The sequence below is a fragment of the Benincasa hispida genome, chromosome 5 (assembly GCF_027475165.1).
Source record: "Benincasa hispida cultivar pf3 chromosome 5, pf3_genome.v1.1, whole genome shotgun sequence".
In the NCBI taxonomy this organism is placed as follows: domain Eukaryota; kingdom Viridiplantae; phylum Streptophyta; class Magnoliopsida; order Cucurbitales; family Cucurbitaceae; genus Benincasa; species Benincasa hispida.
Genome location: NC_143482.1, coordinates 1,158,918 through 1,231,006, shown reverse-complemented (window position 1 = coordinate 1,231,006; position 72,089 = coordinate 1,158,918). Strand labels below are relative to the sequence as shown.

At 33.5% G+C, this 72,089-nt stretch overlaps 5 protein-coding genes across 9 annotated transcripts in view; 1 reads left to right on the top strand and 4 right to left on the bottom strand.

Annotated features, from left to right (window-relative positions):
- Window positions 1-1,670: 1,670 nt before the first annotated feature.
- Window positions 1,671-6,291, bottom strand: LOC120077761 (uncharacterized). Its single transcript, XM_039031768.2, has 4 exons — window positions 3,864-6,291; window positions 3,554-3,747; window positions 2,942-3,186; window positions 1,671-2,718 (listed from the first exon to the last, which is right to left on the bottom strand). The coding sequence occupies exons 1-4, from the start codon at window positions 6,008-6,010 to the stop codon at window positions 1,912-1,914; spliced, it is 3,393 nt and encodes a 1,130-aa protein (XP_038887696.1). The 5' UTR covers window positions 6,011-6,291; the 3' UTR covers window positions 1,671-1,911.
- Window positions 6,292-48,304: 42,013 nt separating this feature from the next.
- Window positions 48,305-53,998, top strand: LOC120077952 (beta-amylase 1, chloroplastic-like). Its single transcript, XM_039032090.2, has 4 exons — window positions 48,305-48,970; window positions 52,574-52,784; window positions 52,875-52,991; window positions 53,087-53,998. The coding sequence occupies exons 1-4, from the start codon at window positions 48,450-48,452 to the stop codon at window positions 53,882-53,884; spliced, it is 1,647 nt and encodes a 548-aa protein (XP_038888018.2). The 5' UTR covers window positions 48,305-48,449; the 3' UTR covers window positions 53,885-53,998.
- A 3,881-nt stretch (window positions 53,999-57,879) lies between these two features.
- Window positions 57,880-61,682, bottom strand: LOC120078361 (uncharacterized). The gene is made up of 6 exons (XM_090314050.1): window positions 60,142-61,682; window positions 59,920-60,066; window positions 59,140-59,837; window positions 58,711-59,058; window positions 58,533-58,628; window positions 57,880-58,455 (listed from the first exon to the last, which is right to left on the bottom strand). The coding sequence occupies exons 3-5, from the start codon at window positions 59,350-59,352 to the stop codon at window positions 58,581-58,583; spliced, it is 609 nt and encodes a 202-aa protein (XP_090170176.1). The 5' UTR covers window positions 59,353-59,837; window positions 59,920-60,066; window positions 60,142-61,682; the 3' UTR covers window positions 57,880-58,455; window positions 58,533-58,580.
- Window positions 61,683-61,843: 161 nt separating this feature from the next.
- On the bottom strand, window positions 61,844-64,939 carry MOS2 (D111/G-patch domain-containing protein). 2 transcript variants are annotated; one of them, XM_039032285.2, is made up of 3 exons: window positions 63,212-64,939; window positions 62,613-62,824; window positions 61,844-62,253 (listed from the first exon to the last, which is right to left on the bottom strand). In XM_039032285.2, exon 1 carries the CDS (start codon window positions 64,700-64,702, stop codon window positions 63,269-63,271), a length of 1,434 nt encoding a protein of 477 aa, XP_038888213.1. In that variant the 5' UTR covers window positions 64,703-64,939; the 3' UTR covers window positions 61,844-62,253; window positions 62,613-62,824; window positions 63,212-63,268. The 2 variants fall into 2 exon arrangements, with proteins under 2 accessions (XP_038888213.1, XP_038888214.1); XM_039032286.2 differs by having other exon boundaries at window positions 62,667-62,824.
- Window positions 64,940-69,048: 4,109 nt separating this feature from the next.
- RECQL2 (RECQ helicase L2) overlaps window positions 69,049-72,089 on the bottom strand; it is a 13,697-nt gene continuing 10,656 nt past the window's right edge. For 3 of the 4 annotated variants that reach the window (XM_039031892.2, XM_090313789.1, XM_090313791.1), the window contains 4 exons: window positions 71,616-71,680; window positions 70,716-70,794; window positions 70,095-70,309; window positions 69,049-69,522 (listed from right to left, as the gene is read on the bottom strand). In XM_039031892.2, coding sequence (XP_038887820.2) covers window positions 69,331-69,522; window positions 70,095-70,309; window positions 70,716-70,794; window positions 71,616-71,680 — 551 coding nt within the window. In that variant the 3' untranslated portion in view covers window positions 69,049-69,330. The remainder of the gene's footprint in view (window positions 69,523-70,094; window positions 70,310-70,715; window positions 70,795-71,615; window positions 71,681-72,089) is intronic. The other variant, XM_090313790.1, reaches the window with a different exon arrangement.

Genomic DNA, 72,089 nt, shown 5'->3' with positions numbered 1-72,089 from the left:
CCTCCTTTGAAGTTCAAATGCTCAATTTAGCTCATAATTCCTCCAAATTAACCCCGAACAGCCTGTAATGATCGATTCTACCTCTTAGGCACCCAAAACCTATAAAAACACTAAACATATTAAACATAGTAACGACCTCGAATTAAGCAGAGCGAAATAGCATATTTTCGGTGCTATTAGCTATGTGTGTGTCAACCCAGTTGAGATACATCAGTGTACCTACTGAACCACACCCTAGAGAAAAAAGGGGGAATTGAGTTCATCTTCCCCTTTGTTCTTTTTGTTGTATTAATGAATGATTGGGAGAGGTTATGATAAGGGTGATATGTATGTGTCAGCCTAGTTGAGATACATTGGTGCTCCTACTGAACCACACCCTAGGAAAAAAAAAAAAAAAGACAAAAGACAAAAGGTTTAAAAAGGACAGAATTTCCAGCTTTTTACACCGGAGAATTTCTACTCAAAATGGTTTAATATGAATATAATGTGAATTGAAGATTATTGTGATAACTAATAGCATTGGCAACATTTAGCAATTTTAATGGACAATTTTGAAGAAATCTATGTTTCACCAATGATAGGAATATATTCGAATCAAGTTGATGTCTAACAAATATTCTACCATATCATCTCAAAATTCTGTCAAATTTTGAAGTTTTGATTTGGAAATGTGCAAAATAGGAGGTCGAGGCCGACCCTATGAATAGGGAAGCCGAGGTCAAACCAAGTCAAAAAGAGGTCTAAGTCGACTCTATGAATATGGAAGTTAAGGCTGGTCCAAACAAAAGGGAGGTTAAAGCCGACTCTATAAATATGGACACTGAGGCTGACCCAAGTCAAAGGGAAGCCGAGGCCGATCCAAGTTAAATGGAAGCCAAAGTCGATCCAAACAAAAAGAAGGTTAAGGTCGACCTGATCACGCAACAAAATAAAGATCCATTCATTTATTGATAAAATCATACAACAAGTACAAGAAAGGGAAAACTACAATACCCAAAGAAATAGCAAAACACAAAACAAAGGTAAAATCAACAAGCAGGGAAGTACAACAGTTGAGTGGAACTTCAAGTGTCAACATCGACATTCTCATTAGGAGAGTGAAAAGCATAGGGTCCTTGCGCAAAGTTTCAAAATCTTGAGTCAAATAGTCAAAGCTCATCTTAGGATGATGAAATAAACCCTTCTCTTTATTAAAGACCACATTGTCTTCCATACAAGAATTCTGCATTTTTGTATAGGCTTCAATTTCCATAAATTTCTATTCAAGGTATGCAATATCAGAAAGAAGAAATTCCCCTCTCTCAAGTTAGATTTAGAAGATTGAAGTTCTGCCTGAGAGTCAGAAAGAAGGCAGTTAAGACGAGTGATGTTGGATTGAGTCTGAGTTAACTCTTCGCGAAGTGTGCGAGACTCCATCAGATAGTTGATAAAGTTAGTCATGCTCATGTTGAAGTAGCAATTCAGGAAAAAGACTAAGGAAAGATAAAGGAGACCATTATCCAACTTAAATTTGAGGACTTGTTCATCATTGTGAGGATATTGGGCTTCCAAAATTTCACCATTAGAAACAATAATTGCTTCAAAAAAAAGTCTATATTTTAGGAAATTGGCAAAAAAAAAAAAAGAGAGAGAGAGAGAGAGAGAGAGAGAGAAGAAAGGAAGAAAGAAGGTAAATAGGAACTTCACTTCATTTGGTATTATATCATTTCTTTATATATATCTTCTACAAGAACTCAATTCAAAATCTTTTACATTTGCATTTACACAAGTAGAAATTGAGGAGCAAGTGGAATTTGACTCTCCCTCTTCAAACCAGCAACTTCCACACAATTTTCTAGAAAACAAAACACAGCTAAAAGAAGAAGAAAAAGCTATCTGAGCATCATATTTAACCTCCCCCACAAGCTCCTCTTATGGGGATTGTTCACTTTCTTCATCAGAAGAATTGTATTTCTGCACTTTATGAAGAGCTTGAAATGCTTGTGGTAATGTTGGATTCACTGGAACTGGAAATTTATGGGCGGAACTTATGATTGTCCGCTCGTTTATCATCCCGACTTCTTTGCAGACTCCATCAAGAATTGTTAGGAAATCTCTCACCACCATGAAAATTCTAAATGGATGAGCTTCTTCTTTGGCAGAGTTGCCATGGAAGTACTCTGTGATCTCCTTTACTAGAGATAGGGCAACACTTTCATGGGCTTGGACTCTGATGATATCCTCTTCTGCCATTTTTAAGAATCTGCTCATTGACTCTGAGAACTTTTCTGTGCTTTCGTTTGGCCCATCTGCTTCGTTTAGACGTAGAGCCTCTCTGATGTTGTCGAGTCCTCTTGAAAGCTTGATGACTTCGCCACTGAGCACATCGGAATCCATTGAAGCTGCCTTCTTTACGTTGGCGAGTTCCGAGCTGAGACCTGAAACAACTTGCAGGCCAAGTTTCCTGCATTTGACATCATCACTCGGGTTGGAGTTTGAAATTTGACTCGTGACACAAAGACGAGCTCCTTCACTTCTTATGATCTCTTGTACAACAAAATGTAGGAGAGTGGTTTTTCCATCTGCACCCTTGACATCAACAAGCTTCAAAAGTGTGTCGAGTTTGAAGGCGTGGGCATCGCCACGATTGGTGCCAACATTCATGCGATTCCCTGTCTTAAGCACGGCTTCCAAAAGTTTTAAGAACATTCTGCTATTCCTCAATTCCTCGCAAGCAGTCTACAATTTGAGAAAACGAATTGACATCAAAATCTAAAATCAAAACATGTAAAGACATCAAAGTATTTCAGAAGGAGGATGCATTTTTATAACTATAAGATGCAAAAGAGATATCAGAATACATTTAAGCTATGTGTCCAACAATCATAGGAGAGACCATCACACTTTCAATAATTTCCCAAGGTCGGTGGGCTTAAAAAAATAATGATAAGACTTTATGTACCTCAAGATTTTCGAACGATTTCTTTAGGTACTCAATCTCGGACTCGAAATTTGCTATATAAAGCATTGCATCCACCCTTTTAAATGCAAAAGGAACATCAAGGACTGCCTTCAAAAATTTCTCAGCAGGGCCAAACTTTGTAGGTGATACATCCTTGGATGCCTTTAGTTTACGTTCTTCTTCTTTTGTTGGAGCCATCTTCAATAAACTTTCAAGTAGCTCTGCTCCAAGCGCTTCTGCATTACCTGCATCCATATCGCTCAAGTTTTTACCCTCACTTTCCAATTGAAAATTCGCCAGAACAAAAGTATATATCCAATCTCAGATTGTTTGGTGTTGTTTCTAGACCAGACTTAACAACGTCAGATACTCCGAAAAGAAAATTTCAGAAATTAACAGTCGACTTGTTCTTTTACTAAAAGCTGACTTCTATCTTTACAACATAGAAAGATGAGAAACTTGACTTCCCATGGATAGTTGCTAAACAAAACATATATCCATTTTCTAAATGAATTAGCCAACAGACATGCAGCTTACAGCACAGATTTTTTATTTAAAACAAAATGAAAGATGTAAAACTTCTAGCATGGTGCCAAGAAATCTTTACCATACCTTCTAAAAGGGCATCACAAACTTCTTCTATGGTCACATTTAGCGCCCGTAACGCAATCGCAATGTTCTGGGACTTTTTGGGATCAAGAACTCCGATCTCTTGGTTAGGTGGAGGAAGCACAGTGCGTGGAGTTGTCTCTTTTGAATTGGAAGTGTTCACAATAAACAGAGTTTCAATCATTTCCTCGTTAACTCTGCAACAAAACCAATTCTAGTAAGCTCAGGATCAACAATTAAAGACGCTATCTCGTCTAACAAAGCAAAGTTAAAAAAAGTTATTGGAAGACAGAGAGAACATGAAAACACTTACTTAAAAGAGCTTGATCTGAGTTGATCCCACACCATCTCACGATCAGAACTGGCCCTTACTTTATCCCAATGCAAAGGCTTCAACTTGGGCTTGGGGGTGTCTTCAGAGGATTCACCATTGCTTTTGCAGGATGGCAACTGAATTGGTGAGACATTTTTCACGTTCTCCATAATAAATGGCCTTAATGGAGGCACTAATGGAGGAGGTGCCTTTGGAATGGATTGGTCCAATGGTGTTGAAGGAGAAATGGGCATTTCCCTGCGTTCTGGCAGAGAGACCATCAGTGGTGGGGGTGGTGGCGGAGGTGGTGGAGGTGATGGTGGAGGTGGCGGAGGCGGAGGAGCAGTGGATGGACCCAAAGGAGATTGCAGCCGACCCATATCAGTGGTATTGATGTCGGCAGAAGAAGATTTCACATCTTGATCAAAATAGTCCGAAGCTTTATTTGATGAATCTGTATCACTCAACACAATTGGTGGCGGAGGAGCAGTGGATGGACCCAAAGGAGATTGCAGCCGACTCATATCAGTGGTATTGATGTCGGCAGAAGAAGATTTCACATCTTGATCAAAATAGTCCGAAGCTTTATTTGATGAATCTGAATCACTCAACACAATTCTCTCTGGTGATGGTGGAGAAGACCTTTTTTTATCTGAAATAATGGATGCTCTTGACGGAGATGAGTCCATAACAACTCTCTCCGGTGACGATGAAGGTGAAGATGAAGTAAACGAGTAAGGAAGTTGCTTAAATTTTGCATCAGAATCTGAATGGGGAATGTTTGAACCTGTGGGCAATTGATTCTGAATTTGCCCTAAAACTCCATCTGAAAGAGGAAATAAACAAGGAGAAAAGGGAAACGGCTCGTCTGGATCTGAACTATGGGATTGTCTTGGAGATTCTTCGTGATTATTGATCGTATCAGCATGATTAACTAAATCCTTATCGGTTGTTGAAATTGGGAACATCACACTGTGAATTGAAACATTAGAAAATCTCCGGGATGAAGATGCGGTGGAGTTTTTCTCCGGAACTTTGTCCGTCGATAAACGCATTGGAGATGGGCAATGGGATTTAACGCTGTCGTCTGATTCCACCCCACCGTGGGAAAGCGGCGGCGCCAATGGTGGTGAGTGTTGCTCCGTCGCTACAGTGGCAGAAACAGAGAAATTAGAAGATTCATTTTGAACGGATCTTCTAGGGCTCAAGCTCGCCGGTGGAGATAGTGAGAGACTCTTAGAACGTGATCTCGCCGGCGAAACGGAACCGCTGGATGTGGAATACGAAGTGGTACTTGAATCGCTGGTTTTACCAAGCAAATCTTCAGCCGCCATTGTTGCGAGCACTCTTCGAGATCCAGAACCAATAGCGCCGAGAGAACCTTTAGGAGAGTAAAATTCCTCTTCCTCTTCATCTCCCATCGATCTCTCCTCTCCATTTCCACAATTTTGCTTCTCACTCGACCGACCAAAATTCAGCGGCGGAAGTGGATGAAGCTCCGGCGAATCCAACGGCCTAGGATCAGCAACACGAGCCCCCCCTACAGAACGCTCATCGATCGCTCTCGAGTTCACAAGAGTACCCAAATACAGAAACTCAGAGCTAGTAGCAGAGGGATGTCTCAACTTAGGGATTCCATTACCGACTTCAACATTCGGAACCGGACACAACCGGCTACTATTTTCCGATCTGTAAGTCTTGTCATCGCCTAAACCACGACCACGCCGCCTCCGCCAGTACAAAAACCCAGCAATGCAGACAACCAAAACAGCAGAAACAACCCCAGCAATAACCAACGGAACAAGCTTCTTGGAACCTGAACCAGACTGAGACGAATGAGGTAGAATCAGAGAAGAAATATTTGCCGGAAACGATGCGAAACTCGCCGGCGCCGGAGGAGGTGGGGTTCCAGGATACGTCGGAAAAAATGGAGACCCATCAGGATTAGCAGGAGGGGTAGTGGAAAATGGGTACTTGGGATTCGGTGGCGGCGGTATCGGAGTCGACGGTGGCTCCGCCGGAGGAACAGAATCAAGTGGGAAAAATGGTTGGTGAAGCAATCTACGAATACCAGCAGGAATTTCAGAAGATTTACAGTGAACAAACAGAATGAAGAAGAAGAAGAAGAAGAAGAAGGAATCAAACATTGTGACTGAGGAATGAAAGAACAAAGGAAGATTGGGGGAGACAAGATTACAGCAATGGTTTAGAGATTTGTGTGGGACACTTTTTCTTTTCTTTTCTTTTCCTTCATTTTCTCTCTTACCAAACAGAAAGAGAGAGATGGTGAGTGAGTGATGATATTGTGTGAAAAGGTGGAATCATAGAGAGAAAAATTACAAAAGAGAAAGTATAGAGTTATTTGAGTGGGTATGGGTTTGTGGGGGTGATGCATCCAGCTAAGATTCTATTGGTCTCTAATGTCTTCTCTTCTTCTTTAATCTCCATTGTTTTTCAACATCAATCTTCATCATCTTCTTTCTTTTCCATATCTTTGATTCTCTTTTCTTTCTCTCATCTTCTTTTTCTATACCCTTTTCACTTTCTTCTCTCTTTTTTTTTGTTATACAAATCTCAATTATGGATAATGAGTTATATTAGATTTAATAACTCGAAACAATCAACCAGTAAAGAATGAAATCGATACACAGGTTTACGTGATTAACTAACAGTGTGTTAGTTACATCTACGAGTATATAGATAACGATAAATATTATCTTGAAGAGCAACATATTACATATGTGTGTATATAAGGGTTCCTCTCTTAAACCCTAAACATAATGGAATATGCCTAAAATAAAAGGTCAAGATGAATGGTAATTTTCATATAACTTAGATTTAACCAACAAGACTCCCGTATTTGGTTATTTAGTGTGTCAGATAACATATCCAGAGCATTTTAACAAAGTCTAACTTCACGAACATCTTAACGAGTTGAGTCATATATATCCAAGTTGGCTTATTTTTGAGATTGAGATAACCAAACCTATGTATCAGACAATGAGTACTAACTCAAAGTAGGGATCATGAAGACTCAAACATTTGATCTTTAGGTATGTAATGTCTTAGCAACCTGAGTTGTGTTTAACTTGTCTCATAACCTGTATGTTTTTATTAGTTTAACAATGTAGACGTGAAGAATAAAATGTCTTATCTTTATAAAATGTTAAATGACTATCTTTACGATAAAAAATAAGTTATATAAATTCAATTAATTGGTGTATCGACCAACAAAAATATAGTTCAAATAGTGAGGCAGATCTAAATGCTTAAAGCAATACAAAAAGGAAAAGAGGAAAAGAACACTACTAGTGAATGTTAAATCACCTTTTAAAATGGTAATGCTATGATTACTAGTTGTTTAATATAATAAATAAAAGAGAAAAGAAATCTCATATGCATGCCACTTTTTAGAAAAATCATACGTTTCGAAAAAGAGTGTATTTATTATATACGTTGCTTTCAAGCTTTTCTTTTTATCCTTTTCATGAAAAAATAAATCTAAATCGTAGAATAGAACTTCAATAGCCACTTCCTTTCAAGAAAACAAAATATATATCAATCGGTATTATTTTAATTTTCTCTTGAAATATTTTCATGTATTTTTTTTGGAAAAAATATTTTTTGTCCTTAAGTTTGAAAATTAATTTCTATTTGATCCTTAAGTTTCAAAATATTATTCAATTAATCTAAAAGTTGTAAGTTTGGTTTTAATTTAGTCCTTAGATTTTTTAAACTATTGCAATTTCACCTTTGACATTTAAATTTTGTTTAAATTTGGTCCAAGATTTACATTTTTAATCTCAATTTTTCGCTAAATACTTAGTTTTTTTTTAAAGATATTGTAATTAACATGTGGGATGGGGAATCGAACCTCAACCTCGAGGTCAATAGTATGAACACTTGAGCTACGCTCTTGTTGGCACTAAAATACTTAGTTTCCATCTTCAATGTTAATGTATGTTAATGAATTTAAAATAATTAAATGAATTATAATTAATTAAGTTTCACTATTTTTTATCACTTTTAGAATTAAATTTAAATTCTCACTTCATAATTATTTTAAATTAATTAATACGCATTGACATGAATTTTTTAGAGTAAGAATTTAATGAAAAATTGAGGTTAAAATGGTAGACTCTTAAAATCTAGTGACCAAATTCAAACAAAACTCAAACATCAATGTTAAAATTATAATATTTTGAAATCTATGGAATGAATTGAAACTAAACTCAAAATTTAAAGATTAAATGTGTTACATTTTGAAATGTAAGAATCAAATAGAAATTAGACCTCAAATTTAGGGACCAAAAAGATTTTTTTCCCTATTTTTCTTGTTTTTTCTTTTTATTTATTTATTTTTGTTTAAATACTACTTTGGTCCATATACTTTCAACTTTGCTTCATTTTGATCCCAATACTTTTAAAATATTCATTTTAGTATTTATATTTTTAACTTTGTTCATTTTGGATGCACTTTCAAGAGGTAATGATTTTGGTTCCATCATTTTTATTTTTACTTTACTTTTAAAAGATTAATATACTCACTTGTTGAAACTACAATAATCAAAATCAACATTTTGAAAGTTGAGAGATCAGAATAAATTAAAGTTGAAAGTATAAAAACCAAAATGAATAAAAGCAAAAAGAAAATATAAGAATCAAAACAATATTTTATTTTTTTATTATATATTTCTAAATTAAGTTTTTTTCCATTTTATGGGGAAAAAAAAAAGAAAAAAATGTGTGTGTGTATATATATAGACACACACTTCGAACAGGGTGCACCGACGAAAATTTCTTGTCCTCGGCATTCGACGCCGCCTGAGGACCGCACCGGCCACCGCCGTTGAATTCACTTTTTTATTATATAAATTATTTATTTAAAATATTCAAGAATGTGCAAAGTTTTTATTTAATATAATTTATATATTTTAGTTAAAATACTAGTTTGTACGGTCTCCTAAAAATGAAACTAAAATAAAAGTTAAAAGGCCCAAAATATCACTTTTTAAACTAATATTTTAAAAGTATAGAGACAAAACGAAGAATTATGTAGTGAAAGTGGTATTTAAACCTATATTTGAAATTATAAAAGAAAATCGAATTATCAACTTTTAAGATGGTAATAGATGTTTCTTAACGACTAAGTTATACTTGAATTAATTTTAATAATTTTTTAAATTTAGTTCAACAACATGTAAAAATGTAGATTTGAACATCTAGCCTCTTATTTAAAAATGTATGTTTAATTAATTGAGTTATGTTCGAGTTAGCACTCTAGTAATCTACATAATTATTATTTCATATAAATTAGACTAAATAGAGGAATATTTGTTTCCTCTTTTGTCCTTATCTTTTTTATAATGTCTATTTTGCCCTTCAATCCTTGTGACATGACTATTATAATATATGTCTCTTGAGAGATGTTATGACAACTCAAACATAATTTTTTGTGCTGATGTAATACGATTTGGGTGCATGTGACTACAAATTTAATCGATGCATTCGTTCATGTGTGGATGCAGATCCATGAATGAAAAAGTTGACTTTCGAATTAGGTGTTTGTTGATGGGTTTCGATCTTTTGGATGCAGCTTTTTTAATTTAGATGTATGTTAACATATATGTTATATATGACAATAGAGGTGCAATTTGTGTCAACGAAATACAATTATTCAAGTATAGATGGTTTACACATCAAATGAATGCAATCATTTTTGTAGGGAGGAGAGAATCAAACTGAATAGTAATGGGATAGAAATCTTTTGTACACCCTACCCAATATACCCTCAATGATGTTATCCAAAACAAACCCTCACAAGAATATCATAAGTTTAAGCACAAAATCGCAACAAGCATACATTCCAAAAAAACATGGACTAAAATGTGATTGAAATTAAAAAAAAAAAAAAAAAAAAAAAAAAAAAGGTCAAATATCAATTTATATCCTTAAATTTTGGGCTGTATCAATTTAAACTTTAAATTTTTAGAATTGTATCAATTTAAACCCTAAGTTTTGAGATTTCTACCAATTTAAACTTCAAACTAATAATTATATAAATTTAAACCATAAATTTTCGTAAGTATATCAATTTAACTTCTGAACTTTCATAAATATATCAATGTAAACCCTGAACATTTATAAGTGTATCCAAATAAAATATAATTAAAAGCTTAACTTGATACGATAATGAAAGTTCGGGGTTTAAATTGACATACTTATAAAAGTTCAGAAACTAAATTGATACAAATACTAGTTTGAGATTTAAATCGATACAATCTCCAAATTTGAAATTTAAATTGATACAATTGTTAAATAAATATTTAAATTGATACAACATCCAAAATTCGAAATTTAAATCGATATTTGTCATAAAAAGAAATATTTATGTCGAATTCATTGAATCAAAACCAATATCTAAGCTCGTTTGAAGGCATCTTTAGAATATATATACAATTATTCGTGTGTAATGGGAAAAAAAACATGTAAAATTATTGATGTCTTGTCTTAATTCATTGGTTAATTATTTGGGTCTATTGATATTCTCCATTATATTTTAGTACATTTACACTACAAACTTATCATCTTTAGGAGAAGTTTTTTTTTTTTTTTTTTTTTTAATAATGGATAACATATTTTCTATCCACTAAACTTATCTTCAAATTATCTCTCTTTTAAACTTTTTTGTATTTTATTGTTATTTTAAAGTTGTAAGGTAAATTACCATTGATGAAAAAGGTAAAGTAATTAAATTATCCTAAAGGTGATCTTTTCTTTCTTTTTCTTTTTTTACTTGTCATTTTTTAAAAGAAAAAAACCATTTTTACCACTAAACTGGTTCAAATTATATTGATTTTTACCCTAAAATTTTTTCAATCACCAAATTGCACCTCAAATTTTGATAAGAAGTATAATCTTTAACTTAAAACTATGAAATGTAGTGCAGTTTAAACTTTATGAGAAGATTTCATTAGAAAATGGTTCAAAAAAAAAATTATTCTTGTGTATGATCAAATGATTCATGTCAAAATAAGTTTGGTTCGACTATATAAAATATATGATATGATTAAAAAAATAGGAGGTTCGAATATCTCACTTTTGATATTTATTAAAAAGCCATAAAACATGTATATAGTCATACAAAATTTTGTTATGATTTAATTGAAAAATAACATTAGCGATGGTTTTTTGTAAGTTTATTCTATGATTATTTTGTGGATCGATTAATTAAACTTAATTTTGTGTAAAATTTGATTTTATTGAAATTAGCGTACTTATAAAGGTCCACACATTACTTTTGTTCGAATTAGTACGTGAAATTTGATGGAAACTACAAGTTTGGAGGGAGATTTTAATTATAAAAATAAAAATGAATTTTCCCCTTTTTTTTAGATTTAAATCCTATTTTAGTTCTTAAATTTTAAATATTGTTCTATTTTGGTCCTTCAATTTTAAAAAACATTCGTTTTAGTCCTTAAACCTTTAAAACAAATGTTTATTTTAGTCTCTACTATTAAAATTATGTTAACTCTTCAACAAAAATGTGAAGGAACTTGTACTTTTAGATGACTAAGTTCTAGATGTATTGAACAAGATTAAGGTGAAGTAAAATATTAACACCAATATGTCAAAATACTGAACGACCAAAATTTTGAACTAAAAATGTCTTTTTAAATTTTCATGTTTTACCACCTTCAAAATTGAAACTTTGGATTTTTTAGTATAGTTAACTTATTTGATAGCATAGTCATCCAAAAATAGAAGTCACCTCGTCATGTTGTTAAAGATTTAACAAAATCTTAATATATCATGGACAAAAATAAACAAGTTTTAAAATTAAGGACTAAAACGAACATTTTAAAAAATTTAGGTTTCAAAATAAAATACTATCCAAAGTTCAGGGATTGAAACGAACATTTTTTAAAATTTAAAGACCAAGATAGAACCTATAAAGCATAGACGCGGATACAGATATGAGATATGGATACGATTGGATACGGTGATATGTTAATTTCTAAAAAACTAGGATACAGATATGTTGAAGATATGTTTTCTTCCTTAAGAAAAATCTATGATATAGATATTTTTTGCATACAAGTTAATGAAAATAGTACAAAATACAATTCAAACACTAAAATACAATACAAAAAACAACATCTAAGATGTTGAAGTAAAATAGTCAATAAAATGCAATAAGAATGTGACCCGTATTGATCAGAGAAGAAGAAGTCGAGAAGAAGGTTAGAGGAAGAGATATGAGGATAAATGAAAAACTTCTTCCTTGAATTGTTGAAGATATTTAAGTGGATTATATTTTAGAGAACTTTGTGAATACTCAAATGTGAAGATGGAGATTGGATCATATTTAGGGTTTGGTCTTTTATCTTTTTTTTTTTTTTTTTTAAATAAAGGTAAGCATAAAAATAGATATGTCAAATCGCATATTACATACGTAACTGAAAAGTATCTAAAAGTATTGGTATCCAATACGTATCTGATACAGATTTTTTACCTCACATGAAATATCCGTGTTTCATAGAATAAAGCATTATTCAAAGTTGAGAGCAAAATAAGATTTAAACCTTTTATTTACGTCATTTGTTCTCAATGGGCCATTTTCCCAATAAAGAAGCCCTAATATTTAGGGTATTGCATGGGTAATTGGGGGAGTAATGATTCATTGATTTTACCTTATCATGATTTTGTTGCTTCACATCGATTCTTCAACGGATCAATTCCAATTTATATTTTAAGAAAATTTTGTTGAAATATTATTGTGATACTCTAGTTTGGATAGTTGTATTTTCAAATATTTAATTTTAATAATTTATAATATAAATAATTTTAATTTAATTCTTTAAGTTGATTTTTATAAAAATTGACTAAATAATAATAATAATTTCCATATAAAAAATATAATACTTAAATATGTTTCTAGTGAAAATATTAATAGATAATTAAAAAAAATAAAGAAAAAATAAACAAACAATATGAACTAAAATGAAAATTGGTTGAAATTATATAATCTAAAATAAGACGTTTAAAAATAAAGAAACTTTCACACAAAAAAATATCAAATTATTTATAAAAATAGCAAAAAAAAAATATTAATAATATCGATAGATTTCTATTGATGTCTTTCATATAATATCACTCATAGACATTGATGGACTTATTTTCGTCTTTATAAAAAAAATAAATTTTTTTGTATAAATAATTTTTCTTATTTTTTAAAAAATTCCACCTTATAAATATATAGACTAAAATTAAATAAATTTCAGAGTATATAAATTAAAATAATATTTTAATCAAAATTAATTTAGGTAATCATGAAATATTTGCTGCTGGAAAAATATTCTGTTTTATTCAATAATAGTTATATCATTTGACATTGGTATTATTATTTCAAAGATACCTAATTATTGTTACGTGACACCCAAAGTATAATATATACATAAAGAAATAATAATAACAATAAAGTTTTAGAGAGAGAGTTGAAAAGCCAGCTCAGTGCTCGTGCCACTGTTTTCTTTTATGGGACATTGACATTTCAAGTCCTCGATTTGCTTTTAATATATAATATTCGTTTTAAGTTTCAAAGAAACAAAAATTAATATTCGTTTTGGTTTTCAATATCACTCTTTTTTTGTATTAATTCTTTTCCCCTTTTGGTTAAGTTTTTTTTAACCTTTTGGTTAGGTTTGATTTAGGGTTAAATTATAAATTTTAGACGTTGTAGTTTGAGGTAAAATAGAATCTAGTTGATATGATTTTAAAAGTTAGCATGTGGTCCATACAAGTTAATAAAATCTCACAAATAGTTTTTATTGGTTTTTTGCCTTTAATCTCAAATTAATTAATTAATGTTTTGATAGTAACAAATCTGATTTTATTTACTAACAATTTTATTATTTTGAATAGTTCATAGCATAGAGCTCGAAACAACAATTTCAATACCTCTTAAATCACCCAAATCAGAGTTTGGATAAAAAGATATAGCAAAAAGAAGTTTAATAAAAAAAATACTCAAAACTGATGATGTGATGAATTAATCACAAAATTGGATCTATTAAAGAGTGCGACTTGAAATTTTAGGGCTATCGACACATGAGGCTTAAAATTGATGGATTTTAGTTTTCTTAAAAGAAAAGAAAATTTAAAAAAAAAAATTGATTTTATAATTTAAAATTAAAAAAAAAAAAGGTAAAAAATGACCCACGGTCGATTTATTTAAAAAATAAAAAGAAGAGAAAATTGAAAACCTGCCAAAGCCATTTCCTTTGGATTATTTTAGAAAAAATATATATTTCTTTTATTCTATTTTTCTACTTTCAATTTCCACTTTCCATTTTTATTTTTATCAATTCAGTAGTCTAAATCAAAACCTAATTTTTATCTCACTTTCCTCCTTTTTTATATTTCATTTTCTTCAAAATTATATCAACTTTTCACATTTTACAATTCTCAAAATTAGCAAAAAAAAAAAAAAAAAATTATTGTTACTGCCTCTACAAACTTCCAATTTTCTTTATTTTCATCTTATTCTTAAGAGAAAATTCTATTAAATGATGAGGATTAAAGTGTGTGAACTCAAACTTGTATACTCACTCTCTTTAGAGAGTTTTATTGTATGATTTAAAGCTTAAAAAAATCATTGTAACGGTTGGATCCTAACCCATGGAAATGATCAGGTTTGCTCTTAAACCCATAAAAGGAGCAAGTTGTGTTTCATGCTTTCAAATATATGTATTATCGGTGGATTCTAAAATCGAGGATAAAACGGTAACAAAAGAGCAAGAGAAGAATAAAAGAGTGGGCTTAAGAAAAAAACTAGGCTTGGTAGGCCTTGACCCAGCGAAAGCCGAGCTTCTTATGTAAGTCCAAAGGCCAAAGGCCCAATATAGCTCGGCCTAAAAGGGATGAAACCCTAGCGCATCTGACAAGGATGTTGGGTCGGACAGCCTCGGCTCGAGAGATATCCGTCACACGCAACTTGCACAATCAGAAACCCTAGTCAGATAAGGAGTAGGAGAAAAGTCGAAGCCTATAAATAAGACAATGAGAGGCAGGCATAAGACAAGTAAGTTATGGACTTTGAATTATATTAATTAGAGCCTTCGACTTTCCTGACTTAGGCATCGAAGTGTATGCGGCCTATGCCACACTCGTTTGCAGATTTTTCATTTGCTTGCAGGAGAGCTATGTTTCCCTTAATACAAATTTATCGTTGTTGTCACGTGAATGTCAGGTGAATTTTTTCTTGGCCAAAATTGGCATCAACAATATATTTGATAACAAGTTCAAAATCTGGATTCTAATTTAAATAATTATTTAAAATGTGTTTGATACTATATTATAAATCATAAACTAGTTGTAGTTACCCACTAAATATTAATTGACAATAGATGATTATTAATTTATTTATGAATATGTTTTATGTTAAAAAAAATTTGTAAAATTATTATTTTGTAGTATAATAGAATTTATAATACATTATATAATACATAATTTAAGTTTTAAAAAATGAATTGAGTTTATAACATGGCATACAATATTTCTAAATGTTTTTACTTTTATTTAATATTAAATTTACATTTTGAAATATAAAATTAAAAATATGGATACAATGAAAACATACGAAAGTCGTTTTCAGAATTTGTATGTTTAGATCTCAGAATTCGAAAACAGTTTTAAAAAATAGAATTCGAGTTGTCTGCCAAACACATATTCGCTCAATTCAGTGAATCTGAAAATATAAAACAGAATCTAGATTACCAACCAAATATGCCATAAATAACTTACCGAATGGAAAAGAGAATTGGATAGAAAATGGATTCAAGTGGATCAAGTTGAATGACTTTAGATAGGAAGTTTGATTAACAATTGAAAGTAAATCATTCTACAATAAAAAAAAAAAAAAAAATGAGACACGCTTTGCAAAGGTGAAGAAAAGTCAAAACGTTCAAAACCCACATGAATTACCATATAGAAGATCACCCCATTGATACATGAATTAACTACCACATACTCAGAAGTTAATGATTTCTAACATATTAGTAACTATGTATGATGTTTATCCAACAATTAGAAATAAATTCTATCATTTAAAATAATAAGAATTAAATTCTAATTATCTCCAAAATTTCCATAACATTGGTCAAATTTGTAATTTAATCTCACGTGAAAGAAAAACATCTTAGTATCTCATGGGATTGTTTTCTCTCTAAATTTCATTTTTTTATATTTGCATTGGTTCAAAATTACAAATATAGCATCTATAGTTCTAACATAATTCAATATGATCATAATAATTTCACAAGTTTCATTTGTAATCTTTTTCTTTTCCTTTTATGAGTTCAACATATTGGAAGAAAATTTTCCATAGATATAATCCTTAATAAATTGAGTTAACGACAATTTCATCCTAGCCTATGATTATGGCTTTATTCCAATTTGATTTTTATGGTTCAATTGAACTTTGCAAATTGTCTATGTCATTTTTATGAGAATACAATTTTTTACATAGTAATGGACTAAAGTTTTGTCAATTTGGCTAATATTTACTTTTTAATTCAACAATACATGAAGGTTGGAGATTCGAACTTTCAACATTGTATGAAAGATATATATCTTAATCAGTTGAGTGATGCTTCGTTTGGCTAATATTAATAATTACATGAAATAAGATCACAGAGTTAAGTATAAAAGAATATGTAAGTTTTTCAAGTTTATAAAAGACAAATTGGTCATGATTTGTGAGAAATTTAGAAGAAAAAAATCATAAGTGTTATGGATGAGTTTGGATCAAAAGAATAAATCAAATCAATAAAGACAAAAGAAAACTGAAACATGACCAAGACAGGGTCATGACGAACCAAAGAAGGGGAATTGGACCTTTGGGTCCACCTCCAGAGGCCAAGGAGACTACTTGGCCATTGGGCTTGTGTTGGGCCATCGACCCAACCTTCCCTTGGCCTCAACCTAAGAGATCAAGACTGAGGAGCCCAATTTGCACAAGTACGCCTCCGAACCCAAGAATCCCTGAAAGGATTCGATTAGGTTATCAAATAACTGAATTTCGAAAGAGAACATGAGGAGACCTAGGTCAACCTTCTCTATAAATACATCACTATAGCTTCATATGAGAGATTTTGAATCCTGCTCTCAAACTTCATAGCTTCCACACCCTTTCATTCTCTGATTTATGCATCAGAATGTATACGGTAAGCACCACACTAGTGTGCAGGTTTTCTGTTTTGCAGATCACCTTCTTCTCTCTTTTAAACAAATTTACTACTGGTGTCACGTGAAGGGAAGATATGTTTTCATGTCTGGATTTTGACATCCGCAATAAAGATTGAAATGATATTAAGCTTCATAGAAATTAAATTGAAATTTTAAAATGCTCCCAATTAGAATTATACCCAATTCATACTAATTGACTTTTGTTTTAATAAGTTTCACTTATTTATTTTTCCAATTTAATTTTTTATTTATTTTAATAGTTACTAAAAAATATGGATAGGTGGCATGGACACATAGATAAGAAATAAAGAGAAATTGTCTAACAAATAAAAAGTAAAAATAAATAAATAAATATGTTTAACGGTTGTGTAATTGAGGAGCACAATAAAACATATATATGGAGAAAATATAGTATAATAATATATAAATAAATAAAATAATAAAATAAAATATATTATAAAATTTTAATAATATGGAATTTTAGTGAAAATTTGAAGATGTGTGTGATTTTAAGATCTACCAAACGCCACTATAGGCAAAGTAACAAGTATGATGAAATTTTATATGGATGTCAAGCATGAATAACTACAAGACACATGAACGTTTTTAGGATATTAAGCAATGTACATCTATTTATTTTTATAATATTTATAATATTAATAAAATAAGGTGCCCAGGTGTAAATTAGAAAATCATCAACTACCCTTGGATGTTTTTTCTTTTTTCTTTTTTTTTAACACAACAAAAGAATGGAATTTTATCAAAAGCACATATTTAAAAGTAAAACATCTTACCTGACAAAAGCAGACATCCCTTTATCTACTCTTTTTCTCCCACCAACCCAATATATGTAGAAATTACATTTAGACATTTTTTAAAAACGTGTTTTCTCAAAACATTATTAATTAATTCATATTTTTCTTTACTTTATCTAGTGACAGTTGATTCATCCTCCATAGTCAATTCATGCAGATTATTTTTTCAATTCATCTAAAAATATACCATTATTAACCACACTCATATTATTTGATATGTATTTCGTCTCGTCCAAATAGGTCATATTTTGAAAATCTAAAAATTATTTTATTAGACGAGATAATACATGGTATGAATATTTGTCTTTTAAGTGTCAAAATATTCAAATTTTCAATCTCATATTATTGAATTAAAAAATGTGTTGTTGGTTGGGTGGCTTCCCCTTAATGTGAATATTTAGAAATGGAATACATGGCATGGAGCCAAGACAGTAAGAAGAATGGATTAATCTGGGTGCTTCAGATTCATCTTGTTGGCTTGCAGTACATTGCTTAATGTTGTGACATTGAAATTCTTGAAAAAGAAGGTAATCAAGGTCTTAAGCATTGAGCCTGATCATTTAGAAGTTTCTGAGGTTGTAGAATGACGATGTTGTTGATTTCTCTAAAGTGTCGTTTTCTATTGACGAGGCCAAAGTGAGGAGTTGTGAGGTGGAAGTGGTTTCTTTCTCCCACGCTCGTCGTATGTAGTCAAAATGGTCTAATGCATTGTCGGGTGAAGAATGCATTGAAGGATCAAGAGTTCTGTCTACTCTTTTCTCCTTATCCTGTGTGGTTTAATTTGGTTGTGTCTCATGATGTTGTAAGGTGTTTTGTTTTGATATTACTTCAAAAGTAATAAGATTAAAAAATACTCGTAGTCCTTGAACTTTTATGAAAGTTACAAATTTAGTCTATTAACCTTAACTTTTAACAATTTAATTTATGTGCTCTCAGTTTTATAACAATTAGTCTTTATACTTTAAAATTTATAAAAAGTTAACACATATTAAAAGAAAAAAAACTATCGAGATTAAGTGTCAATTCTTATCATGTAATTAATAACATAGACATTGTAGTTTATAAACACGCATTTAGTCCATAATCAATTTATTAATCTATGTACGTAAGATTCTCATGTATTCTTGACAATATTTTTCAATAGAGGGACTTAGTTGTCACAAAAATTAAAAGTTACGTGAACTAAATAAAACATAAATTATTACTTCTATGAATGTTTAGAGATGAAAATGTAATCATATCTTAGAGCTAGATATATAATTTAATCTTTAAGGAGGTATTTGGCCCACTGAGTGGAGTCAATAAGTTTGGGATTAATATGTTCAAGTTAGTAAGTTCGTGTTTCAAATGTAGAATTGTAAGATAAAGTTCATCGTTAATTGAAAAATAGATTAAGAGGAGATAAAATTACTCGATAAATGTAGAAAGTAGAGATTATGGGAAGATAATTTTTCTCGATAGATGCGATAAATATAAAAATAAATGAAAAATCAAGTTACTCTATAAATGTAACTTTAATAGTGTTTACCATTGAAGTTGGGTTGTTTACACCAACTTAAAAAGTTAATGAGCCAAACGATCACTAATATTTGAACCATTCATCTTTAAAAAAATTGACTTTGATTATTTATAAATTGTTTGTATTCTTTTAATTCAGCGGTTAATATGCAGGATAAAATAACCATACTCAAAAGTAAATGAAATATAATATTTTCCTTAAAAATTTTAGATCTCGTTTGGTAATCATTTTATTTTTTGTTTTTTTTTTTAAATTATGCATATTTCATCCGCATTTCATACAATAATTTACATATTTCTTAAGTACAATGGTTAAATTCTTAGCCAAATTTAAAAAACAAAAACAACTTTTTGAAAACTATTTTCTTTAATTCTCAAAATTTAGCTTGGTTTTTTTAAATCATTAGTGAAAAATAAATAACAAATGAAGAAATTTGGAGGTAAAAGGAGTATCTATAGATTTAATTTTCAAAATATATATATATATATATATATATATATATTATCAAACAGGTCTTATTGCAAAACAATTAAAACAAAGTATCATCAAATGAGACCCAAGTATTTGTAATCCATTTGGACACTTAATCAAAATGTTAATGATTATAAAATCAAATGAATGTGATTAATTTTTGTGAGTTTTGTGGGTATTTTAATTAATTCAATAATTTGCCATGAAAAAGAGTGTGATAGAAAAAAATAATTATAAAATTAAATCAATTATCAACTAGTACATGCAGACACGTGCACCGACACATATTTGTACTTCATCATATGCTTATTATAATAGCTAGGTCGTTGCAATATATATATATTAATAATTTGTATTTAATTAAAACTAATTTTATTGGGAATAAATAATATGCAAAAAGGTCAAACATATCCACGGTGACATTGACCCATTCATTTAAATTAGACAACATTTAAAAATAAGAATTTAGAAATCTAGGATTGTTCGGTAGGGAGTCTAAAAATATAAATTTGAAAATAAGGTTGTAATAAAAATAGAATTGTATTTTATGTTTTTTTTAAATATGTATTTAGTAGTAGATTCATGAATTTTAATTTAAATGATTGTTTCAAATGTATTTGATATTATATTTATAAATATTATAAAATTAGTTGAGGTTGCTCACTAAATATTAATTGAGTATAGATGACTATTAGTCTATTTGCAACATGTTTTATTTTTTCTAAAAATCGTATAATTATTATTTTGTAATATTATAGAATTTATAATTCGTTATATAATACATATTTTAATCTTAAAAAATTGAATTAAAATTACAACATGATATATTATACTTTTGAATATTTTTTATCTTTATTTAATACAATTCTGAATTTTAAAATTCAAAATTCAAAAGGTGGAAATAATAAAAATATAAAAAAATGTTGTTTTCATAATTTGTGTTGTTTGGATCACAAAATCTGAAAATAATTTTCATAAATAAAATTTCAGTTGTGTACGAAACACGTTTACAAACTAAGTGGATTTGAAAAAAGAACACAATTTAGATTACCAACCAAACAAACTATAACTTAATTTGTTCAACAAAGTGACTTAAGACCTTTTATGAAATTGGTAATGTTGTTGATTGAAATTTTGGAATATGGTTTCTCACACAAGATATGTATGTTACACATGACGTCCTAGCAAAGTCAGGGACAACAACAAAGTAACCGATACTAAAACAAGAATAAATACACAAGAGTTGGTAATCCAGTTCAGTGGATAAGCTACATACGTCTGGGAACAGTGTGCCCATAAAAGATAATTCACTAATATATGAAAGTCAAGCGATTACAACGTTGTCCTTATTTGTAAATAGTGACGATTACAGTGACACATGCAAAGCCCAACATAACTAATCACCTAGACTTCCCCTAGATATGAGACTCCCTTTCATCCAAACTTAGGCACCCTCTAAGTACGTGAATATTAGTGATGTAACACTTAGGCTCCCCCTAAGTGTGTGAGACTCCCTCTCACATGAAGATATCTTTCCTCTTTCTTGTGAATTCTCTTCACGTGAGAACTTAGGTTCCTCCTAAGTTTTGAGAACTTCCTTCTTGATGAATAATACCTTAGGATCTCCCTAAAGTTAAGAAATCTTTCTCGATCAGCTTTGTCTTAGACTCCCTCTAGGACCAAACAATACTTCGTAATATTGAAACATTCACTGTAAAGACAATATAAAGAATACACCGCCACAAGCAAAGAATGATACTTTCTTCTTTAAATAAGCATTATACATAAAGTATACTCTGTCAAACTCAATTATCGATCTCACCAAACAATACATGCAATTAAACTAATGGTGAACCGAACTAGTTTTTAATTTTTATTACAATAATGATAAAGATAGTGATCAAACCTCCTACTTTAGTAGAGAAAGTATATGTCAATTACTATTGAGCTAAACTCACCTTAAACACTAAACTAAAATTTGTTATCAATCTATTGTTTTGTTTTTGTTTTTGTTTTGTTTTATTATTATTTTTTTTTGGAGGGGAAGAAGAGCGAGAAAGAGGCAGTTACCCAACTTGTTAGGCTAACATGTGATGGGAATAGTATAATGAAATTGAATGGACTTGTATATATAAGCTGCATGGAAAGGTCAGTTCCATCGTATTATAAAAATAAAATTGGGCTTATTATCTGTCACAGTGAAGAAGTAATTTAATTTTAGTTGAAATAGTTTTTATATATTTCCTCTTTTTTCCACTTTGAGTCATTTTTTAATTAAACAAAATGGTATATTATTATTATTATTAGAATTAATCATGGTTCTTAAAAGTCCCATATGACGGCCCCCTTGGGTGCTGAGCCCAACGCTGGCGGCAGAGGTCAAAAAGTCTGTATATTCTAATTGAGATTCTTTCCCACTGATTTAAATCCTTTTTATTTATTTTTTTTCTAAATTTTTTAATTGATACCTAAAATTCGAAACGTTATAATTTTAGAAATTTTAATTTAATTCTAAATTTTAGAAAGTTATCATTTTATCTTTGAGATTTGAATTTTATTTTAATTTGGTCACTGTATTTCAAAATTTATATTTTTTAACTTTGATTTTTCTTCAAATATTCACTTTTAGTCTCTAGTGTTAGTATCTATTGATTATTTTTTAAAAAATTAAAATAATTATAATCAATTGAGTTTACTATTTTTCCATCACTGTTAATTTTAATTTCCCTTTTTTCTTTTATTCTTAAATTTTCAAATTATTTTTTCAATCTAATAGTGACAAATGATTTATATGATTTTGAATTTTAATATATACTCAAGTCAACATGTTAATATCATAATCAGGGTGATAAAAATATGATTTTTTTGCTGTTGACGTGAAGCGTGAACACAACTCTAACTCTCTCTCTCTTTTTTTTTTAGAAAATATTTGCATTGTTAAATTTATAAATAAATGTCAACCAATTACATAAATTCAACCAAAATTTGAATATCACGTAAGTTAGTCTTGTACACCTAGACATTTGAGTTGTTTTTATCATTTTTAAATAAGAAATACGCTAAATTATATAAAGTACTCCTTTTAAAAATACTCTCAACTTTCAAATATTTCAAAAATATCCTTAAATTTAAATAAGTAATTAAAAAATATACTTATATTAATTTTAGAAAAAAATTGTTAGTATTTTGTTTCAAAATTTTCAAAAATGTCCTTAAGCATACAAAAATTCAGAAGTACCTTTATTGTTAGTATATAAACTCAAACCGTTAATATTCATTTAGAAAATAATCTTGAACTTTCAAAAGTTGCATTAAAAATACTTCTATCGTTGGTATAGTGATCAATTTGTTTGAAGTTTGTTAAGTTTGAAAACAACCGATTTGAAAACAAATTATATATATATATATATATATATATATATATATATATATATTTACATATGATACTATCAATTTTCTCTCATTCATCCAATTCTTACACCAAATTTATCACAACGAAATATAAACTAAACTTTCAAGTTAAAGCATAAAATCCAATAAAATTCAAAATAAACGCTAAGAGCATATTTTATATATTTTTTAATATAAGGGAATTAATACATTTTTTTAAAGTTTAGATGTATTTTTGCAACAAAGTATTAACGGTTTTTGTTCATATATTAATAGTAAGTTTATTATCAAATTTTCCTTTAAGTTTACGAGTATTTTAAAACTTTTGAAAGTTTAATAGCATTTTTGAAATAAAACAATAATGATTTTCATCTAAAACTAATGACAAGGGTATTTTTAAACTCTTATTTTAAATTTAAGGGTGTTTTGAAAGTTTAGGGTTTTTTTTTTTTTTTTTTGCATAAGATACAAAGTTCAAGGACATTTTATATAATTTAACCGAAGATATGTCTAAATTTCATGATTGAAACGGATTGAATTGAACCAAGGATTAAATATTGTCGATTCATTGATATATCACTATTCAGAAAGTTCAACATCGATATTAAGAATCAATCAATATTGTCAATATCTTTGATAAATACCCATAAAATATATTAATAAAATCATCTCACTTATAACAATATCTATAATTAGTATTTACAGAAATATTGTCGATATTCGTATTTTATTGATATATCTATAAATAAAATCTCAACATCGACATCGACATCCATACAAATATTCTAATCCTTGAATTTGGACAACATGTAATCAAATATCATATTAAAAAAAAAATCCTTCATCAACTTTATTATCTTGATAGTGATACCAACGGCTTGATGATGATGAAATATTCACTTTTTTGAATAATCCAAAGGAAAAAAGAAAAGGAATTTACATATTTGCAATTCTTTTTTTTTGTTTTTCCTTCTGGAAATTTATTGTTCTTATTCTCTTTTTTTTGACTAAAATAAAAACAAATAATTAAATACAAAGACTCTTAGTATAAGTTATGTCATAGACACCTTTAAAAGTATCAAAAGTTTACAAATTTCAACCTATCAAGTCAAAAAGAAAAGGAGCAAAAAAATAGTTACAACAACGGGCAAAAAATACGAAAAATGACGTTAATTCAAAAGGAAGCAATGTAATTACGTGAAAATTGGTGGATGAATTTGAAAAAATTAAATCATGGTTAAATTACAGGTTCGATCCTGTAATTTTATGTATGTGTCTAATAAATTCTTGAACTGTATCTATTAAAAAAAAAATTTAACCTTCAAATATATTACATAAATTATTAAACTTCAATTTTGCTTCTATTATGTCCCTTAGGTGATCAACAATTTTTTTTTTTCGAAATGAGTATACTTAATTGTCATAATGTTTATACTAAAAATTTTTATTCTCCCCCTAATATGTTGTCATAAAAAATGATCAACATTTTTTTAAAATTAACAAATTTATATTATACAAAAAAATTAAATTTTGTGTCTAATAGGTTTCTAAATATTAAAAAATGTCAAATATATCAAGACTTAATAGTCGTCAAAAATAGCATAACTCATCTGATATCAAATACGTACTATTAACTTCGAGGACAGATGTTTGATCTCTCTAAAAAAGATTTAATAGACACAAAATTAAAAGTTCAAACACTTGTTATATTCCAAAAAATTTATATAATTTTTAAAAATTTAATAACTTATTAGACAATTTAAAGTTTTTTAAAATTTACATTAAAAGAATTAACTTATAATTTAAACCATAAATACAAATAGAAGGACCCCATAACAAATATCTCATGATTGCAAACCACAAAGTAGTCATGCACATTATAATTTCATTAGCAATTATGTCAAATTCAAACATAAATAAAGCAAATGAAATTGGATACTTATTACTCTATTAAAGATGGAAGAGTTTTAATTATTTTCCACTTGAGAAATTATTAAACTCTTTTTTTTTTTTTTCTCTTTCACAACCTAATTTTTTGTCTTTACACTTCAAAATTGCATGATATTTAATCATTAGATGCTTATTTTTCTTCTCTCTATGGCTTAACAATGAAACACTCACATGGATGACAACTTGGCCTTCAAGAGCAAGGTTGTAAGTTGTTATTATTCATTATAACCTATTTGGATTTGTCCAAATCCAACATCTTTTGTTTTTTATATGGATTGAGGTAACAATATAATGTCCATGTCTTTTTTAAGTAAGATGTTCTCGGGTTAGTTATCAATTATTGTGTTAAGATTCGTCATACATTTACAAAATAAAAGGCAAAACAAATTAAATTATTGGTGAAAATAAAGTTTTGAGATCTATTAACATTGTATCCATAGGAACAATATGATTATATGTCAATTCTAGATAGAGTTTAGTTGATGTAAAATAAATAATAGTCGGAGTAGTGTCTCACTTGAAATATATAAAGAGACATTTTATAACTATTTTACTTTTTGTTTTTATTTTAATAAACACATAGTTATTATTGTTTTGTTAATATTTTTAAATTATAAGTAAAGTTCACATTTTTTTTTTTCAAAAACTCATTTTTCTTGTCATGTTCATTTTTCCTTTTTTAACACCTCTCCTAAATCTTCTTTTTTCCTAGTTTTTCTATCCAAATTTCTCTTTTTTAAAAAAATGTATCTTCCTCCCATTTAATTTTTTCACCAATACTTAACTTTTTTTTTTCTCCCTCTTTATGTAATTTTCGTGTATTTTTCTCTAAGAATTAATATTTTCCCAAGATTTTCTCTTTTATATTGATGTTACAAATATATCCTTTTTTTTCTGTCAAAAGGATGTTCGTGCATTGGTCTGGGTTGAAAGACTTTTTAGACCCAACCAATTGTTCAGGTCTTAAATTTCCAGGGAATTGGACTGTATGTCAAATTTTAGGGTTTGGTTTTGAAAAATGGAAAAATCGACAAATAATAACATTTATGCCAACTCACATGACATATACATGATTGCAAGTTTTCAAATCCCTATTTTACCCTTATCTGGTTTGTAGCTTTTGCTATTGATGAAATTACAAATACATAGTAAGTGTAGTTTCATAAACAATGATGGGTTCCGTATACACGGTAATTGTTGACTCCTTAATTCTCCACTTTTCCTCTAATTGATTCATTTGAAAAAATAAAAATAAAAATAATCGTCTTCCTAAAAATAACCGCTCTTTTTTATTTTCCTCACTCAGTTAACATTTCAATACATATTTTATTCTAAGTTTAAATTCTATTGAACCATTCTTCGAATTAATCTCACTTGAACTAAATATTTGGATTTTTCTAACAAATTTATATTTTAAATATCCATATAGTATCAAATTTCATTTCATCAAATCACTTTTTTATTTCAAAAGTTTGAATTGTTGTACATTATTTTATACATATTCTTAATAAATTAGTGGGATATTTTTCCATTTTTTTAAAGTTTAAATTGTTTTGTATATGAATTCAATTGTTTTGTATATGAATTCAATTGTACATATTTTATATTTAGTCATTATTTTTATCTCATTTTGTATCATATTGTATTATTATATTACCATTGTTAGCGTTTCGAAATATCTTTTTTGTTATTTTACATTTCATTATCTAAAATTCATGTATTTGTTATTGACGCAGAAATAAGATTGAATTTACAAATTTGTTTTTTCTTCTTAATTTCAATTTTTTCAACCTCGTCTTTTGATTTTACCAGACGTATCTATCCATTGATCCATCGATTTCCCTATTTTCCTTCTGACGATTCAATCTTCTCTTACTTCATTATTATAATAAGCTTTCTTTGTTTTTCAACAAAAGAAAATGAAATCTTGTTCATCGAAGAGAATCATAGTTAGACACTACAATAAATAAGTCGCTAGAGAATCGAAGTTATGATTTCTTGTAGTAATTGACTACTCTTTAATGTGTCTGTGAATGATTCAAATACACTATATTTGAATAATAATTCAGTAGAAGCATATCCTTCTCTCCGACCTTCTGAGAACATTATTATCAAATTTGGTTTATCTAATTCTTTTAAAATTGGTTTAACCTTTTGTTACCAGATTTAGTTTTATCTAAATCTTTTTAAATTTGTTTAAACATGTTGTTATCAGATTCAAAATGTAATATGAATTTAAATGTATTTCTAGTTTGTCTTTGGTGGGCTTTGGAAATGTAATTGTAATATGATGTTATGAGATTAACTAATCTAAACTAATTGTAATATGAAGTTATGTGTAATCATCATTCTTTGTTGAGAGATTCTCTCGGGTTTTTCTCCAACAATATCCATTTGAATCTATCTTTTGTTATCAGATTCTGTTTTATCTTATTCTTTTTTCTTTTTTTCTTTGTGCATATTTATATTTTTTTTGTTTATATTTGTGAGAGTTTATGAACCTAACTTAGATGGCCAAACAAAGCGGAAACAATATCGAGAGCCAATAAATAATCAACGAAATCATCAATGTAATTTTAGTATCCACCGATACCGAGAGATCCGCACACAATGTCGCAAAACTGAGAACAACAAACAACAAAACAGCCTTTGACTGGCGAATCACGAGTAGCTCACGCGTATCTCTCACTGCTGCCAGAAGCAGCCTCCACGGCGAACTTCTCAGACCGGACCGCCCGACGAACCGCCGCCCACTGGCCCGGAACCGGACCGCCCAGATCGGAGTCGCCCACCGACAGACCCACGTCCACCAGGCGGCTGCTTCTCTACCGGAAAAGAAAACCCAGGCGGCTCCTGCTGCACCGTAAAGGAATCCCAGGCGGCTGCGTTTTTTTCCTTCGCAAAAAAGTCACGTGAAGTGCTGCCCTAAGTGGAGAAGAAAATAGAAATTACAAAATTGCCACTGGTTCATTATTTATGATAATACTATTGAGCCTTTAGTTTTTCCTTAAACCCACCCAAAAACCTTGTTATTTTCTACCATATTATTACTATTTATATAGTTTATACTTTTTAAATTGTAATCCAGTGATATAACAATATATCACTGGTATATAAGATATATTTATATATCTATTTATTATTTTAATAAGATTTGTTCTCCATTGTTTCGTTTAATAAAAAAATAAAAATAATAAAAACCCAACCCTCATTTCCAAGTTCCAATATATATATAATTTTTGTTGTGGAAAATAAAAAAATCCAAGCACTATCCTCTTTACATATTTATAGATATGTATTTTTTAAAAAAAACACTAATTATACTTTACCTCAACCTCATCCCACCATTTTCTTTCTCTCTTTCTTATTTCCCATTTACAATAAGTTTGTAGCCATAACATTTCCATAACATATCCTTTAAAATTGATGTCAGTACACCCTCATCGCTACAGTCGCATCTTGGGTCTCCTCTTTTAGAACCTTCCATTATTTCTTCTCTCACCATCACCATCTTTGCTACACTTCGTCATCCGTCAAGTCTTCTTTTGGTATCACCAAGTGGTTCTTTAAGCAGCTGCATGCCACCACCATCGTACTGCAAGCACGCCATCGTGGTCGTCCATCGAAGAAGCAGCTGCCAATTGGTTGTTGGTGAGGACCATATTGGTTGGTTTTTTAATTTTGGAACACTTTCTAAGATTTTAGTCATATTATTTATTTTTTTTTTAATTTTGGAACACTTTCTAAGATTTTAGCCATATTATTTATTTTCCAGCTAGCTTTTGGTTGAGATTGTAATTTTTTTTGTAACGTTTAAATAGAGTGTATTTGCGGTCTTCAAGTTTTTTTTTAAGCATTGTCTATTTATACTCATTTTGTTAGTTTTTGGGTAGGTCGGTCCTTTACTAATTAGTATTTTCTATTATTTAAATTTATTTTGTTATTTTTACCATCTTGAAACCTTTTTATTATTTTTCTAAATGAAATTTTAAAATTTGCTATTTCTCTTATAAACCATAAATTTCTTCAACCAAAATAATTCTCACTAAAAAATGAACCCAACCCAACATGTAGGTTGGGTTGGTTTGGGTTACTTAAGTCATTTATTTAAATTTTTGTTTTAGAATGAAGTAAAATATTAATATGTAAAAATTTGATTTAATTATTTTTATATATTAAATTAATATTAACAACTCAATACAATTTATATAATGTAAAATCTCTCTTCAAAGTGCTAAAAACTATTTTTAGGAGTGGTTGAAGAATAAATTTTCAAATACTAATGAAATTAAATAAAACTAAAATAATATGTATATCTAATTGTTTCCTAAGTAAAAAAAAAATATATTTTTTTAAATTAATAATAAGCTCGATTTGATTTGGATTATTTTAAGTGAACATATGAACTAAATCAATTCATAAAATTTTCATTGATTTGAACTTAGCCCATAAATTTTTCATTTATTTAAATTCAACTCAACACAAACGGTACGAATTAGATTGGATTGGATTGATCGATAATGGATCATCGAATTTCTTTTTAACACCATCTTGAAAGATTTGTTTTTCTCATCTATCTTTATTTTGCTTATATATATATATATATATATATATTTCCTCGAGACAAGCTTACATATCTTTTACTCCTTACTTTTCTTTTTCTCTTTTTATTTAACTTTTTTTCCTCTCTCTCTCTAAAATGTCTCTCTTTTATCTTCAACTTTTCTTTCTTTTGCTCAGTTAATAATATTTTACGTAAAGTCCAACTAATAATCTCATCTAAATATTTTTTCTTTCATTTATCAAACGTATAAAACAAAAAATCAAATTAAAATTATAATACTGCCTAAACTTTTTTTAAAAAAATTTGATTGGCTTATTTGTAAATATTTTTCTATTTTCACTTTAATTTTTCTTATGCAATGGGTCCAATTATATGAAAAGATGGCCTCCTATTATTTATAATTTCTTTCACCAAATATTTTATTCTCATTTTAAAGTAAATATGACACTTCCCCTACTCATAGAGCCACACACAAACAAAACAAATATTTTAATTAAAGTACAACAAATATAGAGTATGAAGATTTGGTCCTCAGATCTGAAGTAAAGGAGTGTACAACAATTATTGGTAAACAATTTTCATGTCATCTTTAATTAAAAATTATTTTTAATTTAATATTTAGAAGCTTTAGAAAAAAAAATTAAAACTAAAAATAGGTGTCATATAGCATTTCCATTAATTATTCACAAGAAGCTTGATGAAGAGATCAAGACTGTTGAGTAGAAACCTCGAGTTTGAAAATTTCTAGATCCAAATTCATCTGGTAAGTTGTAAAGTTCCGATTCACGAAAACCTCTGTGATAGAAAATCACATCTCTATGGCGGGTTCTATCGTTCTCGTTCATGTTGTTACCATGTTTAATGGTCTTTCTAATGCTCTTGACGCTGGTCTTTCCAGCTTTGGGCTAAAACTGATTCTCTAATTCTTTCGGAATAATCTCTTGGTTGGGAAACCAAGTATGATAATGAGGTTTAGGTCTTGGTGGACGCTATTCGAGATCTCTATCACAGTGATTCTATTCTTGGATTCCTTTGGGCTAATTACAGGAGTAATAATTTTATCACGAAGAACGCCCTCCATAAGTGAATTCCATGCTTCAGTTTGATTCGCTTGGTTTGTAAATTTTACTATTGTACTAAAAAGAACCTTCAAACATAAAATATATATATATATATATATATTTTCGTTCTATAAATTAAAAGTTCGAAGAAATGGAATAGAAAATTTATGGGGAAAAAAATAGAAAAGAAAAGAGAAGAGAGAGAAGGAATAAAAAAGAAAAAGAGGATGTGGTTTTGTGCGATCCTAGTGGCAGGAAATTGTCGGGTGGACATTCCATGCTTTTAATTACAACATAGTTTGGTAACTTTTGAGAATTATTGGGAATTTGTCGGAACAATTTTCCACCATTCACAATTATTTATGACCTTAGTCCGCCAATTAAATTACATTCGGCAGCTATTAAATTCATAACCTGTATTTCATTTTTTAAAAAATAAAAAATAAATAAAACAACTTAATGAGGTATGCTCACATTGAGAAAATTGCTAAAAACTATAGAAAAGCTTTATAAAAATTGATATTTTTTTTATCACTTTATGGAATATGTTAGAAGAAATCATGTTTGTCATGGCAAAAAAATCACTTTTTTTAAAAAACAAAATTGATTTTTTTGACAAATATTGTAATTGATTTTAGAAAAATTTAAAATCATGAGTTGAAAGGTGATCTTAGTAGGATGATTGATTGAGAGTTATAGTTATAATCTTTCAGAATTTAAAAGAGTACTTCTCATTATTTCAAAGTGTGGATTATAGAGGTATTTATAATATAATGAGAGTATAGTTATACTTAAACAAATTAATAATAGCTTCTAAACAAATACATAATAGCTAAAGAGAAACTTATTATTGCTTTTCAAAAGATGCAATGATTGTTAGCCTTATGTCATGCGCCTAAATCTAAATGAGATGAATTTTTTAGTTTAAATGCAATGTTTTCTCTAACTAAACACAAGCATAAGTTTAATTAGAGTATTTCTCGGTGAGGTCTGAGGTCGAACTTAGGGACACACGACTAAAAAGTGATGAAAATAATTGTTTGATCTTGACGTAGTGAGTTGCTATTTAAGTATGCGATAGAAGGACACGATGAAAAGAATATTTACTATCTGATAGAATACGTATACTACTAGTGGAATGAATGATGAAATGGATGTAATGGTAATTGCAAGTGCTAAATGAAGTTGTGTGAGTTGAGGATGGATAAAATAACAATGACCAGATAGGGTTGAGAGAGGTCCACTAACATTTTCCTAAGCGATGCATAAGTCATGCGCTTCACCTCTCGATGTTTTGAGCCATAATATTCTATCTCTAGGATGCATGTGATGAGTTTTGGTTGCGATAGAGATTAACTTTATCTCTAAAATTACTTCTATCATCGTTTAACGAGTTCCACAACTCACTACAAGAAAAATGAGTTTCCCCGATGCCTAAATCGATCATCGAGAGTTTGGTCGTCGGGAAAAAGAGTGTCTCTCGACGACGTAAAACGACGTTAGGAGATGGGATCTGGTAAAAACCAGATCCCTTCTTCCTCATTTTCCCCATTTTCCCCATTTTTAACCTTAACCTGCTGCCATCGAATCCTTTTCCCCCCGTCGCCGGTTTTTTCCCTTTCCCTTTGCCGATCTCTCCCATTTTCCCTCTTCTTCTTCCTCGCTGATCTCCTCCCCCCCTCTCCGCTCCCTCGCGCGCCGACCACTCTCCCTTCCATTCGCGTTTTGATCCTTCAAGAAGCCCGCCTTCGCTCCTTCAGCCATCGTCTAGTCCAACCGCCGCTGCCGCCTCCCTTCGTTCAGCCACCTCTTTCAACCGCCCGCCGGGAATCTTCCCATTTTATTTTCTCTTATTTTGTATATTAATTTAAATCATTGTTTTTCAATATATGCAATTTTTTATGGATTAAGTTGTTATTGTGGAATGTGGATTAATTTATGGATTGAGTTGTTATTGTGGATTATGGATGTTTCAATTTATGCAATTTTTTGTGGATTGTGGATTAATTTATAGCATGTTATTGTGAATTGTGGATGTTTCAATTTATGCATTTTTTTGTGAATTATAGATTAATTTGTAGCATGTTATCGTGGATTAATTTATAGCTTGTTATTGTAGATTGAATTGTTATTATGGATTGTGGATGTTTCAATTTATGCAATCTTTTGTGGATCGTGGATTAATTTATAGCATGTTATTGTGGATTGAATTGTTATAGTGGATTGTGGATGTTTCAATTTATGCAATTTTTTGGAGTATGGATGTTACTGTGGATTGTTTTTAATTAGCATCGTTTTTTATTTAAGCCATGGATTTTGGATGTTTCAACTTATGCAATTTTTTGGATTATATATGGATGTTATAATTTACTTAATTTTGGACTTAGTTTAGGGGAAAAAATCAATAATATTAGGGGCAAAAAAAAGTCAAATCAAGTATTATAAATTAGTTAAAATTTTAAATACTCCGAACAAACTTGGAAGTTTGTATTAAGTAATCAAAACTCATGCTTAATAAAGACTTTGTACTTTATCCTCTAATTCAGGTTATTGTTTTGGATTACAAGTTGGTCAGAAAAGATTTATCTTTAAGGATGAATAAAGAATGGATTAAACTAAGGAATAAGTTATCAGTGGAGTCTAGAGAAGGAGTATCCCAGTTTTTAGATATGGCAAAGTTTCATGTTAATGATTCCGGATGAATAAGATGTCCATGCAAGAATTGTATGAATTCAATTTGGGAAAAAATATATATCGTGGAACGACTTCTATTAATATATGAAATATCTTCTTCATACTGTGAATGAGTATATCATGGAGAGCCAGTAAAATTATCTAGAAGTTTTGAAAGTAATACAAGTCATTAAATATAGAATGTTGAAGTAGATAGTATAGAGAGTAATGCTGTTGAAGAAAATGAAATATTGAATCTTATAAACGATTTACAAGTTCCAATCGAAAAAAAAAATGCAAATGAAGAAAGGATTGAGAATGAAATGTCCTCTAATGGTCAAGAAAGAGATACCACGTATTTATTCGAGGATTTAATGACCGAAGCACGTAATGAATTATACTCTGGTTGTCCGCAATTTTCGTCCTTGAACTTTTTAGTGAAGTTGATGCATATCAAATTTCTCAACGGTTGGAGTAACAAATCGTTTGACATGTTGCTGGAATTGTTAAAAGCAGTGTTTCCAGTTGACACCTCTATACCTACTTCCTTTTAAGAAGCCAAGTGAAAATTACATGATTTAAGCCTAGGTTATGACATTCATGCGTGCAAATATGATTGTGTATTATATTGGAAAGAGTTTGCAGATTTGCAACAATGCCCCATATGTGGTGAGTCTCAGTACAAAGTTAATGATGGCAAGGGTAAAAAAATACCACATAAGGTATTGCGTCATTTTCCATTGATACTAAGATTAAAACGATTGTTTGCACCAAAAGAAGGTGCTTCTGACATGAGATGGCATAAAGATAAGCGAGTTGAAACGGAGAATATATTGCGACATCCAGCTGATGGAGAGGGGTGGAAACATTTTGATCGTGAATTTCCTCATTTCACTTTAGATCCCCGAAATGTTCGTTTGGCATTAGCTTCAGATGGGTTCAATCTGTTTGGAAATATGAGCATTTCTTATAGTATGTGGCCTGTGGTGATAATTCCTTATAATCTGTCCCCTTGAAAATGCATGAAGGAAACAAACTTCTTCATGTCTTTGCTCATACCTGGTACAAAATCTCCTGGAAAGGAAATTGATGTTTACTTGCAGCCGTTGATTGAAGAGTTGAAAGAGTTATGAATAATTGGTGTGCGAACTTATGATTATTTTACTGGTGAGTTTTTTCAACTATATGCTACCTTATTATGGACGATTAATTTTAGGTGGAGTACAAAAAGTTATCAAGCATGTCCAATATGCAAAGAAGATAATTCGTCATTCGGGATAAGAGGGAAAATATCATTTATGGGGAATCGATGTTATCTTCCAAAGAATCATAATTGGCGTCGAAGTAAACAACATGATGGAAAATTTGAACGTAGACCTCCTCCAGTCATAATGAATGGAGATGAGATCTTACAACAAATAAATACGCTAAACTTTTTTGTGCTTAGCAAACATCCATCGAAGCAAGATAAAAAAAAAAAAACGAATTCTAAACTGGACTAAGAAAAGTATTTTTTTTTCCAATTTCCATATTGGTCCAGACTATTGTTACGACATAAATTGGATGTAATGCATATTGAAAAAAATATATGCAATAATTTGGTGGGCACATTGTTAAATATTGAGGGAAAGACAAAGGATACAACGAACACTCGATTAGATTTACAAGATTTGAAGATAAGAAAGGACCTAAGCTTGATACAAGTTGATAACAGATTTGTAAAACCACACGCAACATACATATTAACTAATGGTGAACGGATTTCGTTTTGTAAGAATTTGAAATCAGTGAAATTTCCTGATGGATTTGTGTCTAACATATCACGATGTGTGAATGACAAAGATGGAAAAATATTGGGGTTGAAAACATACAACTGCCATGTGTTACTTCATAGACTACTCCCTATTGGTATTCAAGCATACCAATAGAGAGAAGTTAGATTTCTTGTAGTGACTCTTACTCTCTCAAGTAGCAAATTATTTCTTACTCAGATCAATCTCTCAATTTGACCTCGACAAATCTTGTGCATGCGTTAAACAAGATGAACACCTACTTATACACAATTTAGTAAAAATGTTAGTTTATCTTTCTCAACCCATGAGAAATTTAGTTACTCATGCTTATGAAAATAGACATTATTTGATAGAATATGAAAGTAATTGCATTCATATTAAGAAAAGTAGAGTTTTTTTTCAATCTCCAAAAACTTAATACAAATATGGATGACAAAAAGAATGTAAACAGAATTAAAATAGGAAGTGTCAAGCTACCGATCACAATCTCTTGCTCCCTTTGGCTCTGGTGGTGGCTGCTTCACTTAGGTTGCAAAGGTGTAAAGGTCTCTCTCCTTTTTCAAGGAAGAACTCTAAGCTCTCACTTGGAATCCTTCAAAGAAAAGCTTGAAGAAGGGGTGGTTATGGCAGATTTGGGATGAAAGTTTGACAGAGTTGCGGCCTCTTTTGATGGTGAAAATCTCTATATTTGGTCGATTCTTTAAAGGGCTATTTGTAGGCATCGAGAAGAAGGTTTCTCGCCTCTTTCCAATGATTATGTTGACACCTCGCATTAAATTCCATGCCATGTTGCACCGCCTACTTCGTGTCAGAGATCCATTGGCTCTGCTACGAACGTTTCACATCAGCTGCCAACTTGTTCTGTTGATTTGACTTCCACTGCCCACACGCTTGCCATTTTCTATTTGTCATGTTTCATATCATCGCATGGTGCTATGCGTTGTAAAGTTGGTCGCCATGTAATTCTTTCTATGCCATCAAAACTTACAACTCGTTACTTTGGCCGGTTTTTCTTCTCATTTCATTTGAATTCGACATCCAAAAGTGATAAATTTTATACATTTCAAGAATTATTAGTTTTGTACGCATATGATCACAAGATATGATTATTTGCATGAATTCCTTGTTAAGTTAATGTGTTTTCCTCTGAATTTTCCTAATTGTTCTCAATAAAAAGACAAAATAACTTGTATTTCTACAAGTTATCACTTATACTAATAACACCTCCTTCCAACATATGTTTGACAAGGCAAAAGTTTTTTACGTAGAATACTTAAACGAGTAGTAGTGCAAGTTAATATTATTCGCACAACACACTCCATTATAGAGTGAAAATCAATTTCAATGTATGTAATTCATTCATGAAAAATTGAATTATGAGTGGACTAAATAGTAGAGTTGTCATAAAGAAGAACAGGGGCAAATGAACTAAAAAGAAAGAGATCTCAGATAAGTTGTCTTAACCAAAAAGATCCCCCCTATATTCAATTTCAATTGAGCTTCGTGAGACAATCATTTGTTTCTTTGTTGCCCAAGAGATGAGGTAGAACCCAAAAATATTACAAAGCAAGTTATAAAGTGCCTATTAAGTTGATCTTCTTCCCAATCTGAGCTAGAGTAGAGAGTAAAAGATAATGACTTAGTAGTTTTTTTTTTAAAAAAAGAAAATGGAAGAAAATATCTTCAACCAAATAACATAACACTCTTTTTGTTACAGCCAAATTAGAAATAAAGGGAGAGTGCTAGTTTGAGATAACTAGCTGACAATAAAAGCAATACTCAGTCAGTTAAATGTACGATAATGAAGAGCACCAACAATAACTCTAAAGGACTGAGCATCATCAAAGGACTAACAATTGAATGATGACTATCTAATTGTAAGGTAATTGAGTGTTACAACTTTAGCTCCAACCATGCCATACTTCACAAAAAATATTTTTGGCATACTTTAAATGTGTAACAAGAATACCACTATGAAAATGATTTATCTTTAAACCAAGGAAGAACTTGAGTGCCCCAAGATTGGTCATATCAAAATAACTCTTCAATTGTCATATCAAATCAATAATATAAGAGGGATAATTTCTAACAACAATGATGTCATTTACATATAAGAATAAGTAATTTACATAATTTTTTGCCACTTGTACACCTAGGGAATAACTCACATAAGAAGCTTTAAACCTAAGAGTGTCAGTATATGTGATGTAAAGCACTCAAACCATGCACTTGATGCTTGTTTGAGTTCTTACCATGACTTAATAAGATTGTGATAGAACTCGGTTATATATTTACTATTTTGGCTCGAAATTGGCCTAGGAAGTCGAGACTTCTTCCTTACACAAGCTCGCAAGCTACTTACTAATTAAAATCTTTTATATCCTACCTCGCCCCCCTGCTTTATACTAAATTTGGTAACAAATTCTTCTCGTGTGGTCCCCACACCATTCATCTTTTTAAACTAATTTTATTCCTCTCAACTTCCTCATTTACATTTGTGCCCCCTTCATATTCTTCCTATTGTTTTTCCTTTCATATTTCCTAATTATAGAGGGTCTATCATTACCCTCCCCCTAAAATACCACCTTGTCCTCAAGGTGAAAATTTGGAAACTGTTTGGCGATTTTGCTCCATTTTCCCATGTTGCATCTTCGGTTGGTAGTCCTTCCCATTGAATAAGTACCTCAAAATCAATAGGTGATAATATAGTGGTGCCAATCTTCCTAATCTCTAAGACGGGCATTGGGTGAGGCTTGCTTTGTTCTTCTGCTTGCCATGTTGGTGGTGTAGAGATTCTAGGCATTAAAGTAACTATGACCTTCCTTAGTTACGAAACATGAAGTACTGGGTGTATGCTGACATTGGGGAGAAGATCTAGTTTGTATGCTACCGGCCCGATCCTTTGGATGATTTGAAAAGGACTGATGAAGTGTGGTGCCGACTTTGGATGTTTATGAATTAGTAGGGAGCTTTGACAGTATGGTTTAAGCTTGACGTACACCCAATCCGAGACCGTGAATTCTACCTCTAGTCGTTTAGAATCCGCTAATGCCTTCATTCTTTGTTGGGTTGCTTCTAGTGTACTCTTCAGTTGTTTGAGCATTTCATCCCTATCTTTCAATAACACATCCACTTTCCCCACCACTGCGTTTCCGGACTCGTAACAAACTAATGGGGGTACCGGTCGGCCGTAGACCACTTCATAAGGTGATTTTTTTATTGCTATTTGGTACGATGTGTTGTAGTTATACTTAGCCCATGCCAACCATTTAGACCATTGTGACGGTGTTCGCATGGCAAAACAGCGGAGGTACGCTTCTAATCCATGATTGACCACTTCAATTTGCCCATCCGTTTGTGGATGGTATGACGTGTTCCTTTTCAACTGAGTGCCCATTAGCTTGAATAGTTCTTCCCAGAATAGATTAGTGAAGATTTTGTCTTTATCTAATACTATGCTTCGGGGAACTCCATGTAGTCGCACGATCTCTCGAAGGAATACCCCTACTACTGTGGCCACGGTATATGGGTGGCAGAGAGTGATGAAGTGTGCATACTTGGACAAACGGCTACCACCACCAAGATAGAATTATATCCCTCGAATTTTGGCAGCCCATCTATGAAATCCATACTGATATCATCCCAAATAAGCTTTGGTATAGGCAACGGATGTAGTAACCCTGCTGGTGCTAAAGACAGGTATTTGGCTTGCTGGAAAACCGAACAATCTCCCATAAAAGCTCTTACTCGTGCCTTAATTTCTTTCCAGAAGAAATCCTTCTTGAGTCGTTGGTACATTTTAACTACTCCGTTGTGACCTCTAATCGGGCTGCTGTGGAATTCTTGGAGTAATAGTGGAATTGTTAGAGATTGAGGTGGTAGTACGATCCGTTGTTTGTATAACAAAAGTTCCCCTTTGAGTGAGTATCCTTGTGGGTAAGGTTGTCCTGTCCGTATGCTCTCTCGAATGCCTTATAACTCCGGGTCCTGGTCAACTTGGCTACTAAACACGACTGGATTAAGCAAGTTAATCATACTTAACATAGTCAGCTCCATCGCGGAGGGTAGTTGGGATAATGCATCAGCGACTGAATTCTCCAAGCCTTTCTTGTACTCTATGTCAAAATCATACTCGATCAACTTGGCTACCCATTTCTGATATTCCCCAGCGATGATCCGCTGTTCCAACAAGAACTTGAGGCTCTTTTGGTCGGTGCACACTATTGCGGTTGATGCCCTAAAGTCTCATGTCCTGTAGTTTGTAAACATTATGTATGAACACTTGTGTTGTTAATATATGATATTTACTTCACATCTTGTTGTTTTGCTCGGTTAATTGTTTTATTTGCTTTACCACAAACCAATAAACATAAAATCCCTGGTTAACTGTATGTGACTCGGGCATGTATGTGGTGACATATAAGTGGATCATGTCTTGAGTGATAACCAAAATGGTCTGTAGTAAATGGATATTGGAGGGAAATTTTATCCTGGTAACGCTAAGGACGCGACCCGCTTTGTGGAATGGTCACAAGTGTTGTGACTTGTCACAGATGGTCTGATCTTGATCATTCATGTTGGGGACATGCAAGCGGGGGCATCCTATACAAAGAGTTTGTATAAGACCTGACCACGAAGTGTTAACGTCTCATTATATAACACTATTCATGATAGAGACTCCATTTCACTAGGATGACCATAGGTAACATGACCTCAATTCTGAGTGAGTTGGGAACTCCTGCCATTGAGGACTGTCCTTTGATATGTATGGGTGCAAGTGGCCAGGTCACCGATTCAAACCTACCATTTTGGGGATTCGTCTGATTTGGGAGCTGGGAACTCAACTACATAAGATGAAATTCACTCATTCCTCGAGGCAGGGGTAAGTAGATAGATGGCTCCCTTAAGAGCTGATTTCGGTGCTTGAACGATGTGGCGCCACACACCTTCTCTTAGCCCGAAAGGTGTTCACACATAGTTGAACTATGTAATATTGTTCATTAGAGGAATCAGTGGAACTTAAGGAGTGAGATGTAACTACAGGGGCAAAACGGTAAATTGACCCAGCTGTACTTATGAGCATCTGTGAAGGGTCATCGTACTCATGATTGGTTATATTCGATGGACACAAAAATATATCTGTGGTAAGAAGAGTTCAGCTGTTGGTTTTTAGTGGAATCACTGACAGTTAACAGATGGTGGATCTCGTGGCTAAAGAGTTTAGTCAGCTATTCATGTACCGTTGGAGCTTCGAGCCACAAGTCCATTAGATCCCTTGGGTAGCTTGGATAAAGTCGAGAACCAGTGTTTGGATTAATTTGAAATGTTCAAATTGACAAGAGGAAGTTCAATTATATATGATATAATTGGACTGGTTAATTATATATGATATAATTGGCTAAATGTATGAGATATATTATTTTGGAGGAAATTAGATATAAATATGATTTATATCAAGTAGAGGAGAAAATACTATAGTAGATATGTGATATCAAACTATAGGATATAAATATAATATGATTATATTTATTTATTAATTAATTGATTAATTATATGATAATTAACCAATTCTTCCACATTCAGACGTGGGTAGTGGGCAGCGTTGGTTATGGTAACCAGCGGGTTAAAAATGAAAAGAGTTATCATTTTATGGGTCGTGCATTCATTAATTTTGTCCGCCCAAAAGAATTCATGAGAACGATTGCCCGAGAACCTATACGATAGTAGCTCTTCCATCTAAACGATCGTCTACCTCACGATTTCTCTAAACGATCGTTCAAATTTTCCTACACAATCGTGTAGCTCTTCTATACGATAAACACTTTCGCTATACGATAGCTTTGTAGTATCTCCCACTTGCTTATCGTCTACACGAATCGTTGTCCTTCATCCTCTACCAAACTCACCAAAGCCCACTCTTTGGGTTTTCACGACGAGAATACCCGGGGTTCTTTAATGATGGTGTTGTCTCCGTTGCAACGTTCGTGTTCGTGTTGATCGTGCTGTTGCCGTCGACATACCCACCGGGTGTTGGTAGATCTGTTGGAGGGTTTCTGCTGCATTGGGTTCAGAAGTTCGAAGAGAGTCTTCAACTGGTATGAACCCTTTCTCTGTTATTTATTTTGTTCTGAGCATGTCGATAATTAGATTAATGTTCATAACTGTATGTGTTAAATGTATATCTTTTGTATTTCGATCATTGTGAAATCGGAGCGATCTGAACACGCTCATGGAACTTTCGGTATGAAATCCTTCACGCACGGTGAATTTTCGGCCCAAAAGGTAAGGCATCCATTTTTGGACAGCCATGATTATAGCGATCAATTCCCTTTCATTGTGGCTTTGAGGCGATGTGTTGGTGGAAGTACTCAGCTGAAGTAAGCTATTGGCTGCCCCTCTTGCATCAGTACCGCTCCAACTCCTACCCCTCATGGATCCGTCTCCACCACAAACACTTGGTTGAAGTCAGGGAGTTTTAAGATAGGGAGTTGCACCATTCTCTGCTTCAGAGCTTCTTCATCCCATCAGAATTTCTCCTTCTTGAGCTATTAGGTCAATGGAAATGCAATGATGTTGTAGTTTGCTATGAATTTATGGTAGTACCCAGTTAGCCCAAGGAATCCCCTTACCTATTTTACAGAGGTAGGGATGGGCCAGTGCATCATGGCTTTGATCTTTGATGGATCGGCCGCTACACCTTCAGCTGAGATCATGTAGCCCAGGTAATCAATTTGGCTGGCCGCAAATGTGCACTTTTTGAAGTTGGCCACCGGTTGGTTGTCTTTCAATGCTTGCAACACAAGAGACAAATGTTAGACATGATCACAAATTGAGGAGCTATAGATTAGGATATCATCAATGAAGACCAACACAAATTTACGTAAATAAGGTCGTAATAGATCGTTCATTACCCATTGGAATGTTGATGGGGCGTTCCTCAATCCAAATGGCATAACTAAAAATTCATAGTGGCCTTCGTGGGTGCGGAATGTTGTTTTGTGGACATCTGAGGGTGCCACCCGGATTGGGTGGTAACCTGACTTCAGATCGATCTTGGAGAAGAGTGCTCCGGCTAACTCATCAAGAAGCTCATCTACCACCGGAATAGGGAAGTTGTCTGGTACCATCACTTGGTTTAGAGCCCCGTAATCCACACAAAAGCGCCAACTGTCGTCCTTCTTTTTCACTAGCATCACTGGACTGGAGAATAGACTTGTGCTAGGCTGAATAACTCTGATGGAGAGCATCTCCTCCACTAGCCTCTCGATTTCATCTTTTTAGAATTGAGGGTATCGGTATAGTCGGACATTCACAGGGCCTACTTCAAGTTTCAACTCAATGTGATGATCGTGGTGTCGTGCTGGGGGAAGTCCTCCCACTGTCCGAAATACCGACTGAAACTTCTGCAAAACCTCCAGGATCTCAGGGGGGTTTCCCTTCTCTGTTTGGCGCTCCTTCTCCTCCTCTATTTTGGTTAGAAGTGAATTCAGCTCGAGCAAAATTCCTTGGCCCTCTTCTCTGACGAGTTTCAACATAGACTTGATGGATATTTGTGCTTTCCTCAGACTACGATCTTCTTTTAAGTGCATTATCTAGTCTCTGATATGAAAATCCATCTCTACGTACTCCAGTCACATTCTACCCGTCCCAACGTCATCAACTATTGAACCCCCAAAACCACATCGGCACTGCCCAGAGGTAAGGGAAAAAAGTCATTAATAATAGTAAGATTTGGGAGTTCAGAACTACACCTTTACAAATGTCGGTCGTCCGAACAGAGCTTCCCGTCCCCAACATTATGTCGTAGCTCGTCGTGGGTGTTTACGACAGTTCAAGGATCGCTACCAGCTCCTTATCAATGAAATTGTGGGATGCCCCACTATCTATGAGAACAATCACGTCTCTGTCCCCGATTGTTTCCTTAACTTTAATCGTTCGGGGTGAGTCGATTCCAGCTAAAGAATTAAGGGAGAGTTCTGTAACTTCGCGCTCCGTGGTATCGACCACTATAGATTCCAAGGTCATTGGCGGTGTTGCATCGGTCTCCCTGGTTATTCTCCTCCACTGAATTTACCTCATCTTCTTCCTCATCACGGTGCAACAAAATACTCAACTTCTTCTTTTTGCAACGGTGGCCCGGGGTGTACTTCTCATCACAGCGGTAACATAGCCCCTTGTCTCTTCGATTCTGCATTTCACTATCGAATAGGCGTTTGAACGCACCGGCTGTGAACATATTTCTGTTCACATGCTTCAATGTTACAGAGTTAGAAGACGTATCTATGCTGCGGTTCGGGTTAAGTGAAATGGTTCGGGCTGTCGAGTGAGTGAGATGGTTTGGGTCGTGCTGATCTGACCCGCGGATGCATTGAGGCCTGCTGCTACCCCGGTCCCAGTTGGTTTTGTTGGGCTTGGGCCACCCCCACCCCATTTCTTTCTTTGGGCATCCTTTGTGTCTTCGATGATTTGGGTTATCCTCATCTTTTCCTTAAGCCCTATAAGCTTGAACATCCGCATCTCAATTTGTATGTTCTTCTTCAGCACGCTAACGAATTTACTCTCCAATGTTTCATCCGAAAGATTCTTCAACGGCCAAGAGAGTTGCTTGAATCGTCGTTGGTACGCTCGAATGCTGCCTTCCTGCTTCAGTGTGAGGAGCTCAGTTCAACGGTTTTCTTTCTTAACCGGTAAAAATCGCAATAGTAGTTGCTCTTTGATCTTCGCCCATGTGTCCATCGACATCCTTTCCTTTTCCCATTGGCACTAGTGCCTCCCTTTCCAAACATAATATTGCTGCCTCGATTTTGTCCTTCTCCGACAGACGGTTTACCACGAAATACCTCTCGACCCGATGAAACCACTCCAACAGATCTTCTCCTACCCCACCCTTGAAGATGGAGATCTCTAATTTCCTTAATCTCATATCAAATAGTGGCACTTCTCTCCTCTCCCTACTACCTTCCATCGCCTGTTGTTTTCCCTTATTCGTCACAGTTCGCTCAGACGAGCCCGACTCCCCGTCTCCGGAGGATTTCGTCTTCTTTGACCAAACCTCCAGTGCCCGTATCATCTTCTGCTCGAGCGTCTCTCCTAGTGATTCTATCTTGGCAGCCATGATCTTTTCGGTGACCTATTGCATCTCCACGATCCTTTGATCCATTCGGTTTTCCATCCATACTTGTAGTAAGGTCAGTTGTTCTTATATTACTGTCATTCTTACTTCCATCTTCTTCACCATGCCCCTTTCAAGAAGGAACGACTTTGATACCAAATTGATAGAACTCGGTTATATATTTACTATTTTGGCTCGAAATTGGCCTAGGAAGCCAAGACTTCCTCCTTACACAAGTTCGCAAGCTACTTACTGATTAAAATTTTCTATATCCTACCTTGCTTCCCTTCTCTTGCTTTATACTAAATTTGGTAACAAATTCTTCCCGTGTGGTCCCCGCACCATTCATCTTTTCTAACTAATTTTATTCCCCTCTACTTCCTCATTTACATTTGTGTCCCCCTTCCTATTCTTCCTATTGTTTTTCCTTTCATATTTCCTAATTATAGAGGGTCTATCAGATTGGAAACATGTTTTGACTGAGATGAATTGGAAAAACATTGTGGTTGTTGCATAAAACTTCTTTAGTAATCTCTCCAAAAAGAAAAGTATTTTAACGTTGAGTTGCCTTAATTCCCAATTGAATTGTGTTTATGCATTGGTGTTGACTATATTTTATTTTCGTTCCTATAGGCAATGATGTTGTCGATTATGTTCTACAACCTGTTCTCTGTGATTTCAAGCATGGTGTTCCACCCTGCGCTATTTTTGTCTGGAAATACTTTTCTTTTGTAATTTTATTTGTGCGACCTTATTTTTCTGGAGTTTTCCCTTCCTTCATTGCTGATTGATCTTGGTCTATATTTGCTAGTTTCCTAAAGTTATTAATATTTAGTGGGATGTTCTCGACGCTTGAGGGTTGTTGCTTATTGTGAAAAAAAAGTTGTCGTGTGGTTCGAAAGCGAGCTTTTATGTAACTGTCGTGTATGTCTCTCTATACAAGATTGTGCTGAACAAATTATCTGCCTTGAATTTTTTGAAAGACTCGTTTACCTGTTAATTAAGATGTGTTCTCTAGAATATCTTGTCATGAAGCAATCTTTTGTGGGAAGAATTCTTATACTTACGGAGAGCCTAAGTTTTTCAAGTGAAAAGTATTTCTTATGAGACAAGGAAATGTCAAGAAAGTGGTTGAGAGAGAGTCTCACACTTAGGGGAGCCTACTTTAATATGCACTAAAGTTAGGTTGTTTGTCAGTCTTTATAGATATTCTCTTTCAATAGATAAGTCAACGTTATAATTGTTTAACTTTATATTAGTGAAGTTTCTTTCCTAGAGCACACTGCCCCCGAACGTAGGTGATATTGGACCGAATCGAGTAATCAAACTTTGTCTTGTCTACCACTATCTTTATTGTTTGTTCCATATGTTGTTATTACTCTTGTTATAATATTAGGTTTGTAGGAATGAAATTCCCGCAGCGGAAGCGAATGATTGCTTTTGTGTCAAAGAATTTGATTTTGGGATGAAATAAAATAGAGAATTTACAATACAAAGAGGATAAACATCACGTAAAGCATGTTGTATAAAATAAACAAAAAGGAAGGGAAAGATTTGTAAACTTACCCTTATAGAAAACCAATCTTCACGTAATCTTCTCCTAGTGATCATGAACAGGCCTTCTCATGAACACAACAACTTCTCCAAAGATGAACACCACCACTAGTGTCTTCCTTGCTATTCTCAAGGTGAGAAATCATGATGGATTTGTGGGCTTGTTGAGGATTTTGTTGAGGGAATTGGAGAACTTTTGAGAGAGATCTAGAGAAGAAGAAGAAAACTTGGAGAGATTTTTCGTCATCATGTTTTCACGATTGAACTACCAACCAAACTCTCTGCCATCCCCTATATATGAGAGATGAGAGGAGTTATTTTCATAACTCCGTTCGATACGTGAAATAACTCCCAAGGGAGTTGTTTTACAATTTAGTTATATTAGATTAATATAACTAAATAAAATTATATATTATATCCCATATAATATAATCTATAATTTTAATATGAATCATATTCATATTAATTTTAATCTATAATTTTTATATGAATCTCATTCATATAATTAATATTTGAATCACATCCAAATATTTATCTCTCTCATTAAACTTTATGTCATAAGATATCCATATACATTATATTAATTGCATCTCATACAATTAATTTCTTTTAATTAATTTGACCAATTCAAATTAATCTAAAATTAATTGATTTTCATTAAACCCTTATTGAGCTAGAAATGAACCTTATGAACCTACATATTAGAAGCTCTAATGGTATAAAATTAATTAATTAAACTCAATCAAATTAATCAATATCATTAACTGTTAGTCATTCCATTAAAAATCGACAATTGTACTATTTGCACTGTAGATATATTTATGTGTCCATTGAATGTAACCAATCAACAGTAAGTTGATCATTCACAAATTGCTTGTAACTATAGTTGGGTCGAAATTATCGTTTTACCCCCTGTAGTTACATCTAACTCTAAGTACTACCGATTCCTCTAATGAACAATTAGTCATCATCTAATTATAACTAGACCTCTCTTTGGCAAGTGAGAGGGTGAGGTGCCTCATTGTTCAAAACTCGGAATTAGCCCTTAAGGGAACAATTTATCTACTTATCTTAATAACGGGAAGGAGCGAATTTCTTCTTGTGTAGCTGTGTTCCTAGCTTTCCACTTGGACGAATCCCCAAAATTTGTAGGCAATTGAGTCAACGTATCTGGCCACTCTTACCCATTTAGATCAAAAGACCGCCCTTATAGGCAGTTCACAACTCACTCAGGATTAAGGTCAAGTCACCTATGACCATCCTCGTGAAATGTAAGTCTCTTCTAGCAACTGTGTTATAGGGAGAGACTAATCATTTCGTGGTTCGGTCTTATACAAACTATTTGTATAGGACACCCCAATTCATATGTCTACACATTAATGATTAGGATTAGATCATTTTTAACATTTTACAACAATTGTAACAATTACAAAATAGGTCGTATTCGTAGTGTCACTAAGGTAAGGTACTTAACCTTATCCATCTACTACAAACCATTCAAGTTATTACTTAAACATGATCCACTTGTATGTCACCACATACATGTTTAAGCTACATTAAATAACTTTGGATTTTAGTTTATTGGTTTTGAGTTAATGTAGACTAATGTCAAATAAAATAATATTTTATTTTATTAAATAAAAAATTCATTGTATAAATAATTTACAAACTACGAAACCACGAGATTTAAAACATCAATCCCAACCGTGTATGACTTGTGATAATCAATTATAAATAATCTATCTTTCAAATTGAGTAGACAATGAGAGGATGATATGTATTGTTGGCTTCTTAACCATAGAGCTAAACACCTTCTTTCGGTGGTGTCCTTTGGAAACAAGGCTTGCTTAATTGAATCATGGGAGTTTTGTCATTTGCAACTGATAACACTTTTGTAGGAGGTAAAGGTGTCAAAAACCAAGTGTCTCGTCTTACTAATGTGCCATACTCTCAGTCATCGCCTTTTGCAATACTTGAATCTTAGAAGCTTGTCTACATAGGATGAGAGCTAACAACAACTGTAGAAGTATTGTTTGAAAGTTTTTCTGTGTGTAGTCAAGTCATTTGTATTAGTGATTACACAAGTTTCTACATTATTCACAAGAATAAACAATTACATTTGCAAGTAAAAGTGGAAGGTAAATTCATCCATTTTAAGGTTTATGTCTATTTAGTTTATGAATTTTAAACGGTGTCTATTGATACTCTAATAATCAATTAATTTTTGCTATTATTTTAAAACCTGTTCAATCCGTTTTAGAGTTAAAAGAACATTTGAGACATAAATAGAGGATCAAAACGAATATTTTGTCTTCGAACTGGAAGGTTTTATCTCTCATTCCGACAATTATTTTCAAATTATTATTAAACCTCTACTCTTTCCCTCTTCTCTGAACCACAACCATTCCAAACCCTAATCTCAATTTCCATTCTTCCATGGCCATCGCTTCTCCATCTCCTCCAACCTTTTCCCCTTCTGCTTCTTTCTCCTCCTCCAGAACTGACCCTTCTTCCTTCTCTCCATTCCCTTCCATTTCTCCTCGCACCTTTTTCATCTCTTCCCGTCTCAATTCCTCCATCTTCTCCGCCGCTGCTGGTTTTTTTGGCGCTCCGGACAACGGCGATGTTCAATACGAGCTTCTCCATCATGGGTTTTCTCTGGAACGTCGAAACACTGGCTCTGCTGTGTTCGTTACGCTTCCTCTTGATGCTGTGTCTCCGGATGGTCAGCTGCGGAGGCGGAAGGCAATGTCGCAGTCCTTCAGGGCACTTGCTGCGGCTGGAGTTGAAGGCGTGGTGATTGAAGTTTGGTGGGGTTTGGTGGAGACGGATGTGCCTTGTTCTTATAATTGGAAAGGCTATTTGGAAATTGTAGCTATGGCTCGTCGGTTTGGTCTTAAAGTTCGCGCTGTGTTTACATTCAATCAACATGGCATTGGGCCGGACGATCCTCACTGGTTAGTCGGTTTAATTTCTCTGTTTTTAATGTTATTTGTTGCCTAGTTAATACCGCGTAACACCACTATAGATATTTCTCGCATTTCTTCTTTCTGGATAGCCTCTGGGTTGGCGGAGGGTGAGTTCTAGGGGGACAGGACACATAAGTTGGTCTATAGAACATAGGTAAAACAAGAACAAGAATCTGCAGATATATGGTTTTCTGTAAGAACTGTCTTCTTGGCAGCTGTATTCTATTGAATAGAGTTAAAATTACAACTTTAGAGCAAGAATTTTTGAGAGGTCAGAGATTTGGAGTATAATGCAGTGTTATATGAATATAAGTGCCATAGCCCTCTAATATTTAATGGCGAGTTGTTAAAAAAGAAGAGGAAAAAAAGCTGACATACACATGTATCCATACAATTTTAAAATTCAGCACTAAGCAAACTAGAGAAGAAGTGGAAAATGACTCATCCTCTCCTTACTCCCAGCCTCAAATCCTAAACCTCCCTCTTCCTCTATGTCCTTTTTTCTTTTTTCCATTTCGAGTTCTCGTTCAATTCCCTCCTTCCTGTAACTTCAAGACACTCTACATAGATTGAATGGAAATCCTTATCCGTGGAGGTTGGCATGAGTTACGGTCGAAGAAGTAGAGTAAGAAGCATTGAATATGGTTGCTGTCCAGTGGCACTCTGAACCCTTCCAACCATTGCCCTCAACCCCCTCAGTCAAAAATTCTGCAAGGAGATGAGAAATAAAAGTTGTGGATTGAGAAAAACCAGTAACGGATGAGGAGCACTTGTAGAGGTTGTCAAGCGTGAAGGCTCTGGCCATTCGAACTGTCCTGTTTTGGTGACTAGTGAGAATAAATATGACTGGTCTTTGGAGGATTGAAATGCTCTCACCTATGGGTCTGGTCCTCATCATGAAACGACAGGAACTGAAGAACCTCTTGCATCATAGAATTATAGTCTCTATTACTTTCATGAGTTATTGCTGCAAAAATTTGCTCTTTCCTCTCGGTTGGTGGCCGACCTTCTAGGGGGTTCTCTTGCCACTCCTATTTTCACATTTTATCTTCCCCCTGCTTCGATGACTGTATTCAGTTTTTTCCTCTTTATGGAAGGTTAAATTCCAAAAAAGGTTAAGGTTTTTTGCGGCGAGGCTTATTTGGGAGAGCTAATACCTTGGATCGTGTTTAACGAAACTCTCTCTTCATCTTGCTCCCGCAATGGTGCATTCTCTGCTGAAGGCATTGGTTGGATCTAAATCATTTGCTGTGGGATTTCTAGTTTGCAAACTACCTTTGGGATCATTAGCGAAGGTCGTTTTGTGTTAGTGGGGCTCGCCATAGAGAATGAGCGATCTTTGCTGGAGGAGGTGCTTATGCACCCTTACTTTAGGGGGAGGGGCAAAGTGGTGTGAATTTCTTTGCTAATTTGTAGGGTATTTGGCCTGAGCGGGACAATAGGATTTTTAGAGAGGAGGAGAAATCCGGGGAGGAGATTTGGGAGGTAGTGAGATTGAACTCTTCTCAATAGGGGTCGGTCACTAGATCTTTATGTTACTATGATATTGGTCTCATTCATCTGTATTGGGGTCCTTAGTGTTGGACTCTTGTTGTTTTGAGGCTTATTTTTTAATATACCCTTGTACTCTTTCATTTTTTTTCCTCAATGAAAGTTCACCGTTTGGTTTCCTAAAAAAGGAAAGATTATTAGCTTTGGGGATTAGCCTTTAAGGTATCTTTTTCTTTGCTGCATGTGGTATCATGTTCAACGGAGATGTGAGTGAGTGATAAGTGGGATAGAAATGCAATATAATGAAATCTAATAGCAAGAGGGTGCTAACTCATTCAGAATTGGGACAACTCAGTAAACATTTTATTGACTTGGGGGGACAATAAAACCCAGGTAGGGGAGGATAAGAAAATCTTTATGTAAAAAGACTTTGATTTTCAAAAGGTTGTGAACATTTACACTAATACAAAGAATTAAGAAGAACCAAATCTCTAAACTCTCAAAGGTCGAGTACTTATCATTGAAAATCCCTCATTTGTTCAGACCAAAGGGACCAAAAGAGGCTTGCCGTTCTTGGAAGGGATGTCCCACAAAAATAAACAAACTAAGAGATCTTTATTTGGACTCTAGTGCCATTGTGGGATAACTTATCCCACACTTTGACTGTTGCACATGTTGCACTAGAGGTTAATTTATCAACCATAACATGGAAGCAGAAGTATCCAAAGAAATAAGAGGCCTTTATTTGGATTTTAATGCCACTGTGAGGTTGGTGGGGGTGGGGGGAAGGGTGTAAAGCCACATATATTCAAGTGAGCATATCTCAGTGTGTAATTGACATGTACTCTTAAAATCGGAGGTTTGAATCCCCATATATCATGACATACACATTCTATTTTCAAAAAATGTGTCCGCTGTCCTACTTTTTTAGAAACTGACGCCTTGTCATATCCGTATCATGTTGTGTCCACCTCTTATCTTCGTGCCAGTGCTTCTAAGCTCATGGTCATGAGTAATGGATTGGGATGTTAAAGAATGCCTCTCAGCTGCTATGTTGGAAAGTATTGGAAAAGTAAGCAAAAACTCTCACTTTTATAGAAAGAGAGGAGCAATAATGAATTCGTATTTTGAATATAGGAATAACAATATAATTTAATGATAAGAAGTCAGGGTGGGAGGAAATGTTTAATTTGGCTCAATATCATTGTTCTCGGTGGTTCCCTCCCTACTTGATAATTTTGGTAGCTGTGTGTTTTTGTTAGCTTCTTTTTGGAAGGTTTATAGGTTTTGGTTTTATCTTCAATCGTTCATGCATTCTCTGTTACACTTTTTTTTAAAAAGTAAATAAATAAATAAAATGTATCAAATCAATAAAAAGGTGTTTCTCTTCAAATAGTGCAAAAGGCGTTTCCTATGGCCTTAAAACTCCTAGATAGTCTCAAGACAAGAACCAAAGAAGACGGTGCTTTTAAGAGAGATTTTCAAAGGTAAAAAGTCATTTATCGATAGATCATAAAATAACACTAGATATGGATCATCTCGTAAGACGAGACGATAGAAAAGGATGAAGTTGAGGATTCATTACATGGTTGATCGCTCCATAGTCCTTCAGCCCATTCATTGCATGGCTCCAGAGCTTATCTGTCAATCATACTATGTCATAACTCAATCAAAATTTTCTTCTTATCCAGAACTTTTCCTTTCCCTTGTTTGTTGCCAAGATATGGCTGTCAATTTCTGCTGTGCTGTTTTAGTATTAAATGATTATTATTATTATTATTATCATACTCCTATGACTAAAGCCAATTGTCAGGCCTCTTGTATTGACTTTCTCGAGGCTTTGCCTCCTTTTGTTTGTACATTGCATTTATGAATTATGTTTGTTAACTACCTATAAAATTGTAAGCTGATAGATTTAGTTTATATAAAATGAAAATTTGTTCATGTAATACTTCATGTGAAATAATAATTGTCTTGCGGGAAAAGTGAACTACTTTTAAATTTCATAGAACTTTCATCGTTCTAAGATAATGGTTTATCTGCCATTGAATCTGAAGTCTCTCCTCTATTTCCCCTTTGTTTCCCCAATAAAACGTTAAGGATTCCCCTTCCTAAATGGGTACTTGAAGAGATTAATAAAGATCCCGATTTAGCATATTCTGACAGATTTGGAAGGAGAAATTCGGAATATATTACTCTTGGATGTGACACTCTTCCTGTTTTGCGTGGACGATCACCTATCCAAGCATATGCAGATTTTATGAGAAATTTCAGAGACACTTTTAGACCTTATCTTGGAGCCATTATAACGGTAAATTCCGCTTAATCTGCAACATCAATTATCAAACTCCTTGTCTCTGAATTTGGCACTTACATCCATTTCTTAATGTTCATATTACAGGGAATTCAAGTTGGAATGGGTCCAGCTGGTGAACTAAGATATCCTTCAGCCCCTTCCCAGAAGTTAGCATGGGCATGGTGCTCCCGCGAGCTCGGAGAATTTCAATGTTACGATAAGGTAGAGAAACGAGTAGAGCTTCTTCACCCTTTACTTCGATTCTAATTGCATTTCTAGAACTTGTTCTGATTTCTTTTCTTACTGCTTTGGTTTAGTATATGCTTGCATCTCTGAATGCTTGTGCTCAAAATGTTGGGGTGCGTGAATGGGGAAATGGAGGTCCAATTGGTGCTAGCAATTTGATGAACAATCCTGAACAAACAGAGTTTTTTAAGGGTGATGAGGGTTCTTGGAACACCCCTTATGGGGAATTTTTTCTCAAATGGTACTCAGAAATGCTTCTACTACATGGGGAGAGACTATGCAAGGACGCTGAAACCATTTTTAGAGGTATTGAAGTAAATTTGTCGGCCAAATTAGGTGCGATTCATTGGCATTACGCAACGAAATCTCACCCATCGGAGTTAACGGCTGGGTACTACAATACTTCAATCCGAGATGGATATCTCCCAATTGTTCGCATGTTTGGTAGGTATAGGTTCACTATCTGTTGTTCATGCTTCGAAATGAAAGATGTAGTAGAAAAGCAGATGAACCCTGTTAGTAGCCCAGAAGGGTTTCTCCGGCAGCTGCTGACAGCTGCCCGGGTGTGTGACATACCTTTGGAAGGTGAAAACTCAGCATCAAGGTTGGATGACGACTCGTTTCAACAGGTTGTAAAGATGTCAAGGGTTTATACAGATGGGTTGGAGAAGCCCTCGTTTTCTTTCAATTTTGTGAGGATGGACAAGAACATGTTTGAATATAGTAATTGGGTTCGATTTACACGTTTTGTGAGGCAGATGTCTGATACCTCCAGGCTTTTTCGAGCCAAGCTAGATCCTGGAAATAACAGAGGCCTCTTGTCATCGACAGATATTACTACTTCGAGATTGGCTCTTGTATATCACTAAAGATGATATTGCACAAATCATCCAATGGTTCCTCCGATGTATGCTTTGTAATGTAATATTGTATAAACTACTGACCCGTCATGGATATATAAATTTATGTAGCAATTCCGAATACACCCAAATTAAGCGATATGTAAAGGCCAACAATGTTGCCCAAAAAGAAGTAAACAAATTTTTTGGTAGTAGACGCTGGGCGAAAAACTCTCTTTTGGCAGCATAAAAGTTGTTCGAATTAAGGCAAACTGTCCCAGAAATTAGGTACAATGACAGAGACCAAGTATAAAAACCAAGCAATTTTAAGGAAAAATTGTACGGATGACCCAATTTTAGGGTTCAAAATGTCAAATGACCTATTTTTAAAAAATAATGTCAATTGACCTCCTGCTTACGTCATCACGGGATGAGATTACAAAAATTGCCCTTAATAACCCTCTCGCTCTGCTTCGCTAATCTCGCTCTGCTTCGCTAATCTCGCTCTCGTTGTCTGTTCATCTTTCATCGTGATGTGATTGTTTGTCACTGTACGATTGATTTGACAATTTTCACGAAATCTATCTACAACTTAAAATCGTTAACACACAGCAAAATGGTATATTCTTTAAAATCTAAACTTCATTTGAACTGTCATTTTGTTAAATGGAGATCTATTGAACGAGGTTTTCCAGAGCGGAGTTTTTCGGAACTAAACGGAGTTTTCAAAATGGGATTTTCAGAACAGAATAGACTTTTCTTGAACTTGGTCTCATTGGTATTTGTAGAAACGTGGTCTCAAAACAGGTATGTATAGACATTGTAAAATAGCATAACAAAAAGGGTGTGAGAAAGAGGGACAAAGAGAAAGGTGGAGAGAGTGACATTGAGCGACAGCGAGAGAGTGGGCTTAAGCAACAGCGAGAGAATGAGCTTGAGTGACAGCGAGAAACACGAGAGTGAGAGACAAGAGAGCAAGAGGCGTGGGAGCGACAGCGAGAGAGATCCATGTGTATTACTATCTGCTTAATAAAAAATGTTCTCTTGCTTTGTAGGATGACACAAAAGTGTGTACTAATTCGATACGGAGATCATTGGGATGAGAACCAAAATTTGTATGTTGGAGGCGAGCTAATAGGAATCGTTGTGCCTATTACCTTGAAATATGAAGAACTTGAAGCTCACGTTTACAAGATTGCAAATGTAAGTTGCTCAGAGTTTGATGTTGTTATGAGGGTTAAATATAAGCTTGACTTTGAAGCCCCTCCACACTACATACGAAATGGTGGTGATGTTGACTTCGTTCTTTGTCGGGACGATCTTTCTACAATTCAGATATATGTAACACTAAAATCATACCACAACGAAAATGTGAATATAAGTGATGATCGTATAGGTGTAAACAGACAATACGAGGCATTATATTAGCTTAATCGAGAAGAGGGTGATATCCCATTGTCTATGAACACTCAACCATCAACATTGTCAATAGACAATGACAACATTCGTACAGTGGACTTGGAAAGAGAAAATCAATGTAACAGACCTGTGCCTGGTAATGAGAGATCAGCAGGCTTGAATTTTATGGATTGTGGTCCTTCAGAAGAGCGTGATCCTTTCATGATCGATAATGAGAGATCAGAAGGATTAAATTCTATGGACTGTGGTCCTTCAGAGGTGCATAGACCTGCAGTGGCTATTACTGAGAGATCAGGAGGATTGAATTCCATGTCTTCATGTTATAGAGGGGAATTGATTATGCATGGCACCTCTTTATCCGAGACAGATGTTGAAGTTGGTCAAATTTTTTTGAGTGAGAGTGATTTAAAAATGAGATTGTCTATTCTATTCATGAACAATAATTTTGAATATAAGGTAAGGAAGTCAACTAAGTTTTTGTTCACAGTTAAATGTATAGAGGATAATTGTAAGTGGAGCTTCATGCGGTTAAAATTCCAGTGTGTGACATATTTAAGATCACAAAGTATATGCGGTCGCACACATGTTCTATTGGAATTTTAAATCATGACCATAGACAAGCAACTGTTGCGGTAGTCGGTGAGCTAATCAAAGACAAGTTTACAGGCATAGGACGTGTTTATAAACCTTGTCACATTGTCTAGAATATGAGGAGAGAGTACTGCGTAAACATAAGTTACGATAAGGCGTGGCGTGTAAGGGAAACCGCTTATGCTCTCGCCAGGGGTACTCCAAAAGAGTCTTACGCTGTTCTACATGCATATAGTGAAGCGTTAAAGATGGCGAATCCAGGTACAAGGTTTGAAATCGAACTTGAAAATGATGTCCATTTCAAGTACATGTTTATGGCACTAGGACCTTGTATTAGAGGTTTTTCAAGTTGTCGGCCGGTGATAATTGTTGATGGATCGCATTTGAAAGGAAAATACAAAGGGACCATGTTGGTTGGCGTCTCCATGGATGGCAACAACCAAGTTTACCCACTAGCATATGCCATAGTGGACGATGAAACCGATCGAGCTTGGAAGTGGTTTATGTCGAACTTGAAGTGTGCCATTAGAGAACCCCCTAACTTGGTGTTTGTGTCCGATCGAGCAGTATCTATTGGCAATGTCATTCGTGCAGTTTTTTCCACAGCATTTCATGGATTGTGCACCTACCACCTAGAAAATAATATTCTTTCGAACTTTAAGGATAACACGATTGTTGGGACGTTCAAGGATGCAGCCAGGGCATTTTGCATGTCAGAGTTCCAAGCACACTGGGACCAACTACGTACTCTTCGAAATGGTGCAATATTGAGATATTTGGAGGATATTGGTCTTGAAAGGTGGGCGCATGTTTACCAAACAGTACGAAGATACGATAACATGACGTCCAATAGTGCAAAGTGTTTCAATTCATTGACCAAAGAATATCGACAGCTGCCCATAATGTGCTTGTTGGAACACGTTCGAGGCCTCATCCAGTCATGTTTTTATGAACGGTGAAATTATTAGGCATCTCGAACGACGTCACACTTGGACTACTGTGAAAACCGATTAGCAACTGAGTGTGACAAAGGCAGACGATATCGAGTTGAGCCGATTGATTGTTATAGGATCCATGTGCGGGACAATCGATTGGACGGTATTGTGAACCTCCATACAAAGGAATGCACATCTAAGGAATTTGACTCACTCGGTATCCCATGTTTGCATGTGATTGTGGCTGCGCGAGAAAGAAACATCCCCATCCATGGTTTGTGCAGACCACTCTATAGCGTTGACTCCCTCATGGCTGCTTATGTAGAGCCTGTAAATCCACTCGGTCACATATCTGAATGGAAGAGACCTCCGGGATATGTGGAAAAGCATATTGCACCTCCTAGAAGAGTGGTATAGGTCGAGCGACGAAGAGTACAAAGAATACCATCAAGAGGAGAACAACGTAGACAAATAAAATATGGTAGGTGTGGGAACTACGGGCATAATCGGCAAAACTGCAGTGAACCGCTGACGACCGGGCGACCCATTGACTCTAATACAAATGATTCAAATGCCGGTCGATTGTAGTTGTCTATGTGCCACTTTTCTTTGTAATTGTCTAAACGCCACTTGTCTATGTAACTGTAACATTCTATGTGCCACTTTAATCCTCAAAACTGTAATTTTTTATGTGCCACTTGTCATTCTGGAAACTTCTAATGTCTCGCTTATGAGTTTGATTACTAGAGTTTGTCTATTCATGAATCTCTTCAGATATCTCACTTTATAAGTTTGATTACTAGAGTTTGGCTATTCTTGAACCATTCTGGAAACTTCTCGCTCTCGCGCATCTCGCTCTCGTGCATCTCGCTCTCGCGCATCTCACTTTCGCTCATCTCGCTCTAACACATCTCGCTTTTAATTTAACTTATTGGCAATGAATCCCTTTTATAAGTGTAATTAATGAATCCTTTCAGATGTCTCGCTTATCTAAGTTTAATTTAACTTATTCGCTATTCATGAATGAATCTTCTGTATTCATGGTAGTTCTACACTAACAATTTAAATAACATGTTAGTAAAAGCTAAATTACATCAATAATATACATAATATACATGTACGTCAATAATATGAAGTGTTTATCTACAATTGACATGCCAATTGCATCCTATAGTCAGTCATCTTATCCTGAGTTATTACAGATGGGTCACTACCAATCATTAAATGTTATAAGAATTTTACAACAAAAATTCCACAATCTAACGACCTGTGTTGTGTATTCGTAGAGGTAGGTCAGGCTATCTTCTAATGAGACGTTTCGATGTCCGGCTTCGAACGTTTCAGGTCACGGTAGTGAAGAAGCAAAGGTAGGGTGTAAGTCAACGGTTCAAGGAAAGCCTCCAGCTTCTTCTTCGATGTCATGGAAGGCAGTGAATCAAATATGAACAACCGACCTCTATTTAGATCGAATGCTATCAACATCCAATGCTGATCAATATTTGTGGCCGCGTATACGAAGTCCACATCTGACCACATGACATCAAATTTACCCATGACATAATCTGGTAACGTCTCATCCGCCCATGCTACGATAACATCCAAGGTCGACTTGTTCTTGATATGTTTGTAGACCCCATCTCGAGAATTTAGATGACTCTACACAACGAAAAGAACATTAAAACACATAATAGTCAACCAACGTATTCCTATTCAAAAGTGCAGTAAATGGTTACTGTTATTCCAATTGGCAGGATGGTGAAACGAGCCATACACATGTCTGGTCACCTATAGAATTTTTCTTTCATGAACTCAAAAATGATATTTAGGGTCTGCATCCAGAATAAGATATACGTTAGGAGAAGGTTTATAACTGTATGTACTTGATAAAAAGGACAAGGATCGTACACTTACGTTACACTCAACCCATGAACTTGGTTCAGTCAACTCCTGGAAAAAGATTTTGGATAATGACTGAACTGCATTTTCTCGAACCTCGTTGTCCGTATTCTTATCGGTAATCCAGTTTACCATTTCCTTCAATATAGCTGCTGGAACCTCATGCTCCAAGGAGTATTGGATCGTCGTTTTAAACTGCATCGTAGGTACCCCAGGGAGAGGGTACTTAATATTTGGACGATCCAAAGGAAGTTGAACCTTAACTTCCTTCTCTTTTGTTATTTTCTTTTTTGGTTCTATGGGAGGTGTGTACTTATCAACGACCTTCCTCTTACGTGTTGTTTTTCTACTCTCGACCATAACCTACAGAAATATAACAAAATGCTGAACATATTGAATAACAAATATGAAGAAAGAAATTTTCGAATCACATAATGATCATACTTGTGAATCGAGATGTAGGATATTAGAGGAGGTCATGATATCGAGTTGTACAGATGAAGGTGAAGGTGGGATCAATGACTTAGGTGGAGGTGTGGTAGGTGACTTAGGTGGAGGTGGGGTAGGTGACCTACGTACAGTCGGGATGGGGGACATAGTGGCATCATGGCCTGTCTGTGGAGTGGGAGACCTCGTCGGCATTGTGGAACCTTTCATTGACTGTTATAGAGACAAAATAGTTGACAATTGTGCTTTCATGTCTCTCATGTCCATCTTTAGGTTTGATACACGGGCATCCAAGCTTAATATTGAGCTGTTAATGCTCCGCAAGTAGGCATATACATCAGGATCAACATTGCCTCCTTCCCTGCGGCCCGAATCCTCCGGGACAGAACACTCCTCCTCAAACTCAGGACATACGTCACCAACCACCTGCACATTATGAAACATATCTTTACTGGGAGTGTAAGTAGGCTGGTGGATGTTTTGATCCCCATCAAATTCTTCATCCCTCGCTCCACCTTCTGAATTACCCTCATGTTCACCTTCCCCACCTTTTGAACCACCATCACTATTTGGACTACTAGAGCTCCCTGAACTCTCGGTGTCGAAGTGTGCTTGTCTTACGGCCCGTCTATCAATTGGGCGTCCCGAAACTCCTTCTTAGCCTCAGACATGACAAGACCCTTTTTTACTTTTGTCTGCATCAAGGAACCCAGTAAGATGGTTAGTATACATTTAACTACCGAATAAACATACTGTGGCTACATAGATTACACTTACATTTTCAGACTAAAAAATGTCTCTCTCGAGTGTTTTGAATGACACTGAGTGGGAGCATGACCACCGTAATATACGAGGAATGGCTACATTGCTCTTTCGAGTGGCAACATTTCTTGCTATTAACGAAAGGATCTTGTATGTCCACACCTAAGTCCAAACAACTCAAATTTATAACTATGTTAATGTTAAACCAAAGATAAAGTTAGGTTAAGGAACATCTACCTGGAATGCTTGGGGAAATCCACGGAGCGAGTACTTCACAACATAATTTTTATTTCCCCTCATCTTCTCCTTGTATAGACCAACCTTGTCTTTAAGTGCGGTCTTCGGGGAGTCGAGTGTCCTCTGCCAAATAATTGTACCTCAATCAAGAGAGTTGTAGTAGTCTATGTCCTCAACATCATCAAATAGGGTACGATCCACAACATTCTTTTGCTTGTTTTTACTCATCATTGCAACCTCTGTGTAGTATACTAGGGTAATTTTCACTGCATCATCATCATTTTCAAATACCAATTCTTTGTATTCTTCTTCAAGCAAATGCAAGTGGAATGTGTCTGAGGCCAACCGACTACCAAAGTACTTGGTAAAAATTTCTTGTGAGGACTCCTCACTCCGTCCAACTCGCGTAAGAGACCGCCACAAACCAGTGATCAACAAAAAGTTGTCCTTTGAAAATGTGACGACCTTTCCTCTGACAAAGAAACTGATTGAGTCCATTTCTGAGTTCTTCACATCCCTCAATAACATATGGTGGATTAGAGGGTTGTTGAATACAAGTTCAATGTCTAGAAATCGACCAAAAACTGTTCTCTTGAACATCTCTAACTGCCTTTCGGTGAGCTTCTGCTTTACAATCTTGGGCCAGACAAGTTACTTGCCCGGGAAACCTATCAACTTCACGAATTTTCAAAGATTTCAACATCTTAAATTACTCCTGCATTGTTCAATGAACATTCAATTTATCAGTTAACAGGTCCATACTAAAAAATCACTAACAAAATATACTGTAAAAGTCTCGCTAATCTCACTCTCGCTATCTCTTGCTCATCTCGCTCTAGCACATCTCGCTTTAGCTCGAATCGCTCTATCCCATCTCGCTCTCGCAAAACTCGTCCACTAACTTGTCATCTAACTATATCTTCTTCGTCCTCAACCAATGCAGAACACATCGAAACCCAAAATAAAAGACAGACGCGAAACCAGTTATGAACGTGACGACCGATCAAACGAGACCAACCTAAACAGACGCAATACAACATGGAAGACAAAAATTAAATTCACTAACCCAATAGAGAACTTCGATTATGACAGTGATGGTTTTGCAGAGCGAGATGAACGACACTTGCACGTACAACAATTTGTTTTCCCTAATTTTAAGCGAATGGGACGACTATTGAGTTTGAGCGCTATAGACTAGAAGGGCATTTTTATAATCTCATCCCATGATGATGTAAGCAGAGGATCAATTGACATTATTTTTTAAAAAATGGTCATTTGACATTTTGAACCCTAAAATTGAGTCATCCGTACAATGGGAAGCCCATTGTTTATTCAAATAATTATGGTACAGATGAAAAAATGGGTCCTAGAAGTTAGTTCTAACTACTACACATTATGAGTCCGTAAAAACGTAGGTGATTAGAATTTTTCGGTGTCCTAGATATCTATAGATAGTTATTTTTGTTTTGTAAATTGCTGCATAAATTTGAGGTTTGTTTCCTAAGATTTCTATTCGAAAACACCTTAAATTTACAAGTTCCCTTACGATTATTTATTAATCTATAATTAATTTTTTAAACTTATATAACATACATGTTTTTATCCATTTGATTTAAAAAAAAAATTAGTTATTGCATATGTTATCTGTTTTTAAGCAAAATAATATATAATAATTTAAAATTTATTATTAAATAAACACTAATTTAAATTTAAAATTGAATATCTTGATAAAAAAAATAATAGCAACTACAAAAGAGATATAAGGTTGACAATAGTTATTTTAATTATGTAGTGTAAAACAAAGGAGTGGTATTATTTTTTTTTATATAAAAGAAAAAATTGAAAGTGCAAAAACGTAAAATGGAGATGTCTCAACATGAAAATTCAGATAATCCATGTTTCAGTAGGCCATTCGAGAAGCCAAGACATCTTGACAATCCAAATCCCCACTCTCTGAAAATCTAGGATGTCCGAAAATCTCTAGAGGTCACTACATCTCGATAATCCAGATGCCCGCAAAACATACAATGAGATGTACGGACTTATCGGACAGTGCCTAGTGGCCAACTTTTGACTTTGGAGAAGAGAGATGTCGTCGGTGTAGATTTGAATCTGGAAAAATAATAGTCAAAGAACAGACATTAAAAAGGTGTGGAATAGTCCATCATATACACGTATTCCATGGAAAACCATTCAAGCGTGTTATGTCACTTCCACATTGCTATTCCTTGATCAATTAATTCACATCAAACTACACACAGTTTTCATCAAATGAGTGTAGTACTATCCTATCACCCACATTTAACATCATGGCGACATCCAAAGACTATTAAAATATAGGCATGCAACAACAGCCCATTGGGTGGCATGAGCCATGTGTGTTGGGATTACCAATTAATTATCACCAACAAAACCAGATAATTCTTGGACGTGAGAAAAGCCAATTTGTAAACAGATGAAGTGAAAATTACCAAAGGATCAATATTCGGAAGCATTCTGCGGTTAAGAGGGAATAATAATCTCACCCACTCCATTTTGCAGGTGCAGGAGTTTTCTGCATACCCTTCATGCTCTGCGCATGCTAAAGACGACTTGTTATGAACATTAGCACATAGGCAGTTCATTTATGTTAAGGACTTGTTCAGATATCGTCACATGTAGCGGAATGGCTTTTATCGAAACTCTGAAAGATATATAAATATCATCGATCAGAAAGTAGGAACAATTTGCACAATCCTCAAATATCATATCTTTCAACAAGAACAAAATCCTAATCCTAACAGCTAATAGTGACAAATGGACTAAAAGAAGTTGGAGGATTTGAAGTTAATATATAATTTTGGTGCCTTAAATTGGACCATTTTATCTTTGGTCCCAAAATTTTTATCTTTATCTTTATCCTAATCCTCATCTCCCATCATTTGACATTACATGCAATACGTTCAATTTTCACATAAAAGTAAAACACCCGAGATTCCCAACAAACATAGAAAAATAAATACTACAGATAAAACAAAGTAGCAGATTTGACCAATTAGTGAGCTTGAAGTACTATCAGAACCAGAAGTACCTGGTAAAAACAGAGAAACCACAAAAACAGGTCCATCACCAGCTTGGGTACAAAGAATCAATATCCCAAGTAACTTGGGTCACCAATATATTCAGCAATCTGTTCTAAACGCACATTAAGTAATTCATGGCTATCTGCATCCCGTACTACCCCTGTCTCTTTGTCAAGATCCCTCTCAACTAAACTCCCATAAACTCCCTTGTGCTTACCATAAAGAACAAGAACAGGCCCCCCACGTCTGGGAAGTGCAGTCTCAAGAAGCTCTTGAGAGACCCCCTGGACAAGCTCTCTACTCCCATCAATGGATATATCACAAATACTGGGTCCAACTACATCTACTATCTCTCCCTTTTTCAGATAAAACTTTCCTCCCTTGAATTCTTTACTGATGATCCTAACGCGAATATGACTAGTGAGCCAAGACAATCTCTTGTTCCTCTTCTCTTTGTCCCTTGTACCATTTTCACGCTTTTCCTCTACTCGCTCAGCTTCTCTTCTCCGTTTATGGCCTGTGTTTTCATCCTTAACTTTCAATTCCTCCAGTTTCTTCAAGAACTTTTCCTCTTCTTTGGAACCCAATTCAACAACATCAGTTGCACGGACTTTCAGTTTGATATGTTCGTCTCTTTTAGAAAGTTTAAGGACAAGCCAATTGGAATCTAACTTCTCCATAATTTTACCTTTCAAACCCGCATCTCTTCCGCCAACAATCCTAACATGCTTCCCAATAGAAGCCAATCCATTACTTTCTCGATCTCTGTTTTCCTTCACGCTATCTCCATCCCTGTTTCTCTCGCGCTCTCTCCCTCTATCTTTCTCTTCCTCCTTTGAAATGCCAACAGGAACATCGCTGACAAACCCTAGCCCTTGTTTGTCAGTTCTTCTATTATACTCCTTAACTTTAACATCCTCTTTGGCATTCCTCCCAATTCCCCGACCCTGACGCCATCCATAACCTTCCATCAAAGCAGCAGCAAAGCTTTCAACAGGAACCTCCTCAAAATCCTCGAACCCTCTATCCTCAGGTAGCCTCTCCAGATCCGCTTTAAATTTCTCCAACATAATTACCTCCAAAGGAGCAGGCCGCGGCGGCTCCTCCGCCGATTTGGACTCATCAGTAATCTTCATACCGTCAACGGACTGCCTGACATTAAGACCATACGACATCTTCGAATCTTCAGCCGGATCTAATCCAGAGGCGGACTCGAACTTGAGATCAGATTCAACCGATTGATCAAGCGGAACTTCGAGATTCTTCATTCTCTTCAGCGGCCTCCATTCGTTCTCGAGGGAAGGAATAACCAATTTTCTGGACTTACCACTGGTTTCGGACAAGGGTTTCGAAGCGTCAAACTCGTTAACATACTCTTTGGAATCGCCAAAACCGCCATGATCAAGGGTTTTATCATCGAATTCCTTTGAAGGTCTGATGAGATTTGGCTTGGAAGAAGAAGAAGAGGATTTGGAAGAAAGAGAGAAGGATAGCTTCATGGTTGAAACTTGAAACCCTAGAGCTTCGAACTGACCTTCGATTTTTGGAAATGGAGTTTCGATTCCGTTTCACTGTATTGTGTAAAACCAATATGGAAAGACCAAGAATCCGGTTTTTTATTCACCCCAAAGAGAAAACCGAATCGACGGTTTGGTTTTTTTACCACCCGGTTTACTTATCATGGAAAGCATTAATAAATAAATACTATAAATTAAGGAATATGAAAATTATCAAAGAAAAACTCATATTTATGCAATTGCACAATAATAAGCTGAAAATTAATTGAGAAAATAGCAAAAATAAAATTAGAATTTTTTAACACAGTTGTGGAGAAGGATTAAACTGCATGATATTGGATTTAAGAGCGAGATTTCACTTTAAAACTAATCAACAATGATAGAAGGAATTTGTATATTTTAGAGGGTGTTTGTGTCAACTTGAAGTTAGTGAAATGGGTTATTATACCCTCTATCATGTTTAGAGCTCCAAATATAATAGTGTTGTTTACAACTATTTATAACATATAATTAAGTACAATAAATATTATTTAATCTCTTCTTGCTATAATATTTACTATATTTCACGCATGCTCTCTTTTCTTCTTTGTTACAATATCTACTATTTTCCATCTAAAATAATGTATACCCCAATCATAGACAATTATAATTCATGGACTATTATTACTCAGTGATTATAATAATAAATTCAATGCCTCAGATTGTGAGATTTCTCCATTTCTCACATAAACATGCCAATTAAAAAAATCAAGTTTATTTCACAGATGTAATCATCTTCAATTAATATGTCCTATGAAGTATGAGATTTTTTAAAAAACATTTTGAGATTGGACTTCTTTCGATGGGACTTTTTTCTTGAGAAATGAATAGGAGAAAGGAGAAAAAAATGTATCATTAATCGTTATTTTTTTTCAATCAATGTATAATTTAATTTGTTGGGCCGATATCAATTTATATCCATGAGCTTTGAAGGTTGTATCAATTTAAACCATAAACTAATAATTATATCAATTTAAATCCTAAACATTGGGGTTGTATAAATTTAAACCCCAAACTGATAACTATATTAATTTAAGCCTCGAACTTCCATAAGTATATCCAAATAAACATAATAAATTATTTAAATTTATTATTTGAAAGTTTAGAGTTTAAAATCGATTCAATTATTAGTTTAAAGTTTAAATTAATATACTTCTCAAAGTTTAGGACTTAAATTGATAAAATTATTATTTTAGAGTTAAATTTATGACTAAAAATTTAAGAGTATTGTTGGATCAGCAACCCTAGAGGGATGAATAGGGTTTAATTAAACTTTTTTTTCTAAATTAACCCAAATAAACTAATTAATATACTTTTTATAAATAATAAGAAAAATTCAATTTATACAACAAATAAGATGACAAAAAATGTGATAATTTAATTCTATCAAATTTTAGCAAATAAATAAGAACAAACTAAAACATATAATAAATTGCTTAAATTAATTGCAAAAATAAAAAGGAAAGAGTTAGAGAAGATGACACCGTAATTTTTATAGTGGTTCGGTCAAACTCAACCTACTCCACTCCCCAAGCGCCTCTTGCAAATTTGAATAAAATCTTTCCGACTCTCTCCATGGATTAGAGCCCAACCGTTACACCACCACTCCTTTTACGGGTTCAAGAGCAAACCCGATCCTTTCCACGGTTTAGGATCAAACCGTTACAAATGTTGAAATTTTTTAAGAACACAATACAAATGTTGAAATTTTTTAAAAACACAATATAACTCTCACTAGAGTGGATTTACAAGTTTAAGCACTCAACAAGTTTATCCTCACAATAAAATAACACTCTCTTAAGAATAAGATGAAAAGAAAGATTGGGAACTTAGAGAGAGCAACAATGGAACTTTTGAGTTTTGGAGGATTATGAAATATAAAATTTGGAGAGGAAAATGGTTTATATAGAGGGAAAATTTTTTTAGAAACCACAATTAATTTGGACCATTGGATTTTGGAAAAGAAAAATCAATGATGAAGATTTTAAACTAAACTAGTCGTTAGATACAAACAAAATATAATATTAAATTCTTTTTCTTTTGAAATTCATTTTCTTTTTAAAATTAATCCAAAAAATTTTTAAAAAAATATACCATGTGTCAAAAACTAGCCGTTAGACACAAACATAAAATAATATTAAATTTATTTTCCTTTTAAATTTCTTTTTAATTTCAATTTTTTTTATTTTAAATCAATCTAAAAATAAAAAATCCATCATATGTTAATCTCTTAATAATCCACCATTCAACCAATATGCTGCCACATGTCTACATACAAATGGTCTGGTTATGCCACGTCATCCACCACGGTATTTTCTCTATAGACTTGTTTCGGTCATATCATTTTCGTTTTAGCTTCGATTTGAGTGATTCAAGAAGTGTTAGAATCGTTGTTCCGAGCTCTACGCTATGAACATATTAAAACACTAAGATTTTCAATAAAAAATTGAGTTTGTTATCATCAAAACATTAATTAATTAATTAAAATTAATTATTTTGAGATTATGGGCCAAAAAACCAAGAAGTATAAATTAATATTTGTCCTAAGTTTTATTACTTTAATTTACATTTACTACAAATGTCGTTAAGTAATTGTCCAGTATAAATAAATTATATATTTCTTTAACTATATCTAATAATTAAAATTGTTCTTTTAGGAGAAGTTAAAAACTAGGCTTGAGATATTTGATGGTTTTAACATTATTATTTTGTAAATTACATTTAAAAATATAGAATGGAATTTATATGTCGATGTAAATTGTTTAGTATAAGTTTAGATTGATTAAAATCGGTAAAAATAAAAGAAAAAATAGTTGAGAAATTCATTGTTGGAACTTTTATTTTTAAATATGATCGAATTTGCACTATTGTTAAAAAGGGAAAAAAAAAACACTTTTATTTGTATAAAGAGCATATTGTATAAATTTGATTTTATTGCTCCAAGTTTTTAAACGAAGAAAAAATGAAAAATTATTTTAAATGAAAAAACTATTAAAAATATTTATATAATAACAAAATATTACAATCTATTTGTAATAGACTATGATATTTTGCTATAATTTATAAATATTTTAATTCATTTTTCTATATTTGAAAACAACCTAGGAAAAAGAAAGCTTCCACAGCCATTTTCTAGTTCATTTTTAAACGTATTATTTAATTTCACGAAACCTCCAAAATAAACACCTACATTTAATTCTCAAAACATGAGTGTATCCAACCGACATTCAACTTCCAAACATGAATTTTCCTATCTATCTAAACACATATTTATCTCAAATATTTAGGCTATATTTAGTTTTTAGTTTCTGAAAATTAAACTTATAAAACACCCCTCTTCCACCACTAAACCTGATTTGGTAACCAATTTGTTTTTTGTTTTTATTTTTGAAAATTAAGTCTATCGACATTACTTCTACCTTCAAATTTCTTCTTTTGTTATATACTTTTCACTAATGGTTTAAAAAAACCAAGCTAAATTTTGAGGATTAAAAATGGTACATTTCAAAAAGTTGTTTTTTTCTTGAAATTTGGCTAAGAATTCAATCATTGTACTTAGAATGATGCAAATCATTATAAGAAATATGGATAAAATAGACTTAATTTTAAAAAACAAAAGACCAAATAAAATTTAAATTTCTTGTTTTGTTATTCTACTTTTTATTAATATTTTAAAAAACTAAGTCAAATTCTGAGAACTAAAAATAGTAGATTTTAAGAACTTTTTTCTTCTAAATTTTGGTTAAGAATTCAACTCTTGTATTTAATACAGGTGCAAATCATTATAAGAAATTAAAAGAGAATAAGCTTACCTTTCAATCGGTATCTTAATATCCATGCTCATGAAACAATATTTGTAAATACGATTAGATTTCAAATTCCAATATGCAATCCTTCATTCTCAAAACTTATTTTTATGCATCTAAAGCCATGCCTCCGGAATACATGCGCATTCAAATCCCTATAATCTTATCATAAATCCATTTCCAAACTTCTCATGCTCAACCTTGGAGAACCAAGAATTCTCGAGGAAAAATAATCGAATGCATCAAAATCTTAAATTAAACCCATAAAACAGATACCAAACATATGGAGAATTGGCCAAAGTGAATATAGCATCATAAAATGTGCTACCAACCTCGAGATCAGGATGTGAGTCAAAAAATGTTTTAATGCTAAACTCAGCATAGCTCAACGGTAATTGAACTAGTCTTCTTCCCTAGAGGTTGAAGGTTTGATCCTTTATCCCCGCAATTGTTGTACTAAAAAAGAAACATGTGCACACATGGAGAATTGAAGTTCTGCTCTATTAGTAATGAAGAATTCACTTCTCATTGCATCTAAGTTAGGATCACCATTTAAATTAAGTATGGCACATGGCAGGACAGGGAGCAACCAAAAAAAGCAAGTGAATTTCTCTCAGAATTCAGAGCCGACCATATGCCTTTAATTAGAGCAGTTCTTAAATAGAAAATAGAAAAAGAGAGATAAGGAAGAAAGGTACAAACCAGTGGATTAACTGTTATATTGGATCTTGAAGATACAATCCTGACAGGTCTCAGTTGAACTCATCAGGCTTTCTCGTCGCTGCTCTCAATAACAATGGGAGAGTTGATGGTTTTTGGTCTTTTTGGAGTCCTCTTTTCATCTTCTTGCTCTTCTTGTGAAGCATTTTGGTTTTGACCAACAGACCACTTTTCTATTTCCTCAAGAATTCTATTTCCATACTTCTCTGCCTTCACCTTTCCAATCAGCGTTTCCAACTGCAAATTTAAAATGTTTAACATTTTCAGAATTTTAGATTGGCTTGTTTTTTAACAAGAAACGAAAGAAACTGGCTGAATTTTGAAGACCTTAAACTCAAAAAAGCACTTGCTACCACTTTTCATGCAACTGTTTGATAACCATTTTATTTTAGATTTTCTGTTTTTGAACATTAAACTTATAAACACCACTTATCTGGTAGTTTTCTTTTATTACCTGCTTTTCGAAAATATTTCAATAATCCAGCCAAATTTTGAGAACTAAAAAAGTAGTTTTCAAAAACTTGATTATGTTTTTAAATTTGGTTTAGAATTTAAATGTGTTTTTAAGACGAAAAGTTTATCAAAAAATTACAAGAAAAGAAGCATAGTTTTCAAAAACATGAAACTAAAAACAAAATAATTATCAAATGGGGACTAAATTGATCTCGGTCGGGACTAAATTGATCTCGGCCAATGTTGCAATCCTTAAGTTCATATGCTTATAATATAAATTGAACAGGACTCTCCTAACCAACCAGCAGCCACCCTTTTCAAAATCAGCACTTATAATTGATATTAAGATGACTTGCCTGATCCAAGGAAGTGGGTTTTTGGGCACTTAAGACACTGATTTGCTGGGTCGAGAGCACCGAATGAGGGAATATGCCTCCATCAACAGATGCAAGTTCCTTGCGTAGTTCATCAAGCTTATACTCCAAACCTGATGAAGCAACACCTTTTCTTCTAGATTTAACACCAGTTACCTTTTGTTTGCCGGAAATCTCAAGTTTCACAACCTTCTTCCCTGTGCGAAGAACAATGTCAACAAAGTCAGCTATTATATTCCTTGTAATCCTCTTCCAGCTTCACACGTTTTCAAGAAAAGTATATTAATTATAGTTTGATAACCAAATTGTGTTACTTATTCTCTGAAATTCAAAATTATAATAATTGGAACCGTCCAAGTTCATTTTTTTTTATCAGGTCATTGGTCTAGACAGAAGCCGTACTTTTGAGGATAGATGTAATAACTGAAAAGTTGTTTAGAAATTAGGATACATTGTAGCTTCCTTAATTTTTGTATATTGAAACTTCAAAGAACGCAGAAATCATTGCTACTTCTGGCTTTAGATCCATAACAAGGGGAAACAATCCTTTAAGTTTTCAGTGTTTTCAAATGGCCATCATTTGTTGGAAAAAAGAATCCTAACCTTGCAAAACTTGCCGGGCCAATGGCCCAACTGTAACGTACGCATTTGTAGCATAAGCTGTATGCTGAAATTCTTCTTTCTGAAGCAACAGAAAGTTGTTTCAACGTCACAAACGGATAAGAAGAGAGAGAATATAGCAGCATAGATGATCCAATCAACAAACAGGAAAAATTAACATGTCATAGTAAATAGACTGATAGAAGAAATTTTTCGATCAAAAGAATAGAAGAGAATTTTTACTTCTTATGATGTCATAGAGGTCTTGATTGAATGTTGACCAAGCATTTGGTATTAATCTTGTTCTTAGAACGTTTCATTCCGTGAGTTACGTGACATAATTTCATACTTCATTTTAGCTTTGGAGGGGACCCAAGGAACATTTTAGAGCACAAGTAGTTTGTATAGTTATATGATAAAATGAATTCAGAAGGAAGGCCTCCAATCCCAATAAAACATTTTAAAAGGAAACGACTCTTTTTATCGAACAAAATGAAAAGAGACTAATACTCAAAGATACAAAAAAACCTTCAAGAGAAGAGAGAAACAAAGTAAAACAAAGGTAAACAATACTATCGAGATAGAAAGAAAAGAAAATGCCAAAAAGGCAAAACTCTTAAAAACATAACAAACTGACCTGATGAGTAACCTAGTGCTATAGATCACAAAAACTTTAAATCCATTACGACAAAAGACCAGCGAGCAACCAAGAAAAATAATCCTTGAAGACCAAAAGTGTGAGCTTCAATCCTTATATGTCTCAATCAGGAAATGGCAGGAGAAAAATCTTTTATTTGAGCGAACCTCAAGGATGCAATAAAATGCTAAATTCCTCCATGGTTCCACCTTCCCCTAGGCCTTCAATGTATTAATGCAAGTTACATAAAGTGGAAGAATCCTTACCAAAACACGATCTAATAAAAGTTGTATGATAAGTTGCTCTATTTCCTCTTTCCTTAGGTCAGAAACTGAAATTATAAACACGCGTTAAGACTTTATTAATGAAGTTCTTCAAACTGTATTGCCAAGCAATACATAATTTCCATCAAACAAGAAGAAAGAACTTGAAATATAAAAGGATGGCAGTACACTCAAATGCAAGTGATAAAAAGGGAGAGAGAGGGAGAAGCTCCAGTAGTTTAAGATGCTAAAACTACTGAATAATCAAAGGTTTAAAAAAAAAAAAAGCTAGTTAAGGAGTATTTTAAAGTGATGTTTTCCAACTACTTGCTGCAATTTACTTATTTGATACTTGAATCTTCATAATGTAAGGTAGTTAGATCTTCCCTTCAATTAATGTCTAGTTTAAATTAAAAGGTTAGGTTATTATCTTCTAAGATCTGCTGCCGTTGGTTGTTACTCAAGGATAGGGTTTAT

Bases quoted from the DNA above. Each gene is read 5' to 3' on its own strand.
- MOS2 (XM_039032285.2), bottom strand. From the start codon at position 64,702: ATGAAGCTATCCTTCTCTCTTTCTTCCAAATCCTCTTCTTCTTCTTCC.
- LOC120078361 (XM_090314050.1), bottom strand. From the start codon at position 59,352: ATGAAAGGTTCCACAATGCCGACGAGGTCTCCCACTCCACAGACAGGC. The intron at 59,059-59,139 runs GTATGATCATTA...ATATTTCTGTAG, and splicing joins TCCTACATCTCGATTCACAA to GTTATGGTCGAGAGTAGAAA. The intron at 58,629-58,710 runs GTAAGTGTACGA...TTCTGGATGCAG, and splicing joins GTTCATGGGTTGAGTGTAAC to ACCCTAAATATCATTTTTGA.
- LOC120077761 (XM_039031768.2), bottom strand. From the start codon at position 6,010: ATGTTTGATTCCTTCTTCTTCTTCTTCTTCTTCTTCATTCTGTTTGTT. The intron at 3,748-3,863 runs GTAAGTGTTTTC...GTTTTGTTGCAG, and splicing joins CTCAGATCAAGCTCTTTTAA to AGTTAACGAGGAAATGATTG. The intron at 3,187-3,553 runs GTATGGTAAAGA...ATATGGATGCAG, and splicing joins TTGTGATGCCCTTTTAGAAG to GTAATGCAGAAGCGCTTGGA.
- LOC120077952 (XM_039032090.2), top strand. From the start codon at position 48,450: ATGGCCATCGCTTCTCCATCTCCTCCAACCTTTTCCCCTTCTGCTTCT. The intron at 52,785-52,874 runs GTAAATTCCGCT...TTCATATTACAG, and splicing joins ATCTTGGAGCCATTATAACG to GGAATTCAAGTTGGAATGGG. The intron at 52,992-53,086 runs GTAGAGAAACGA...GCTTTGGTTTAG, and splicing joins AATTTCAATGTTACGATAAG to TATATGCTTGCATCTCTGAA.